A 72,089-nucleotide genomic window follows, 5' to 3' on the forward strand; every position below is an offset into this window, starting at 1 on the left:
GGGTTAAACATTTTGTTAAGATATGTAGTCTGAATAGAGATACATTGGAGCATTTACTATTGGAATATCTTGTGTTTTTGGGGAGATTAGATTCAGAAGTATTTGGTGGCATCAGACCTACCTTAGGAAAACTTACTATTGCAGAGTGGTCATATATTTTTAAGGTCTGGGTTGTTCTGGAGTTGGCAAACCTCAGTATAATTTCAATAACCCATCCACTTAATTTCAATAACCATCTAACTAATTTACAAATAAATAAACATAGTATAATTGTAAGTAGACAGTGACAGGGTAGTAACTTCAATTATTTTTTTGCACACTTAAATAACAGAGAGGCTATTAGTATGCCAACTATGGGTACAATCGCTTCAAAAGGTATTACTCCTGTTGATGTGGTTAAGAAAAATAATCCATTAATTAAAGGCATAACTAAGACATCAGAGAAATGGCATAAGCGTTGGCCTGACATTGACCAACCATTGCCAGTGGAAGGGACACTTAATCCAGATGTAATTAAGGTAATGCAGGTGCTTGTGGCTACATACAAGGCAAACCAAAAGAAAGGTAAGAAGGGGGAACAACATAAGGAGAAGAGACAGATGGAGCTTGGCATTCTTCAGTTGTTTGAACAAGAGGGACAGAAATTGGTCAAAGCAGCGAAGGATAAGAGAGAGAGGAGTGAGAAGAAATAGAGAGACAGGTAAGGGGAATAGAAAAGCAGATGGCAGAAATTAGTGCACCATTTTCACATGTCGACCCAGTAAAGAATCCCCCACCATATGAGAAGTAGCTGACGTCTAAGGAGATCTATCCCCAGCTTCCAGTGATCACTCAAGAGGGCGACTATCGTATCAGAGATGAGGAAGACCGAATAGTGGAAGCAGGAAACGCGGAAACAATTATAAAGATGTATCCAATTTCCAAAAGTAAGAAGAAAACAACATGTCTGCAAATTGAAGGTGACGTGAAGACCAGGAGGACAAAACTTGGAGATGATGTGGATCAGAGTGCTTGGGAAGAAGCCAGAGGAGGATATGATCCAGCAGTCAGACGGATCCTGGTGAGGGCAGAAAGGAGAGGAGGCAAGACGAGACAGTATGAGGACTCCACTGATGAGAGTTCTGATGAAAGTGAAAATGAAGATGACGGCCAAGACAATGGACCCACAAGTCTTTGCACCTCAAGAGGATTCTTCCCGACCAAGAATGGAAGAAGACATCGACAGGGCTATGAGAAGTGTAGAGAGGCGTATAAACCAATGCCTTTCTCACGTGGACACTGCTATGAGTGTAGAGAAGCAGAAAAGACTGAAAAAACAACTGAAGGAGCTACAGATGCAGAAAAAGGAATTGAGGATGGAAGGCTCTCAGAAAGTGGACAAGGGATATGCACTGCGCCCAAGAAAAGGAACATCATGTGACAAGATGTGTCCAATGATCATCCGAGGACAGACATTAGAACACAAGCCTTGGCAGAATACAGACATGTCTGATGTTTTGGAAAAATTGCCAACTCTTCAAGACGGAGCACATCCTTGGATCGCAAAGTTGGAGGAGATCATGGTGGGAACACAACCTGCTGTTGGAGATATTAAGAGACTACTTGCTAATCTCCTGGGAGTGCCAGCCATGGAAGAAATTCTGCAAAAAGCTGGATTCGATCGCTATGTGGGAACAGCGGTAAATGATCCAGAACTGTTTGCTGCAATTAGAGGTTGGGTGTGGACAGCATTGAGAAACGACACCCCTCTTTGGCTGGATCTACTTTCACGTAAAAAGGTGGGTCATGTAATCCTGAAAATAAGAAAATCAAATCAAAGTCAATATATGTATAGAAACCGATTGTTCACTTACCTGTTACACAGTTGCAGATGAAAAGAAAGCCAGGCAGACAGAGTTCCAGATGCAAACAAGCTCTCACAGCTGGAGGTGGATAGCCCCTTTTTTGGACGAATCCACTTTCAGGTAAAAAGGTGCATCAAGGGATCCTTTGTGACAAGAAAGAAAATCAGTATATGTATAGAAAGAGAATAAACACATACCTGTTACACAGTTGCAGATTAATTGCAAGCCAGTCAGACACCGTTCTAGTTGCAGACAACCACTCACAGCTGAAGATGGAGAGCTCCTTGTTGGCCGGATCCACTTTCAGGTAAAAAGGTGTGTCATGAGATCCTGCAAATAAGAAAGAGAAAAAAGAAAGTCAATATATGTATAGAAACCGAATGTTCACTTACCTGTTACACAGTTGCAAATGAAAGAAAGCCAGTTGGACACCGTTTGAGATACAGACAAGCACTCACAGCTGGAGGTGGATAGCCCCTTGTTGGACGAATCCACTTTCAGGTAAAAAGGTGCATCAAGGGATCCTGTGTGACAAGAAAGAAAATCAATATATGTATAGAAAGAGAATTAACACATACCTGTTACACATAGCAGATTAATTGCAAGCCAGTCAGACACTGTTCCAGTTGCAGACAACCACTCACAGCTGAAGATGGAGAGCTCCTTGTTGGCCGGATCCACTTTCAGGTAAAACGGTGCATCATGGGATCCTGATAAACTGTGTGACAAAAATAAAAATCAATATATGTATAGAAACCGAATGTTCACTTACCTGTTACTCAGTTGCAGATTAATTGCAAGCCAGTCAGACACCGTTCCAGTTGCAGACAACCAACTCACAGCTGAAGATGGAGAGCTCCTTGTTGGCTGGATCCACTTTCAGGTAAAACGGTGCATCATGGGATCCTGATAAACTGTGTGAAAAACAAAAAAGAAAGTCAATATATGTATAGAAACCGAATGTTCACTTACCTGTTACACAGTTGCAAATGAAAGAAAGTCAGTCGGACACCGTTTGAGATGCGGACAAGCACTCACAGCTTGAGATGTATAGCCCCTTGTTAGCCAGATTCAATTTGAGGTCAAAAGGTCGGTCATGGGATCCTGATATACTGTGTGATAAAAAATAAAATCAAAATATGTATAAAAAAACAAATTAACACGTACCTCTAACACAGTTGCAGATTAACTGCAAGCCAGCCAGACACCGTTCTTGTTGCAGACAACCACTCACAGCTGAAGATGGAGAGCTTCTTGTTGGCCGTATCCACTTTCAGGTAAAAAGGTGTGTCATGGGATCCTAATAAACTTTGTGACAAAAATGAAAATCAATGTATGTATAGAAACCGAATTTTCACTTACCTGTTACTCAGTTGCAGATTAATTGCAAGCCAGTCAGACACCGTTCCAGTTGCAAACAACCACTCACAGCTGAAGATGGAGAGCTCCTTGTTGGCCGGATCCACTTTCAGGTAAAAAGGTGCATCAAGGGATCCTGTGTGACAAGTAAGAAAAGCAGTATATGTATAGAAAGAGAATTAACACATACCTGTTACACTGTTGCAGATTAATTGCAAGCCAGTCAGACACCGTTCCAGTTGCAGACAACCACTCACAGCTGAAGATGGAAAGCTCCTTGTTGGCCGGATCCACTTTCAGGGAAAACAGTGCATCATGGGATCCTGATAAACTGTGTGACAAAAATGATAATCAATGTATGTATAGAAACCGAATGTTCACTTGCCTGTTACTCAGTTGCAGATTAATTGCAAGCCAGTCAGACACCATTCCAGTTGCCGACAACCACTCACACCTGAAGATGGAGAGCTCCTTGTTAGCCAGATTCAATTTGAGGTAAAAAGGTGTGTCATGAGATCCTGCAAATAAGAAAGACAAAAAAGAAAGTCAATATATGTATAGAAACCGAATGTTCACTTACCTGTTACACAGTTGCAAATGAAAGAAAGTCAGTCGGACACCGTTTGAGATGCAGACAAGCACTCACAGCTGGAGGTGGGTAGACCGTTGTTGGACAAATCCACTTTCAGGTAAAAAGGTGCATCAAGGGATCCTGTGTGACAAGAAAGAAAATCAGTATATGTATAGAAAGAGAATTAAACACATACCTGTTACACAGTTGCAGATTAATTGCAAGCCAGTCAGACACCGTTCCAGTTGCAGACAACCACTCACAGCTGAAGATGGAGAGCTCCTTGTTGGCCGGATCCACTTTCAGGTAAAACGGTGCATCATGGAATCCTGATAAACTGTGTGACAAAAATGAAAATCAATGCATGTATAGAAACCGAATGTTCACATACCTGTTAGACAGTTGCAAAGTAAAGAAAGCCAGTCAGACACCGTTCCAGTTGCAGACAACCACTCACAGCTGAAGATGGAGAGTTCCTTGTTAGCCAGATTCAATTTGAGGTAAAAAGGTGTGTCATGAGATGTTGCAAATAAGAAAGACAAAAAAGAAAGTCAATATATGTATAGAAACGGAATGTTCACTTACCTGTTGCACAGTTGCAAATGAAAGAAAGCCAGTCGGACACCGTTTGAGATGCAGACAAGCACTCACAGCTGGAGGTGGGTAGACCGTTGTTGGACAAATCCACTTTCAGGTAAAAAGGTGCATCAAGGGATCCTGTGTGACAAGAAAGAAAATCAGTATATGTATAGAAAGAGAATTAAACACATACCTGTTACACAGTTGCAGAATAATTGCAAGCCAGTCAGACACCGTTCCAGTTGCAGACAACCACTCACAGCTGAAGATGGAGAGCTCCTTGTTGGCCGGATCCACTTTCAGGTAAAACGGTGCATCATGGAATCCTGATAAACTGTGTGACAAAAATGAAAATCAATGCATGTATAGAAACCGAATGTTCACATACCTGTTAGACAGTTGCAAAGTAAAGAAAGCCAGTCAGACACCGTTCCAGTTGCAGACAACCACTCACAGCTGAAGATGGAGAGCTCCTTGTTGGCCGGATCCAGTTTCAGTTAAAAAGGTGTGTCATGAGATCCTGCAAATAAGAAAGACAAAAAAGAAAGTCAATATATGTATAGAAACCGAATGTTCACTTACCTGTTACACAGTTGCAAATGAAAGAAAGCCAGTCGGACACCGTTTGAGATGCAGACAAGCACTCACAGCTGGAGGTGGATAGCCCCTTGTTGGCCGGATCCACTTTCAGGTAAAAAGGTGTGTCATGAGATCCTGCAAATATGAAAGACAAAAAAGAAAGTCAATATATGTATAGAAACCGAATGTTCACTTACCTCTTACTCAGTTGCAGATGAAAAGAAAGCCAGGCAGACAGAGTTCTAGATGCAGACAAGCACTCACAGCTGGAGGTGGATAGCCCCTTGTTGGACAAATCCACTTTCAGGTAAAACGGTGCATCATGGGATCCTGATAAACTGTGTGATAAAAATGAAAATCAATGTATGTATAGAAACCGAATGTTCACTTACCTGTTACTCAGTTGCAGATTAATTGCAAGCTAGTCAGACACCGTTCCAGTTGCAGACAACCACTCACAGCTTGAGATGGAGAGCTCCTTGTTAGCCAAATTCAATTTGAGGTAAAAAGGTGTCATGAGATCCTGCAAATAAGAAAGACAAAAAAGAAAGTCAATACATGTATAGAAACCGAATGTTCACTTACCTGTTACACAGTTGCAAATGAAAGAAAGTCAGTCGGACACCGTTTGAGATGCAGACAAGCACTCACAGCTGGAGGTGCATAGACCGTTGTTGGACGAATCCACTTTCAGGTAAAAAGGTGCATCTAAGGATCCTGTGTGACAAGAAAGAAAATCAGTATATGTATAGAAAGAGAATTAACACATACCTGTTACACAGTTGCAGATTAATTGCAAGCCAGTCAGACACCGTTCCAGTTGCAGACAACCACTCACAGCTGAAGATGGAGAGCTCCTTGTTGGCCGGATCCACTTTCAGGTAAAACGGTGCATCATGGAATCCTGATAAATTGTGTGACAAAAATGAAAATCAATACATGTATAGAAACCGAATGTTCACTTACCTGTTACTCAGTTGCAGATTAATTGCAAGCCAGTCAGACACCGTTCCAGTTGCAGACAACCACTCACAGCTGAAGATGGAGAGCTCCTTGTTGGCCGGATCCAGTTTCAGTTAAAAAGGTGTGTCATGAGATCCTGCAAATAAGAAAGACAAAAAAGAAAGTCAATATATGTATAGAAACCGAATGTTCACTTACCTGTTACACAGTTGCAAATGAAAGAAAGCCAGTCGGACACCGTTTGAGATGCAGACAAGCACTCACAGCTGGAGGTGGATAGTCCCTTGTTGGAAGAATCCACTTTCAGGTAAAAAGGTGCACCAAGGGATCCTGTGTGACAAGAAAGAAAATCAGTATATGTATAGAAAAAGAATTAAACACATACCTGTTACACAGTTGCAGATTACTTGCAAGCCAGTCAGACACCGTTCCAGTTGCAGACAACCACTCACAGCTGAAGATGGAGAGCTCCTTGTTGGCCGGATCCACTTTCAGGTAAAAAGGTGTGTCATGAGATCCTGCAAATATGAAAGACAAAAAAGAAAGTCAATATATGTATAGAAACCGAATGTTCACTTACCTCTTACTCAGTTGCAGATGAAAAGAAAGCCAGGCAGACAGAGTTGTAGATGCAGACAACCACTCACAGCTTGAGATGTATAGCCCCTTGTTAGCCAGATTCAATTTGAGGTAAAAAGGTGTGTCATGAGATCCTGCAAATAAGAAAGACAAAAAAGAAAGTCAATACATGTATAGAAACCGAATGTTCACTTACCTGTTACACAGTTGCAAATTAAAGAAAGTCAGTCGGACACCGTTTGAGATGCAGACAAGCCCTCACAGCTGGAGGTGGGTAGACCGTTGTTGGACAAATCCACTTTCAGGTAAAAAGGTGCATCAAGGGATCCTGTTTGACAAGAAAGAAAATCAGTATATGTATAGAAAGAGAATTAACACATACCTGTTACACAGTTGCAGATTAATTGCAAGCCAGTCAGACACCGTTCCAGTTGCAGACAACCACTCACAGCTGAAGATGGAGAGCTCCTTGTTGGCCGGATCCACTTTCAGGTAAAACGGTGCATCATGGAATCCTGATAAACTGTGTGACAAAAATGAAAATCAATGCATGTATAGAAACCGAATGTTCACTTACCTGTTACTCAGTTGCAGATTAATTGCAAGCCAGTCAGACACCGTTCCAGTTGCAGACAACCACTCACAGCTGAAGATGGAGAGCTCCTTGTTGGCCGGATCCTATTTTTCAGTAAAAAGGTGGGTCATAAAATCCTGAAAATAAGTAAGACAAAAAAGAAAGTCAATATATGTATAGAAACCGAATGTTCACTTACCTCTTACTCAGTTGCAGATGAAAAGAAAGCCAGGCAGACAGAGTTCTAGATGCAGACAAGCACTCACAGCTTGAGATGTATAGCCCCTTGTTAGCCAGATTCAATTTGAGGTAAAAAGGTGTGTCATGAGATCCTGCAAATAAGAAAGCCAAAAAAGAAAGTCAATACATGTATAGAAACCGAATGTTCACTTACCTGTTACACAGTTGCAAATTAAAGAAAGTCAGTCGGACACCGTTTGAGATGCAGATAAGCACTCACAGCTGGAGGTGGATAGACCGTTGTTGGACGAATCCACTTTCAGGTAAAAAGGTGCATCAAGGGATCCTGTGTGACAAGAAAGAAAATCAGTATATGTATAGAAAGAGAATTAAACACATACCTGTTACACAGTTGCAGATTAATTGCAAGCCAGTCAGACACCGTTCCAGTTGCAGACAACCACTCACAGCTGAAGATGGAGAGCTCCTTGTTGGCCGGATCCACTTTCAGGTAAAACGGTGCATCATGGAATCCTGATAAATTGTGTGACAAAAATGAAAATCAATGCATGTATAGAAACCGAATGTTCACTTACCTGTTACTCAGTTGCAGATTAATTGCAAGCCAGTCAGACACCGTTCCAGTTGCAGACAACCACTCACAGCTAAAGATGGAGAGCTCCTTGTTGGCCGGATCCACTTTCAGGTAAAAAAGGTGTGTCATGAGATCCTGCAAATAAGAAAGACAAGAAAGAAAGTCAATATATGTATAGAAACCGAATGTTCACTTACCTGTTACACAGTTGCAAATTAAAGAAAGTCAGTCGGACACCGTTTGAGATGCAGACAAGCACTCACAGCTGGAGGTGGGTAGACCGTTGTTGGACAAATCCACTTTCAGGTAAAACGGTGCATCATGGGATCCTTATAAACTGTGTGACATAAATGAAAATCAATGTATGTATAGAAACCGAATGTTCACTTACCTGTTACTCAGTTGCAGATTAATTGCAAGCCAGTCAGACACCGTTCCAGTTGCAGACAACCACTCACAGCTGAAGATGGAGAGCTCCTTGTTGGCCGGATCCACTTTTACGTAAAAAGGTGGGTCATGAAATCCTGAAAATAAGTAAGACAAAAAAGAAAGTCAATATATGTATAGAAACCGAATATTCACTTACCTGTTACACAGTTGCAAATGAAAGAAAGCCAGTCGGACACCGTTTGAGATGCACACAAGCACTCACAGCTGGAGGTGGATAGCCCCTTGTTAGCCAGATTCAATTTAAGGTAAAAAGGTGTGTCATGAGATCCTGCAAATAAGAAAGACAAAAAAGAAAGACAATACATGTATAGAAACCGAATGTTCACTTACCTGTTACACAGTTGCAAATGAAAGAAAGCCAGTCGGACACCGTTTGAGATGCAGACAAGCACTCACAGCTGGAGGTGGATAGCCCCTTGTTGGAAGAATCCACTTTTAGGTAAAAAGGTGCACCAAGGGATCCTGTGTGACAAGAAAGAAAATCAGTATATGTATAGAAAGAGAATTAACACATACCTGTTACACAGTTGCAGATTAATTGCAAGCCAGTCAGACACCGTTCCAGTTGCAGACAACCACTCACAGCTGAAGATGGAGAGCTCCTTTTTGGCCGGATCCACTTTCAGGTAAAAAGGTGTGTCATGAGATCCTGCAAATAAGAAAGACAAAAAAGAAAGTCAATACATGTATAGAAACCGAATGTTCACTTACCTGTTACACAGTTGCAAATTAAAGAAAGTCAGTTGGACACCGTTTGAGATGCAGACAAGCACTCACAGCTGGACGTGGATAGACCGTTGTTGGACGAATCCACAAAAAGGTGCATCAAGGGATCCTGTGTGACAAGAAAGAAAATCAGTATATGTATAGAAAGAGAATTAAACACATACCTGTTACACAGTTGCAGATTAATTGCAAGCCAGTCAGACACCGTTCCAGTTGCAGACAACCACTCACAGCTAAAGATGGAGAGCTCCTTGTTGGCCGGATCCACTTTCAGGTAAAAAAGGTGTGTCATGAGATCCTGCAAATAAGAAAGACAAGAAAGAAAGTCAATATATGTATAGAAACCGAATGTTCACTTACCTGTTACACAGTTGCAAATTAAAGAAAGTCAGTCGGACACCGTTTGAGATGCAGACAAGCACTCACAGCTGGAGGTGGGTAGACCGTTGTTGGACAAATCCACTTTCAGGTAAAACGGTGCATCATGGGATCCTTATAAACTGTGTGACAAAAATGAAAATCAATGTATGTATAGAAACCGAATGTTCACTTACCTGTTACTCAGTTGCAGATTAATTGCAAGCTAGTCAAACACCGTTCCAGTTGCAGACAACCACTCACAGCTTGAGATGGAGAGCTCCTTGTTAGCCAAATTCAATTTGAGGTAAAAAGGTGTCATGAGATCCTGCAAATAAGAAAGACAAAAAAGAAAGTCAATACATGTATAGAAACCGAATGTTCACTTACCTGTTACTCAGTTGCAAATTAAAGAAAGTCAGTCGGACACCGTTTGAGATGCAGACAAGCACTCACAGCTGGAGGTGGATAGACCGTTGTTGGACGAATCCACTTTCAGATAAAAAGGTGCATCAAGGGATCCTGTGTGACAAGAAAGAAAATCAGTATATGTATAGAAAGAGAATTAACACATACCTGTTACACAGTTGCAGATTAATTGCAAGCCAGTCAGACACCGTTCCAGTTGCAGACAACCACTCACAGCTGAAGATGGAGAGCTCCTTGTTGGCCGGATCCACTTTCAGGTAAAACGGTGCATCATGGAATCCTGATAAACTGTGTGACAAAAATGAAAATCAATGCATGTATAGAAACCGAATGTTCACTTACCTGTTACTCAGTTGCAGATTAATTGCAAGCCAGTCAGACACCGTTCCAGTTGCAGACAACCACTCACAGCTGAAGATGGAGAGCTCCTTGTTGGCCGGATCCTATTTTTCAGTAAAAAGGTGGGTCATAAAATCCTGAAAATAAGTAAGACAAAAAAGAAAGTCAATATATGTATAGAAACCGAATGTTCACTTACCTCTTACTCAGTTGCAGATGAAAAGAAAGCCAGGCAGACAGAGTTCTAGATGCAGACAAGCACTCACAGCTTGAGATGTATAGCCCCTTGTTAGCCAGATTCAATTTGAGGTAAAAAGGTGTGTCATGAGATCCTGCAAATAAGAATGACAAAAAAGAAAGTCAATACATGTATAGAAACCGAATGTTCACTTACCTGTTACACAGTTGCAAATTAAAGAAAGTCAGTCGGACACCGTTTGAGATGCAGATAAGCACTCACAGCTGGAGGTGGATAGACCGTTGTTGGACGAATCCACTTTCAGGTAAAAAGGTGCATCAAGGGATCCTGTGTGACAAGAAAGAAAATCAGTATATGTATAGAAAGAGAATTAACACATACCTGTTACACAGTTGCAGATTAATTGCAAGCCAGTCAGACACCGTTCCAGTTGCAGACAACCACTCACAGCTGAAGATGGAGAGCTCCTTGTTGGCCGGATCCACTTTCAGGTAAAACGGTGCATCATGGAATCCTGATAAATTGTGTGACAAAAATGAAAATCAATGCATGTATAGAAACCGAATGTTCACTTACCTGTTACTCAGTTGCAGATTAATTGCAAGCCAGTCAGACACCGTTCCAGTTGCAGACAACCACTCACAGCTAAAGATGGAGAGCTCCTTGTTGGCCGGATCCACTTTCAGGTAAAAAAGGTGTGTCATGAGATCCTGCAAATAAGAAAGACAAGAAAGAAAGTCAATATATGTATAGAAACCGAATGTTCACTTACCTGTTACACAGTTGCAAATTAAAGAAAGTCAGTCGGACACCGTTTGAGATGCAGACAAGCACTCACAGCTGGAGGTGGGTAGACCGTTGTTGGACAAATCCACTTTCAGGTAAAACGGTGCATCATGGGATCCTTATAAACTGTGTGACATAAATGAAAATCAATGTATGTATAGAAACCGAATGTTCACTTACCTGTTACTCAGTTGCAGATTAATTGCAAGCCAGTCAGACACCGTTCCAGTTGCAGACAACCACTCACAGCTGAAGATGGAGAGCTCCTTGTTGGCCGGATCCACTTTTACGTAAAAAGGTGGGTCATGAAATCCTGAAAATAAGTAAGACAAAAAAGAAAGTCAATATATGTATAGAAACCGAATATTCACTTACCTGTTACACAGTTGCAAATGAAAGAAAGCCAGTCGGACACCGTTTGAGATGCACACAAGCACTCACAGCTGGAGGTGGATAGCCCCTTGTTAGCCAGATTCAATTTAAGGTAAAAAGGTGTGTCATGAGATCCTGCAAATAAGAAAGACAAAAAAGAAAGACAATACATGTATAGAAACCGAATGTTCACTTACCTGTTACACAGTTGCAAATGAAAGAAAGCCAGTCGGACACCGTTTGAGATGCAGACAAGCACTCACAGCTGGAGGTGGATAGCCCCTTGTTGGAAGAATCCACTTTTAGGTAAAAAGGTGCACCAAGGGATCCTGTGTGACAAGAAAGAAAATCAGTATATGTATAGAAAGAGAATTAACACATACCTGTTACACAGTTGCAGATTAATTGCAAGCCAGTCAGACACCGTTCCAGTTGCAGACAACCACTCACAGCTGAAGATGGAGAGCTCCTTTTTGGCCGGATCCACTTTCAGGTAAAAAGGTGTGTCATGAGATCCTGCAAATAAGAAAGACAAAAAAGAAAGTCAATACATGTATAGAAACCGAATGTTCACTTACCTGTTACACAGTTGCAAATTAAAGAAAGTCAGTTGGACACCGTTTGAGATGCAGACAAGCACTCACAGCTGGACGTGGATAGACCGTTGTTGGACGAATCCACAAAAAGGTGCATCAAGGGATCCTGTGTGACAAGAAAGAAAATCAGTATATGTATAGAAAGAGAATTAAACACATACCTGTTACACAGTTGCAGATTAATTGCAAGCCAGTCAGACACCGTTCCAGTTGCAGACAACCACTCACAGCTAAAGATGGAGAGCTCCTTGTTGGCCGGATCCACTTTCAGGTAAAAAAGGTGTGTCATGAGATCCTGCAAATAAGAAAGACAAGAAAGAAAGTCAATATATGTATAGAAACCGAATGTTCACTTACCTGTTACACAGTTGCAAATTAAAGAAAGTCAGTCGGACACCGTTTGAGATGCAGACAAGCACTCACAGCTGGAGGTGGGTAGACCGTTGTTGGACAAATCCACTTTCAGGTAAAACGGTGCATCATGGGATCCTTATAAACTGTGTGACAAAAATGAAAATCAATGTATGTATAGAAACCGAATGTTCACTTACCTGTTACTCAGTTGCAGATTAATTGCAAGCTAGTCAAACACCGTTCCAGTTGCAGACAACCACTCACAGCTTGAGATGGAGAGCTCCTTGTTAGCCAAATTCAATTTGAGGTAAAAAGGTGTCATGAGATCCTGCAAATAAGAAAGACAAAAAAGAAAGTCAATACATGTATAGAAACCGAATGTTCACTTACCTGTTACTCAGTTGCAAATTAAAGAAAGTCAGTCGGACACCGTTTGAGATGCAGACAAGCACTCACAGCTGGAGGTGGATAGACCGTTGTTGGACGAATCCACTTTCAGATAAAAAGGTGCATCAAGGGATCCTGTGTGACAAGAAAGAAAATCAGTATATGTATAGAAAGAGAATTAACACATACCTGTTACACAGTTGCAGATTAATTGCAAGCCAGTCAGACACCGTTCCAGTTGCAGACAACCACTCACAGCTGAAGATGGAGAGCTCCTTGTTGGCCGGATCCACTTTCAGGTAAAACGGTGCATCATGGAATCCTGATAAACTGTGTGACAAAAATGAAAATCAATGCATGTATAGAAACCGAATGTTCACTTACCTGTTACTCAGTTGCAGATTAATTGCAAGCCAGTCAGACACCGTTCCAGTTGCAGACAACCACTCACAGCTGAAGATGGAGAGCTCCTTGTTGGCCGGATCCTATTTTTCAGTAAAAAGGTGGGTCATAAAATCCTGAAAATAAGTAAGACAAAAAAGAAAGTCAATATATGTATAGAAACCGAATGTTCACTTACCTCTTACTCAGTTGCAGATGAAAAGAAAGCCAGGCAGACAGAGTTCTAGATGCAGACAAGCACTCACAGCTTGAGATGTATAGCCCCTTGTTAGCCAGATTCAATTTGAGGTAAAAAGGTGTGTCATGAGATCCTGCAAATAAGAATGACAAAAAAGAAAGTCAATACATGTATAGAAACCGAATGTTCACTTACCTGTTACACAGTTGCAAATTAAAGAAAGTCAGTCGGACACCGTTTGAGATGCAGATAAGCACTCACAGCTGGAGGTGGATAGACCGTTGTTGGACGAATCCACTTTCAGGTAAAAAGGTGCATCAAGGGATCCTGTGTGACAAGAAAGAAAATCAGTATATGTATAGAAAGAGAATTAACACATACCTGTTACACAGTTGCAGATTAATTGCAAGCCAGTCAGACACCGTTCCAGTTGCAGACAACCACTCACAGCTGAAGATGGAGAGCTCCTTGTTGGCCGGATCCACTTTCAGGTAAAACGGTGCATCATGGAATCCTGATAAATTGTGTGACAAAAATGAAAATCAATGCATGTATAGAAACCGAATGTTCACTTACCTGTTACTCAGTTGCAGATTAATTGCAAGCCAGTCAGACACCGTTCCAGTTGCAGACAACCACTCACAGCTAAAGATGGAGAGCTCCTTGTTGGCCGGATCCACTTTCAGGTAAAAAAGGTGTGTCATGAGATCCTGCAAATAAGAAAGACAAGAAAGAAAGTCAATATATGTATAGAAACCGAATGTTCACTTACCTGTTACACAGTTGCAAATTAAAGAAAGTCAGTCGGACACCGTTTGAGATGCAGACAAGCACTCACAGCTGGAGGTGGGTAGACCGTTGTTGGACAAATCCACTTTCAGGTAAAACGGTGCATCATGGGATCCTTATAAACTGTGTGACATAAATGAAAATCAATGTATGTATAGAAACCGAATGTTCACTTACCTGTTACTCAGTTGCAGATTAATTGCAAGCTAGTCAAACACCGTTCCAGTTGCAGACAACCACTCACAGCTTGAGATGGAGAGCTCCTTGTTAGCCAAATTCAATTTGAGGTAAAAAGGTGTCATGAGATCCTGCAAATAAGAAAGACAAAAAAGAAAGTCAATACATGTATAGAAACCGAATGTTCACTTACCTGTTACACAGTTGCAAATTAAAGAAAGTCAGTCGGACACCGTTTGAGATGCAGACAAGCACTCACAGCTGGAGGTGCATAGACCGTTGTTGGACGAATCCACTTTCAGGTAAAAAGGTGCATCAAGGGATCCTGTGTGACAAGAAAGAAAATCAGTATATGTATAGAAAGAGAAATAACACATACCTGTTACACAGTTGCAGATTAATTGCAAGCCAGTCAGACACCGTTCCAGTTGCAGACAACCACTCATAGCTGAAGATGGAGAGCTCCTTGTTGGCCGGATCCACTTTCAGGTAAAACGGTGCATCATGGAATCCTGATAAACTGTGTGACAAAAATGAAAATCAATGCATGTATAGAAACCGAATGTTCACTTACCTGTTACTCAGTTGCAGATTAATTGCAAGCCAGTCAGACACCGTTCCAGTTGCAGACAACCACTCACAGCTGAAGATGGAGAGCTCCTTGTTGGCCGGATCCACTTTTACGTAAAAAGGTGGGTCATGAAATCCTGAAAATAAGTAAGACAAAAAAGAAAGTCAATATATGTATAGAAACCGAATATTCACTTACCTGTTACACAGTTGCAAATGAAAGAAAGCCAGTCGGACACCGTTTGAGATGCACACAAGCACTCACAGCTGGAGGTGGATAGCCCCTTGTTAGCCAGATTCAATTTAAGGTAAAAAGGTGTGTCATGAGATCCTGCAAATAAGAAAGACAAAAAAGAAAGACAATACATGTATAGAAACCGAATGTTCACTTACCTGTTACACAGTTGCAAATGAAAGAAAGCCAGTCGGACACCGTTTGAGATGCAGACAAGCACTCACAGCTGGAGGTGGATAGCCCCTTGTTGGAAGAATCCACTTTTAGGTAAAAAGGTGCACCAAGGGATCCTGTGTGACAAGAAAGAAAATCAGTATATGTATAGAAAGAGAATTAACACATACCTGTTACACAGTTGCAGATTAATTGCAAGCCAGTCAGACACCGTTCCAGTTGCAGACAACCACTCACAGCTGAAGATGGAGAGCTCCTTTTTGGCCGGATCCACTTTCAGGTAAAAAGGTGTGTCATGAGATCCTGCAAATAAGAAAGACAAAAAAGAAAGTCAATACATGTATAGAAACCGAATGTTCACTTACCTGTTACACAGTTGCAAATTAAAGAAAGTCAGTTGGACACCGTTTGAGATGCAGACAAGCACTCACAGCTGGACGTGGATAGACCGTTGTTGGACGAATCCACAAAAAGGTGCATCAAGGGATCCTGTGTGACAAGAAAGAAAATCAGTATATGTATAGAAAGAGAATTAAACACATACCTGTTACACAGTTGCAGATTAATTGCAAGCCAGTCAGACACCGTTCCAGTTGCAGACAACCACTCACAGCTAAAGATGGAGAGCTCCTTGTTGGCCGGATCCACTTTCAGGTAAAAAAGGTGTGTCATGAGATCCTGCAAATAAGAAAGACAAGAAAGAAAGTCAATATATGTATAGAAACCGAATGTTCACTTACCTGTTACACAGTTGCAAATTAAAGAAAGTCAGTCGGACACCGTTTGAGATGCAGACAAGCACTCACAGCTGGAGGTGGGTAGACCGTTGTTGGACAAATCCACTTTCAGGTAAAACGGTGCATCATGGGATCCTTATAAACTGTGTGACAAAAATGAAAATCAATGTATGTATAGAAACCGAATGTTCACTTACCTGTTACTCAGTTGCAGATTAATTGCAAGCTAGTCAAACACCGTTCCAGTTGCAGACAACCACTCACAGCTTGAGATGGAGAGCTCCTTGTTAGCCAAATTCAATTTGAGGTAAAAAGGTGTCATGAGATCCTGCAAATAAGAAAGACAAAAAAGAAAGTCAATACATGTATAGAAACCGAATGTTCACTTACCTGTTACACAGTTGCAAATTAAAGAAAGTCAGTCGGACACCGTTTGAGATGCAGACAAGCACTCACAGCTGGAGGTGGATAGACCGTTGTTGGACGAATCCACTTTCAGATAAAAAGGTGCATCAAGGGATCCTGTGTGACAAGAAAGAAAATCAGTATATGTATAGAAAGAGAATTAACACATACCTGTTACACAGTTGCAGATTAATTGCAAGCCAGTCAGACACCGTTCCAGTTGCAGACAACCACTCACAGCTGAAGATGGAGTGCTCCTTGTTGGCCGGATCCTATTTTTCAGTAAAAAGGTGGGTCATAAAATCCTGAAAATAAGTAAGACAAAAAAGAAAGTCAATATATGTATAGAAACCGAATGTTCACTTACCTCTTACTCAGTTGCAGATGAAAAGAAAGCCAGGCAGACAGAGTTCTAGATGCAGACAAGCACTCACAGCTTGAGATGTATAGCCCCTTGTTAGCCAGATTCAATTTGAGGTAAAAAGGTGTGTCATGAGATCCTGCAAATAAGAATGACAAAAAAGAAAGTCAATACATGTATAGAAACCGAATGTTCACTTACCTGTTACACAGTTGCAAATTAAAGAAAGTCAGTCGGACACCGTTTGAGATGCAGATAAGCACTCACAGCTGGAGGTGGATAGACCGTTGTTGGACGAATCCACTTTCAGGTAAAAAGGTGCATCAAGGGATCCTGTGTGACAAGAAAGAAAATCAGTATATGTATAGAAAGAGAATTAACACATACCTGTTACACAGTTGCAGATTAATTGCAAGCCAGTCAGACACCGTTCCAGTTGCAGACAACCACTCACAGCTGAAGATGGAGAGCTCCTTGTTGGCCGGATCCACTTTCAGGTAAAACGGTGCATCATGGAATCCTGATAAATTGTGTGACAAAAATGAAAATCAATGCATGTATAGAAACCGAATGTTCACTTACCTGTTACTCAGTTGCAGATTAATTGCAAGCCAGTCAGACACCGTTCCAGTTGCAGACAACCACTCACAGCTAAAGATGGAGAGCTCCTTGTTGGCCGGATCCACTTTCAGGTAAAAAAGGTGTGTCATGAGATCCTGCAAATAAGAAAGACAAGAAAGAAAGTCAATATATGTATAGAAACCGAATGTTCACTTACCTGTTACACAGTTGCAAATTAAAGAAAGTCAGTCGGACACCGTTTGAGATGCAGACAAGCACTCACAGCTGGAGGTGGGTAGACCGTTGTTGGACAAATCCACTTTCAGGTAAAACGGTGCATCATGGGATCCTTATAAACTGTGTGACATAAATGAAAATCAATGTATGTATAGAAACCGAATGTTCACTTACCTGTTACTCAGTTGCAGATTAATTGCAAGCTAGTCAAACACCGTTCCAGTTGCAGACAACCACTCTCAGCTTGAGATGGAGAGCTCCTTGTTAGCCAAATTCAATTTGAGGTAAAAAGGTGTCATGAGATCCTGCAAATAAGAAAGACAAAAAAGAAAGTCAATACATGTATAGAAACTGAATGTTCACTTACCTGTTACACAGTTGCAAATTAAAGAAAGTCAGTCGGACACCGTTTGAGATGCAGACAAGCACTCACAGCTGGAGGTGCATAGACCGTTGTTGGACGAATCCACTTTCAGGTAAAAAGGTGCATCAAGGGATCCTGTGTGACAAGAAAGAAAATCAGTATATGTATAGAAAGAGAAATAACACATACCTGTTACACAGTTGCAGATTAATTGCAAGCCAGTCAGACACCGTTCCAGTTGCAGACAACCACTCATAGCTGAAGATGGAGAGCTCCTTGTTGGCCGGATCCACTTTCAGGTAAAACGGTGCATCATGGAATCCTGATAAACTGTGTGACAAAAATGAAAATCAATGCATGTATAGAAACCGAATGTTCACTTACCTGTTACTCAGTTGCAGATTAATTGCAAGCCAGTCAGACACCGTTCCAGTTGCAGACAACCACTCACAGCTGAAGATGGAGAGCTCCTTGTTGGCCGGATCCACTTTTACGTAAAAAGGTGGGTCATGAAATCCTGAAAATAAGTAAGACAAAAAAGAAAGTCAATATATGTATAGAAACCGAATATTCACTTACCTGTTACACAGTTGCAAATGAAAGAAAGCCAGTCGGACACCGTTTGAGATGCACACAAGCACTCACAGCTGGAGGTGGATAGCCCCTTGTTAGCCAGATTCAATTTGAGGTAAAAAGGTGTGTCATGAGATCCTGCAAATAAGAAAGACAAAAAAGAAAGACAATACATGTATAGAAACCGAATGTTCACTTACCTGTTACACAGTTGCAAATGAAAGAAAGCCAGTCGGACACCGTTTGAGATGCAGACAAGCACTCACAGCTGGAGGTGGATAGCCCCTTGTTGGAAGAATCCACTTTTAGGTAAAAAGGTGCACCAAGGGATCCTGTGTGACAAGAAAGAAAATCAGTATATGTATAGAAAGAGAATTAACACATACCTGTTACACAGTTGCAGATTAATTGCAAGCCAGTCAGACACCGTTCCAGTTGCAGACAACCACTCACAGCTGAAGATGGAGAGCTCCTTTTTGGCCGGATCCACTTTCAGGTAAAAAGGTGTGTCATGAGATCCTGCAAATAAGAAAGACAAAAAAGAAAGTCAATACATGTATAGAAACCGAATGTTCACTTACCTGTTACACAGTTGCAAATTAAAGAAAGTCAGTTGGACACCGTTTGAGATGCAGACAAGCACTCACAGCTGGACGTGGATAGACCGTTGTTGGACGAATCCACAAAAAGGTGCATCAAGGGATCCTGTGTGACAAGAAAGAAAATCAGTATATGTATAGAAAGAGAATTAAACACATACCTGTTACACAGTTGCAGATTAATTGCAAGCTAGTCAAACACCGTTCCAGTTGCAGACAACCACTCACAGCTTGAGATGGAGAGCTCCTTGTTAGCCAAATTCAATTTGAGGTAAAAAGGTGTCATGAGATCCTGCAAATAAGAAAGACAAAAAAGAAAGTCAATACATGTATAGAAACCGAATGTTCACTTACCTGTTACACAGTTGCAAATTAAAGAAAGTCAGTCGGACACCGTTTGAGATGCAGACAAGCACTCACAGCTGGAGGTGCATAGACCGTTGTTGGACGAATCCACTTTCAGGTAAAAAGGTGCATCAAGGGATCCTGTGTGACAAGAAAGAAAATCAGTATATGTATAGAAAGAGAAATAACACATACCTGTTACACAGTTGCAGATTAATTGCAAGCCAGTCAGACACCGTTCCAGTTGCAGACAACCACTCATAGCTGAAGATGGAGAGCTCCTTGTTGGCCGGATCCACTTTCAGGTAAAACGGTGCATCATGGAATCCTGATAAACTGTGTGACAAAAATGAAAATCAATGCATGTATAGAAACCGAATGTTCACTTACCTGTTACTCAGTTGCAGATTAATTGCAAGCCAGTCAGACACCGTTCCAATTGCAGACAACCACTCACAGCTGAAGATGGAGAGCTCCTTGTTGGCCGGATCCACTTTTACGTAAAAAGGTGGGTCATGAAATCCTGAAAATAAGTAAGACAAAAAAGAAAGTCAATATATGTATAGAAACCGAATATTCACTTACCTGTTACACAGTTGCAAATGAAAGAAAGCCAGTCGGACACCGTTTGAGATGCACACAAGCACTCACAGCTGGAGGTGGATAGCCCCTTGTTAGCCAGATTCAATTTGAGGTAAAAAGGTGTGTCATGAGATCCTGCAAATAAGAAAGACAAAAAAGAAAGACAATACATGTATAGAAACCGAATGTTCACTTACCTGTTACACAGTTGCAAATGAAAGAAAGCCAGTCGGACACCGTTTGAGATGCAGACAAGCACTCACAGCTGGAGGTGGATAGCCCCTTGTTGGAAGAATCCACTTTCAGGTAAAAAGGTGCACCAAGGGATCCTGTGTGACAAGAAAGAAAATCAGTATATGTATAGAAAGAGAATTAACACATACCTGTTACACAGTTGCAGATTAATTGCAAGCCATCAAGGGATCCTGTGTGACAAGAAAGAAAATCAGTATATGTATAGAAAGAGAATTAAAACATACCTGTTACACAGTTGCAGATTAATTGCAAGCCAGTCAGACACCGTTCCAGTTGCAGACAACCACTCACAGCTGAAGATGGAGAGCTCCTTGTTGGCCGGATCCACTTTCAGGTAAAAAGGTGTGTCATGAGATCCTGCAAATAAGAAAGATAAAAAAGAAAGTCAATATATGTATAGAAACCGAACGTTCACTTACCTGTTACTCACTTGCAAATGAAAGAAAGCCAGTCGGACACCGTTTGAGATGCAGACAAGCACTCACAGCTGGAGGTGGATAGCCCCTTTTTGGACGAATCCACTTTCATGTAAAAAAAGGTGTATCAAGGGATCCTGTGTGACATGAATGAAAATCAGTATATGTATAGAAAGAGAATTAACACATACCTGTTACACAGTTGCTGATTAATTGCAAGCCAGTCAGGCACCGTTCCAGTTGCAGACAAGCACTCACAGCTGAAGATGGAGAGCTCCTTGTTGGCTGGATCCACTTTCAGGTAAAAAGGTGTGTCATGAGATCCTGCAAATAAAAAAAGACAAAAAACAAAGTCAATATAAGTATAGAAACCGAATGTTCACTAACCTGTTACACAGTTGCAAATGAAAGAAAGCCAGTCGGACACCGTTTGAGATGCAGACAAGCACTCACAGCTGGAGGTGGATAGCCCCTTGTTGGACGAATCCACTTTCAGTTAAAAAGGTGCATCAAGGGATCCTGTGTGACAAGAAAGAAAATCCGTATATGTATAGAAAGAGAATTAACACATAACTGTTACACAGTTGCAGATTAATTGCAAGCCAGGCAGACAGAGTTTCAGATGCAGACAACCACTCACAGCTGAAGATGGAGAGCTTCTTGTTGGCCGGATCCACTTTCACGTAAAAAGGTGGGTCATGAAATCCTGAAAATAAGTAAGACAAAAAAGAAAGTCAATATATGTATAGAAACCGAATGTTCACTTACCTCTTACTCAGTTGCAGATGAAAAGAAAGCCAGGCAGACAGAGTTCTAGATGCAGACAAGCACTCACAGCTTGAGATGTATAGCCCCTTGTTAGCCAGATTCAATTTGAGGTAAAAAGGTGTGTCATGAGATCCTGCAAATAAGAAAGACAAAAAAGAAAGTCAATATATGTATAGAAACCGAATGTTCACTTACCTGTTACACAGTTGCAAATGAAAGAAAGTCAGTCGGACACCGTTTGAGATGGAGACAAGCACTCACAGCTGGAGGTGGGTAGACCGTTGTTGGAAGAATCCACTTTCAGGTAAAAAGGTGCATCAAGGGATCCTGTGTGACAATAAAGAAAATCAGTATATATATATAGAAAGAGAATTAACACATACCTGTTACACAGTTGCAGATTAATTGCAAGCCAGTCAGACACCGTTCCAGTTGCAGACAACCACTCACAGCTGAAGATGGAGAGCTCCTTGTTGGCCGGATCCACTTTCAGGTAAAACGGTGTCATGAGATCCTGCAAATAAGAAAGACAAAAAAGAAAGTCAATATATGTATAGAAACCGAATGTTCCCTTACCTGTTACAAAGTTGCAAATGAAAGAAAGTCAGTCGGACACCGTTTAAGATGAAGACAAGCACTCACAGCTGGAGGTGGAGAGCTCCTTGTTGGCCGGATCCACTTTCAGGTAAAACGGTGCATCATGGAATCCTGATAAACTGTGTGACAAAAATGAAAATCAATGCATGTATAGAAACCGAATGTTCACTTACCTGTTACTCAGTTGCAGATTGATTGCAAGCCAGTCAGACACCGTTCCAGTTGCAGACAACCACTCACAGCTGAAGATGGAGAACTCCTTGTTGGCCGGATCCACTTTTACGTAAAAAGGTGGGTCATGAAATCCTGCAAATATGAAAGACAAAAAAGAAAGTCAATATATGTATAGAAACCGAATGTTCACTTACCTCTTACTCAGTTGCAGATGAAAAGAAAGCCAGGCAGACAGAGTTGTAGATGCAGACAACCACTCACAGCTTGAGATGTATAGCCCCTTGTTAGCCAGATTCAATTTGAGGTAAAAAGGTGTGTCATGAGATCCTGCAAATAAGAAAGACAAAAAAGAAAGTCAATACATGTATAGAAACCGAATGTTCACTTACCTGTTACACAGTTGCAAATTAAAGAAAGTCAGTCGGACACCGTTTGAGATGCAGACAAGCACTCACAGCTGGAGGTGGGTAGACCGTTGTTGGACAAATCCACTTTCAGGTAAAAAGGTGCATCAAGGGATCCTGTTTGACAAGAAAGAAAATCAGTATATGTATAGAAAGAGAATTAACACATACCTGTTACACAGTTGCAGATTAATTGCAAGCCAGTCAGACACCGTTCCAGTTGCAGACAACCACTCACAGCTGAAGATGGAGAGCTCCTTGTTGGCCGGATCCAGTTTCAGTTAAAAAGGTGTGTCATGAGATCCTGCAAATAAGAAAGACAAAAAAGAAAGTCAATATATGTATAGAAACCGAATGTTCACTTACCTGTTACACAGTTGCAAATGAAAGAAAGCCAGTCGGACACCGTTTGAGATGCAGACAAGCACTCACAGCTGGAGGTGGATAGCCCCTTGTTGGCCGGATCCACTTTCAGGTAAAAAGGTGTGTCATGAGATCCTGCAAATATGAAAGACAAAAAAGAAAGTCAATATATGTATAGAAACCGAATGTTCACTTACCTCTTACTCAGTTGCAGATGAAAAGAAAGCCAGGCAGACAGAGTTCTAGATGCAGACAAGCACTCACAGCTTGAGAAGTATAGCCCCTTGTTAGCCAGATTCAATTTGAGGTAAAAAGGTGTGTCATGAGATCCTGCAAATAAGAAAGACAAAAAAGAAAGTCAATACATGTATAGAAACCGAATGTTCACTTACCTGTTACACAGTTGCAAATTAAAGAAAGTCAGTCGGACACCGTTTGAGATGCAGACAAGCACTCACAGCTGGAGGTGGATAGACCGTTGTTGGACGAATCCACTTTCAGGTAAAAAGGTGCATCAAGGGATCCTGTGTGACAAGAAAGAAAATCAGTATATGTATAGAAAGAGAATTAACACATACCTGTTACACAGTTGCAGATTAATTGCAAGCCAGTCAGACACCGTTCCAGTTGCAGACAACCACTCACAGCTGAAGATGGAGAGCTCCTTGTTGGCCGGATCCGCTTTCAGGTAAAACGGTGCATCATGGAATCCTGATAAACTGTGTGACAAAAATGAATATCAATGCATGTATAGAAACCGAATGTTCACTTACCTGTTACTCAGTTGCAGATTAATTGCAAGCCAGTCAGACACCGTTCCAGTTGCAGACAACCACTCACAGCTGAAGATGGAGAGCTCCTTGTTGGCCGGATCCTATTTTTCAGTAAAAAGGTGGGTCATAAAATCCTGAAAATAAGTAAGACAAAAAAGAAAGTCAATATATGTATAGAAACCGAATGTTCACTTACCTCTTACTCAGTTGCAGATGAAAAGAAAGCCAGGCAGACAGAGTTCTAGATGCAGACAAGCACTCACAGCTTGAGATGTATAGCCCCTTGTTAGCCAGATTCAATTTGAGGTAAAAAGGTGTGTCATGAGATCCTGCAAATAAGAAAGACAAAAAAGAAAGTCAATACATGTATAGAAACCGAATGTTCACTTACCTGTTACACAGTTGCAAATTAAAGAAAGTCAGTCGGACACCGTTTGAGATGCAGATAAGCACTCACAGCTGGAGGTGGATAGACCGTTGTTGGACGAATCCACTTTCAGGTAAAAAGGTGCATCAAGGGATCCTGTGTGACAAGAAAGAAAATCAGTATATGTATAGAAAGAGAATTAACACATACCTGTTACACAGTTGCAGATTAATTGCAAGCCAGTCAGACACCGTTCCAGTTGCAGACAACCACTCACAGCTGAAGATGGAGAGCTCCTTGTTGGCCGGATCCACTTTCAGGTAAAACGGTGCATCATGGAATCCTGATAAACTGTGTGACAAAAATGAAAATCAATGCATGTATAGAAACCGAATGTTCACTTACCTGTTACACAGTTGCAGATTAATTGCAAGCCAGTCAGACACCGTTCCAGTTGCAGACAACCACTCACAGCTGAAGATGGAGAGCTCCTTTTTGGCCGGATCCACTTTCAGGTAAAAAGGTGTGTCATGAGATCCTGCAAATAAGAAAGACAAAAAAGAAAGTCAATACATGTATAGAAACCGAATGTTCACTTACCTGTTACACAGTTGCAAATTAAAGAAAGTCAGTCAGACACCGTTTGAGATGCAGACAAGCACTCACAGCTGGAGGTGGGTAGACCGTTGTTGGACAAATCCACTTTCAGGTAAAACGGTGCATCATGGGATCCTGATAAACTGTGTGACAAAAATGAAAATCAATGTATGTATAGAAACCGAATGTTCACTTACCTGTTACTCAGTTGCAGATTAATTGCAAGCTAGTCAGACACCGTTCCAGTTGCAGACAACCACTCACAGCTTGAGATGGAGAGCTCCTTGTTAGCCAGATTCAATTTGAGGTAAAAAGGTGTCATGAGATCCTGCAAATAAGAAAGACAAAAAAGAAAGTCAATACATGTATAGAAACCGAATGTTCACTTACCTGTTACACAGTTGCAAATGAAAGAAAGTCAGTCGGACACCGTTTGAGATGCAGACAAGCACTCACAGCTGGAGGTGCATAGACCGTTGTTGGACGTATCCACTTTCAGGTAAAAAGGTGCATCAAGGGATCCTGTGTGACAAGAAAGAAAATCAGTATATGTATAGAAAGAGAATTAACACATACCTGTTACACAGTTGCAGATTAATTGCAAGCCAGTCAGACACCGTTCCAGTTGCAGACAACCACTCACAGCTGAAGATGGAGAGCTCCTTGTTGGCCGGATCCACTTTCAGGTAAAACGGTGTGTCATGAGATCCTGCAAATATGAAAGACAAAAAAGAAAGTCAATATATGTATAGAAACCGAATGTTCACTTACCTCTTACTCAGTTGCAGATGAAAAGAAAGCCAGGCAGACAGAGTTGTAGATGCAGACAACCACTCACAGCTTGAGATGTATAGCCCCTTGTTAGCCAGATTCAATTTGAGGTAAAAAGGTGTGTCATGAGATCCTGCAAATAAGAAAGACAAAAAAGAAAGTCAATACATGTATAGAAACCGAATGTTCACTTACCTGTTACACAGTTGCAAATTAAAGAAAGTCAGTCAGACACCGTTTGAGATGCAGACAAGCACTCACAGCTGGAGGTGGGTAGACCGTTGTTGGACAAATCCACTTTCAGGTAAAAAGGTGCATCAAGGGATCCTGTTTGACAAGAAAGAAAATCAGTATATGTATAGAAAGAGAATTAACACATACCTGTTACACAGTTGCAGATTAATTGCAAGCCAGTCAGACACCGTTCCAGTTGCAGACAACCACTCACAGCTGAAGATGGAGAGCTCCTTGTTGGCCGGATCCACTTTCAGGTAAAACGGTGCATCATGGAATCCTGATAAACTGTGTGACAAAAATGAAAATCAATGCATGTATAGAAACCGAATGTTCACTTACCTGTTACTCAGTTGCAGATTAATTGCAAGCCAGTCAGACACCGTTCCAGTTGCAGACAACCACTCACAGCTGAAGATGGAGAGCTCCTTGTTGGCCGGATCCTATTTTTCAGTAAAAAGGTGGGTCATAAAATCCTGAAAATAAGTAAGACAAAAAAGAAAGTCAATATATGTATAGAAACCGAATGTTCACTTACCTCTTACTCAGTTGCAGATGAAAAGAAAGCCAGGCAGACAGAGTTCTAGATGCAGACAAGCACTCACAGCTTGAGATGTATAGCCCCTTGTTAGCCAGATTCAATTTGAGGTAAAAAGGTGTGTCATGAGATCCTGCAAATAAGAAAGACAAAAAAGAAAGTCAATACATGTATAGAAACCGAATGTTCACTTACCTGTTACACAGTTGCAAATTAAAGAAAGTCAGTCGGACACCGTTTGAGATGCAGATAAGCACTCACAGCTGGAGGTGGATAGACCGTTGTTGGACGAATCCACTTTCAGGTAAAAAGGTGCATCAAGGGATCCTGTGTGACAAGAAAGAAAATCAGTATATGTATAGAAAGAGAATTAACACATACCTGTTACACAGTTGCAGATTAATTGCAAGCCAGTCAGACACCGTTCCAGTTGCAGACAACCACTCACAGCTGAAGATGGAGAGCTCCTTGTTGGCCGGATCCACTTTCAGGTAAAACGGTGCATCATGGAATCCTGATAAACTGTCTGACAAAAATGAAAATCAATGCATGTATAGAAACCGAATGTTCACTTACCTGTTACTCAGTTGCAGATTAATTGCAAGCCAGTCAGACACCGTTCCAGTTGCAGACAACCACTCACAGCTGAAGATGGAGAGCTCCTTGTTGGCCGGATCCTATTTTTCAGTAAAAAGGTGGGTCATAAAATCCTGAAAATAAGTAAGACAAAAAAGAAAGTCAATATATGTATAGAAACCGAATGTTCACTTACCTCTTACTCAGTTGCAGATGAAAAGAAAGCCAGGCAGACAGAGTTCTAGATGCAGACAAGCACTCACAGCTTGAGATGTATAGCCCCTTGTTAGCCAGATTCAATTTGAGGTAAAAAGGTGTGTCATGAGATCCTGCAAATAAGAAAGACAAAAAAGAAAGTCAATACATGTATAGAAACCGAATGTTCACTTACCTGTTACACAGTTGCAAATTAAAGAAAGTCAGTCGGACACCGTTTGAGATGCAGATAAGCACTCACAGCTGGAGGTGGATAGACCGTTGTTGGACGAATCCACTTTCAGGTAAAAAGGTGCATCAAGGGATCCTGTGTGACAAGAAAGAAAATCAGTATATGTATAGAAAGAGAATTAACACATACCTGTTACACAGTTGCAGATTAATTGCAAGCCAGTCAGACACCGTTCCAGTTGCAGACAACCACTCACAGCTGAAGATGGAGAGCTCCTTGTTGGCCGGATCCACTTTCAGGTAAAACGGTGCATCATGGAATCCTGATAAACTGTGTGACAAAAATGAAAATCAATGCATGTATAGAAACCGAATGTTCACTTACCTGTTACTCAGTTGCAGATTAATTGCAAGCCAGTCAGACACCGTTCCAGTTGCAGACAACCACTCACAGCTGAAGATGGAGAGCTCCTTGTTGGCCGGATCCACTTTCAGGTAAAAAGGTGTGTCATGAGATCCTGCAAATATGAAAGACAAAAAAGAAAGTCAATATATGTATAGAAACCGAATGTTCACTTACCTCTTACTCAGTTGCAGATGAAAAGAAAGCCAGGCAGACAGAGTTGTAGATGCAGACAACCACTCACAGCTTGAGATGTATAGCCCCTTGTTAGCCAGATTCAATTTGAGGTAAAAAGGTGTGTCATGAGATCCTGCAAATAAGAAAGACAAAAAAGAAAGTCAATACATGTATAGAAACCGAATGTTCACTTACCTGTTACACAGTTGCAAATTAAAGAAAGTCAGTCGGACACCGTTTGAGATGCAGACAAGCACTCACAGCTGGAGGTGGGTAGACCGTTGTTGGACAAATCCACTTTCAGGTAAAAAGGTGCATCAAGGGATCCTGTTTGACAAGAAAGAAAATCAGTATATGTATAGAAAGAGAATTAACACATACCTGTTACACAGTTGCAGATTAATTGCAAGCCAGTCAGACACCGTTCCAGTTGCAGACAACCATTCACAGCTGAAGATGGAGAGCTCCTTGTTGGCCGGATCCAGTTTCAGTTAAAAAGGTGTGTCATGAGATCCTGCAAATAAGAAAGACAAAAAAGAAAGTCAATATATGTATAGAAACCGAATGTTCACTTACCTGTTACACAGTTGCAAATGAAAGAAAGCCAGTCGGACACCGTTTGAGATGCAGACAAGCACTCACAGCTGGAGGTGGATAGCCCCTTGTTGGCCGGATCCACTTTCAGGTAAAAAGGTGTGTCATGAGATCCTGCAAATATGAAAGACAAAAAAGAAGGTCAATATATGTATAGAAACCGAATGTTCACTTACCTCTTACTCAGTTGCAGATGAAAAGAAAGCCAGGCAGACAGAGTTCTAGATGCAGACAAGCACTCACAGCTTGAGAAGTATAGCCCCTTGTTAGCCAGATTCAATTTGAGGTAAAAAGGTGTGTCATGAGATCCTGCAAATAAGAAAGACAAAAAAGAAAGTCAATACATGTATAGAAACCGAATGTTCACTTACCTGTTACACAGTTGCAAATTAAAGAAAGTCAGTCGGACACCGTTTGAGATGCAGACAAGCACTCACAGCTGGAGGTGGATAGACCGTTGTTGGACAAATCCACTTTCAGGTAAAAAGGTGCATCAAGGGATCCTGTTTGACAAGAAAGAAAATCAGTATATGTATAGAAAGAGAATTAACACATACCTGTTACACAGTTGCAGATTAATTGCAAGCCAGTCAGACACCGTTCCAGTTGCAGACAACCATTCACAGCTGAAGATGGAGAGCTCCTTGTTGGCCGGATCCAGTTTCAGTTAAAAAGGTGTGTCATGAGATCCTGCAAATAAGAAAGACAAAAAAGAAAGTCAATATATGTATAGAAACCGAATGTTCACTTACCTGTTACACAGTTGCAAATGAAAGAAAGCCAGTCGGACACCGTTTGAGATGCAGACAAGCACTCACAGCTGGAGGTGGATAGCCCCTTGTTGGCCGGATCCACTTTCAGGTAAAAAGGTGTGTCATGAGATCCTGCAAATATGAAAGACAAAAAAGAAGGTCAATATATGTATAGAAACCGAATGTTCACTTACCTCTTACTCAGTTGCAGATGAAAAGAAAGCCAGGCAGACAGAGTTCTAGATGCAGACAAGCACTCACAGCTTGAGAAGTATAGCCCCTTGTTAGCCAGATTCAATTTGAGGTAAAAAGGTGTGTCATGAGATCCTGCAAATAAGAAAGACAAAAAAGAAAGTCAATATATGTATAGAAACCGAATGTTCACTTACCTGTTACACAGTTGCAAATTAAAGAAAGTCAGTCGGACACCGTTTGAGATGCAGATAAGCACTCACAGCTGGAGGTGGATAGACCATTGTTGGACGAATCCACTTTCAGGTAAAAAGGTGCATCAAGGGATCCTGTGTGACAAGAAAGAAAATCAGTATATGTATAGAAAGAGAATTAACACATACCTGTTACACAGTTGCAGATTAATTGCAAGCCAGTCAGACACATAGTTCCAGTTGCAGACAACCACTCACAGCTGAAGATGGAGAGCTCCTTGTTGGCCGGATCCACTTTCAGGTAAAAAGGTGTGTCATGAGATCCTGCAAATATGAAAGACAAAAAAGAAAGTCAATATATGTATAGAAACCGAATGTTCACTTACCTCTTACTCAGTTGCAGATGAAAAGAAAGCCAGGCAGACAGAGTTGTAGATGCAGACAACCACTCACAGCTTGAGATGTATAGCCCCTTGTTAGCCAGATTCAATTTGAGGTAAAAAGGTGTGTCATGAGATCCTGCAAATAAGAAAGACAAAAAAGAAAGTCAATACATGTATAGAAACCGAATGTTCACTTACCTGTTACACAGTTGCAAATTAAAGAAAGTCAGTCGGACACCGTTTGAGATGCAGACAAGCACTCACAGCTGGAGGTGGGTAGACCGTTGTTGGACAAATCCACTTTCAGGTAAAAAGGTGCATCAAGGGATCCTGTTTGACAAGAAAGAAAATCAGTATATGTATAGAAAGAGAATTAACACATACCTGTTACACAGTTGCAGATTAATTGCAAGCCAGTCAGACACCGTTCCAGTTGCAGACAACCACTCACAGCTGAAGATGGAGAGCTCCTTGTTGGCCGGATCCAGTTTCAGTTAAAAAGGTGTGTCATGAGATCCTGCAAATAAGAAAGACAAAAAAGAAAGTCAATATATGTATAGAAACCGAATGTTCACTTACCTGTTACACAGTTGCAAATGAAAGAAAGCCAGTCGGACACCGTTTGAGATGCAGACAAGCACTCACAGCTGGAGGTGGATAGCCCCTTGTTGGCCGGATCCACTTTCAGGTAAAAAGGTGTGTCATGAGATCCTGCAAATATGAAAGACAAAAAAGAAGGTCAATATATGTATAGAAACCGAATGTTCACTTACCTCTTACTCAGTTGCAGATGAAAAGAAAGCCAGGCAGACAGAGTTCTAGATGCAGACAAGCACTCACAGCTTGAGAAGTATAGCCCCTTGTTAGCCAGATTCAATTTGAGGTAAAAAGGTGTGTCATGAGATCCTGCAAATAAGAAAGACAAAAAAGAAAGTCAATACATGTATAGAAACCGAATGTTCACTTACCTGTTACACAGTTGCAAATTATAGAAAGTCAGTCGGACACCGTTTGAGATGCAGACAAGCACTCACAGCTGGAGGTGGATAGACCGTTGTTGGACGAATCCACTTTCAGGTAAAAAGGTGCATCAAGGGATCCTGTGTGACAAGAAAGAAAATCAGTATATGTATAGAAAGAGAATTAACACATACCTGTTACACAGTTGCAGATTAATTGCAAGCCAGTCAGACACCGTTCCAGTTGCAGACAACCACTCACAGCTGAAGATGGAGAGCTCCTTGTTGGCCGGATCCACTTTCAGGTAAAACGGTGCATCATGGAATCCTGATAAACTGTGTGACAAAAATGAAAATCAATGCATGTATAGAAACCGAATGTTCACTTACCTGTTACTCAGTTGCAGATTAATTGCAAGCCAGTCAGACACCGTTCCAGTTGCAGACAACCACTCACAGCTGAAGATGGAGAGCTCCTTGTTGGCCGGATCCTATTTTTCAGTAAAAAGGTGGGTCATGAAATCCTGAAAATAAGTAAGACAAAAAAGAAAGTCAATATATGTATAGAAACCGAATGTTCACTTACCTCTTACTCAGTTGCAGATGAAAAGAAAGCCAGGCAGACAGAGTTCTAGATGCAGACAAGCACTCACAGCTTGAGATGTATAGCCCCTTGTTAGCCAGATTCAATTTGAGGTAAAAAGGTGTGTCATGAGATCCTGCAAATAAGAAAGACAAAAAAGAAAGTCAATACATGTATAGAAACCGAATGTTCACTTACCTGTTACACAGTTGCAAATTAAAGAAAGTCAGTCAGACACCGTTTGAGATGCAGACAAGCACTCACAGCTGGAGGTGGGTAGACCGTTGTTGGACAAATCCACTTTCAGGTAAAACGGTGCATCATGGGATCCTGATAAACTGTGTGACAAAAATGAAAATCAATGTATGTATAGAAACCGAATGTTCACTTACCTGTTACTCAGTTGCAGATTAATTGCAAGCTAGTCAGACACCGTTCCAGTTGCAGACAACCACTCACAGCTTGAGATGGAGAGCTCCTTGTTAGCCAAATTCAATTTGAGGTAAAAAGGTGTCATGAGATCCTGCAAATAAGAAAGACAAAAAAGAAAGTCAATACATGTATAGAAACCGAATGTTCACTTACCTGTTACACAGTTGCAAATGAAAGAAAGTCAGTCGGACACCGTTTGAGATGCAGACAAGCACTCACAGCTGGAGGTGCATAGACCGTTGTTGGACGAATCCACTTTCAGGTAAAAAGGTGCATCAAGGGATCCTGTGTGACAAGAAAGAAAATCAGTATATGTATAGAAAGAGAATTAACACATACCTGTTACACAGTTGCAGATTAATTGCAAGCCAGTCAGACACCGTTCCAGTTGCAGACAACCACTCACAGCTGAAGATGGAGAGCTCCTTGTTGGCCGGATCCACTTTCAGGTAAAACGGTGCATCATGGAATCCTGAAAAATTGTGTGACAAAAATGAAAATCAATGCATGTATAGAAACCGAATGTTCACTTACCTCTTACTCAGTTGCAGATTAATTGCAAGCCAGTCAGACACCGTTCCAGTTGCAGACAACCACTCACAGCTGAAGATGGAGAGCTCCTTGTTGGCCGGATCCAGTTTCAGTTAAAAAGGTGTGTCATGAGATCCTGCAAATAAGAAAGATAAAAAAGAAAGTCAATATATGTATAGAAACCGAATGTTCACTTACCTGTTACACAGTTGCAAATGAAAGAAAGCCAGTCGGACACCGTTTGAGATGCAGACAAGCACTCACAGCTGGAGGTGGATAGTCCCTTGTTGGAAGAATCCACTTTCAGGTAAAAAGGTGCACCAAGGGATCCTGTGTGACAAGAAAGAAAATCAGTATATGTATAGAAAAAGAATTAAACACATACCTGTTACACAGTTGCAGATTACTTGCAAGCCAGTCAGACACCGTTCCAGTTGCAGACAACCACTCACAGCTGAAGATGGAGAGCTCCTTGTTGGCCGGATCCACTTTCAGGTAAAAAGGTGTGTCATGAGATCCTGCAAATATGAAAGACAAAAAAGAAAGTCAATATATGTATAGAAACCGAATGTTCACTTACCTCTTACTCAGTTGCAGATGAAAAGAAAGCCAGGCAGACAGAGTTGTAGATGCAGACAACCACTCACAGCTTGAGATGTATAGCCCCTTGTTAGCCAGATTCAATTTGAGGTAAAAAGGTGTGTCATGAGATCCTGCAAATAAGAAAGACAAAAAAGAAAGTCAATACATGTATAGAAACCGAATGTTCACTTACCTGTTACACAGTTGCAAATGAAAGAAAGTCAGTCGGACACCGTTTGAGATGCAGACAAGCACTCACAGCTGGAGGTGGGTAGACCGTTGTTGGACAAATCCACTTTCAGGTAAAAAGGTGCATCAAGGGATCCTGTTTGACAAGAAAGAAAATCAGTATATGTATAGAAAGAGAATTAACACATACCTGTTACACAGTTGCAGATTAATTGCAAGCCAGTCAGACACCGTTCCAGTTGCAGACAACCACTCACAGCTGAAGATGGAGAGCTCCTTGTTGGCCGGATCCAGTTTCAGTTAAAAAGGTGTGTCATGAGATCCTGCAAATAAGAAAGACAAAAAAGAAAGTCAATATATGTATAGAAACCGAATGTTCACTTACCTGTTACACAGTTGCAAATGAAAGAAAGCCAGTCGGACACCGTTTGAGATGCAGACAAGCACTCACAGCTGGAGGTGGATAGTCCCTTGTTGGAAGAATCCACTTTCAGGTAAAAAGGTGCACCAAGGGATCCTGTGTGACAAGAAAGAAAATCAGTGTATGTATAGAAAAAGAATTAAACACATACCTGTTACACAGTTGCAGATTACTTGCAAGCCAGTCAGACACCGTTCCAGTTGCAGACAACCACTCACAGCTGAAGATGGAGAGCTCCTTGTTGGCCGGATCCACTTTCAGGTAAAAAGGTGTGTCATGAGATCCTGCAAATATGAAAGACAAAAAAGAAAGTCAATATATGTATAGAAACCGAATGTTCACTTACCTCTTACTCAGTTGCAGATGAAAAGAAAGCCAGGCAGACAGAGTTGTAGATGCAGACAACCACTCACAGCTTGAGATGTATAGCCCCTTGTTAGCCAGATTCAATTTGAGGTAAAAAGGTGTGTCATGAGATCCTGCAAATAAGAAAGACAAAAAAGAAAGTCAACACATGTATAGAAACCGAATGTTCACTTACCTGTTACACAGTTGCAAATTAAAGAAAGTCAGTCGGACACCGTTTGAGATGCAGACAAGCACTCACAGCTGGAGGTGGGTAGACCGTTGTTGGACAAATCCACTTTCAGGTAAAAAGGTGCATCAAGGGATCCTGTTTGACAAGAAAGAAAATCAGTATATGTATAGAAAGAGAATTATCACATACCTGTTACACAGTTGCAGATTAATTGCAAGCCAGTCAGACAACGTTCCAGTTGCAGACAACCACTCACAGCTGAAGATGGAGAGCTCCTTGTTGGCCGGATCCAGTTTCAGTTAAAAAGGTGTGTCATGAGATCCTGCAAATAAGAAAGACAAAAAAGAAAGTCAATATATGTATAGAAACCGAATGTTCACTTACCTGTTACACAGTTGCAAATGAAAGAAAGCCAGTCGGACACCGTTTGAGATGCAGACAAGCACTCACAGCTGGAGGTGGATAGCCCCTTGTTGGCCGGATCCACTTTCAGGTAAAAAGGTGTGTCATGAGATCCTGCAAATATGAAAGACAAAAAAGAAAGTCAATATATGTATAGAAACCGAATGTTCACTTACCTCTTACTCAGTTGCAGATGAAAAGAAAGCCAGGCAGACAGAGTTCTAGATGCAGACAAGCACTCACAGCTTGAGAAGTATAGCCCCTTGTTAACCAGATTCAATTTGAGGTAAAAAGGTGTGTCATGAGATCCTGCAAATAAGAAAGACAAAAAAGAAAGTCAATACATGTATAGAAACCGAATGTTCACTTACCTGTTACACAGTTGCAAATTAAAGAAAGTCAGTCGGACACCGTTTGAGATGCAGACAAGCACTCACAGCTGGAGGTGGATAGACCGTTGTTGGACGAATCCACTTTCAGGTAAAAAGGTGCATCAAGGGATCCTGTGTGACAAGAAAGAAAATCAGTATATGTATAGAAAGAGAATTAACACATACCTGTTACACAGTTGCAGATTAATTGCAAGCCAGTCAGACACCGTTCCAGTTGCAGACAACCACTCACAGCTGAAGATGGAGAGCTCCTTGTTGGCCGGATCCACTTTCAGGTAAAACGGTGCATCATGGAATCCTGATAAACTGTGTGACAAAAATGAAAATCAATGCATGTATAGAAACCGAATGTTCACTTACCTGTTACTCAGTTGCAGATTAATTGCAAGCCAGTCAGACACCGTTCCAGTTGCAGACAACCACTCACAGCTGAAGATGGAGAGCTCCTTGTTGGCCGGATCCTATTTTTCAGTAAAAAGGTGGGTCATAAAATCCTGAAAATAAGTAAGACAAAAAAGAAAGTCAATATATGTATAGAAACCGAATGTTCACTTACCTCTTACTCAGTTGCAGATGAAAAGAAAGCCAGGCAGACAGAGTTGTAGATGCAGACAACCACTCACAGCTTGAGATGTATAGCCCCTTGTTAGCCAGATTCAATTTGAGGTAAAAAGGTGTGTCATGAGATCCTGCAAATAAGAAAGACAAAAAAGAAAGTCAATACATGTATAGAAACCGAATGTTCACTTACCTGTTACACAGTTGCAAATTAAAGAAAGTCAGTCGGACACCGTTTGAGATGCAGACAAGCCCTCACAGCTGGAGGTGGGTAGACCGTTGTTGGACAAATCCACTTTCAGGTAAAAAGGTGCATCAAGGGATCCTGTTTGACAAGAAAGAAAATCAGTATATGTATAGAAAGAGAATTAACACATACCTGTTACACAGTTGCAGATTAATTGCAAGCCAGTCAGACACCGTTCCAGTTGCAGACAACCACTCACAGCTGAAGATGGAGAGCTCCTTGTTGGCCGGATCCACTTTCAGGTAAAACGGTGCATCATGGAATCCTGATAAACTGTGTGACAAAAATGAAAATCAATGCATGTATAGAAACCGAATGTTCACTTACCTGTTACTCAGTTGCAGATTAATTGCAAGCCAGTCAGACACCGTTCCAGTTGCAGACAACCACTCACAGCTGAAGATGGAGAGCTCCTTGTTGGCCGGATCCTATTTTTCAGTAAAAAGGTGGGTCATGAAATCCTGAAAATAAGTAAGACAAAAAAGAAAGTCAATATATGTATAGAAACCGAATGTTCACTTACCTCTTACTCAGTTGCAGATGAAAAGAAAGCCAGGCAGACAGAGTTCTAGATGCAGACAAGCACTCACAGCTTGAGATGTATAGCCCTTTGTTAGCCAGATTCAATTTGAGGTAAAAAGGTGTGTCATGAGATCCTGCAAATAAGAAAGACAAAAAAGAAAGTCAATACATGTATAGAAACCGAATGTTCACTTACCTGTTACACAGTTGCAAATTAAAGAAAGTCAGTCGGACACCGTTTGAGATGCAGATAAGCACTCACAGCTGGAGGTGGATAGACCGTTGTTGGACGAATCCACTTTCAGGTAAAAAGGTGCATCAAGGGATCCTGTGTGACAAGAAAGAAAATCAGTATATGTATAGAAAGAGAATTAACACATACCTGTTACACAGTTGCAGATTAATTGCAAGCCAGTCAGACACCGTTCCAGTTGCAGACAACCACTCACAGCTGAAGATGGAGAGCTCCTTGTTGGCCGGATCCACTTTCAGGTAAAACGGTGCATCATGGAATCCTGATAAACTGTGTGACAAAAATGAAAATCAATGCATGTATAGAAACCGAATGTTCACTTACCTGTTACTCAGTTGCAGATTAATTGCAAGCCAGTCAGACACCGTTCCAGTTGCAGACAACCACTCACAGCTGAAGATGGAGAGCTCCTTGTTGGCCGGATCCACTTTCAGGTAAAACGGTGCATCATGGAATCCTGATAAACTGTGTGACAAAAATGAAAATCAATGCATGTATAGAAACCGAATGTTCACTTACCTCTTACTCAGTTGCAGATGAAAAGAAAGCCAGGCAGACAGAGTTCTAGATGCAGACAACCACTCACAGCTTGAGATGTATAGCCCCTTGTTAGCCAGATTCAATTTGAGGTAAAAAGGTGTGTCATGAGATCCTGCAAATAAGAAAGACAACAAAGAAAGTCAATACATGTATAGAAACCGAATGTTCACTTACCTGTTACACAGTTGCAAATTAAAGAAAGTCAGTCGGACACCGTTTGAGATGCAGATAAGCACTCACAGCTGGAGGTGCATAGACCGTTGTTGGACGAATCCACTTTCAGGTAAAAAGGTGCATCAAGGGATCCTGTGTGACAAGAAAGAAAATCAGTATATGTATAGAAAGAGAAATAACACATACCTGTTACACAGTTGCAGATTAATTGCAAGCCAGTCAGACACCGTTCCAGTTGCAGACAACCAGTCATAGCTGAAGATGGAGAGCTCCTTGTTGGCCGGATCCACTTTCAGGTAAAACGGTGTCATGAGATCCTGCAAATAAGAAAGACAAAAAAGAAAGTCAATATATGTATAGAAACCGAATGTTCCCTTACCTGTTACAAAGTTGCAAATGAAAGAAAGTCAGTCGGACACCGTTTAAGATGAAGACAACCACTCACAGCTGGAGGTGGAGAGCTCCTTGTTGGCCGGATCCACTTTCAGGTAAAACGGTGCATCATGGAATCCTGATAAACTGTGTGACAAAAATGAAAATCAATGCATGTATAGAAACCGAATGTTCACTTACCTGTTACTCAGTTGCAGATTGATTGCAAGCCAGTCAGACACCGTTCCAGTTGCAGACAACCACTCACAGCTGAAGATGGAGAGCTCCTTGTCGGCCGGATCCACTTTTATGTAAAAAGGTGTGTCATGAGATCCTGCAAATAAGAAAGACAAAAAAGAAAGTCAATATATGTATAGAAACCGAATGTTCACTTACCTGTTACACAGTTGCAAATGAAAGAAAGCCAGTCGGACACCGTTTGAGATGCAGACAAGCACTCACAGCTGGAGGTGGATAGCCCCTTGTTGGAAGGATCCACTTTCAGGTAAAAAGGTGCATCAAGGGATCCTGTGTGACAATAAAGAAAATCAATATATATATATAGAAAGAGAATTAACACATACCAGTTACACAGTTGCAGATTAATTGCAAGCCAGTCAGACACCGTTCCAGTTGCAGACAACCACTCACAGCTGAAGATGGAGAGCTCCTTGTTGGCCGGATCCACTTTCAGGTAAAACGGTGCATCATGGGATCCTGACAAACTGTGTGACAAAAATGAAAATCAATTTATGTATAAAAAAAACGAATGTTCACTTAACTGTTACTCAATTGCAAATGAAAGAAATCCAGTCGGACACCGTTTGAGATGCAGACAAGCACTCACAGCTGGAGGTGGATAGCCCCTTGTTGGCCGGATCCACTTTCAGGTAAAAAGGTGTGTCATGAGATCCTGCAAATAAAAAAGACAAAAAAGAAAGTCAATATATGTAAAGAAACCGAATGTTCACTTACCTGTTACACAGATGCAGATGAAAAGAAAGCCAGGCAGACACCGTTCCAGTTGCAGACAACCACTCACAGCTGAAGATGGAGAGCTCCTTGTTGGCCGGATCCTATTTTTCAGTAAAAAGGTGGGTCATGAAATCCTGAAAATAATAAAGACAAAAAAGAAAGTCAATATGTGTATAGAAACCGAATGTTCACTTACCTCTTACTCAGTTGCAGATGAAAAGAAAGCCAGGCAGACAGAATTCTAGATGCAGACAAGCACTCACAGCTTGAGATGTATAGCCCCTTGTTAGCCAGATTCAATTTGAGGTAAAAAGGTGTGTCATGAGATCCTGCAAATAAGAAAGACAAGAAAGAAAGTCAATATATGTATAGAAACCGAATGTTCACTTACCTGTTACACAGTTGCAAATTAAAGAAAGTCAGTCGGACACCGTTTGAGATGCAGACAAGCACTCACAGCTGGAGGTGGGTAGACCGTTGTTGGACAAATCCACTTTCAGGTAAAACGGTGCATCATGGGATCCTTATAAACTGTGTGACAAAAATGAAAATCAATGTATGTATAGAAACCGAATGTTCACTTACCTGTTACTCAGTTGCAGATTAATTGCAAGCTAGTCAAACACCGTTCCAGTTGCAGACAACCACTCACAGCTTGAGATGGAGAGCTCCTTGTTAGCCAAATTCAATTTGAGGTAAAAAGGTGTCATGAGATCCTGCAAATAAGAAAGACAAAAAAGAAAGTCAATATATGTATAGAAACCGAATGTTCACTTACCTGTTACACAGTTGCAAATGAAAGAAAGCCAGTCGGACACCGTTTGAGATGCAGACAAGCACTCACAGCTGGAGGTGGATAGCCCCTTGTTGGCCGGATCCACTTTCAGGTAAAAAGGTGTGTCATGAGATCCTGCAAATATGAAAGACAAAAAAGAAAGTCAATATATGTATAGAAACCGAATGTTCACTTACCTCTTACTCAGTTGCAGATGAAAAGAAAGCCAGGCAGACAGAGTTCTAGATGCAGACAAGCACTCACAGCTTGAGAAGTATAGCCCCTTGTTAGCCAGATTCAATTTGAGGTAAAAAGGTGTGTCATGAGATCCTGCAAATAAGAAAGACAAAAAAGAAAGTCAATACATGTATAGAAACCGAATGTTCACTTACCTGTTACACAGTTGCAAATTAAAGAAAGTCAGTCGGACACCGTTTGAGATGCAGACAAGCACTCACAGCTGGAGGTGGATAGACCGTTGTTGGACGAATCCACTTTCAGGTAAAAAGGTGCGTCAAGGGATCCTGTGTGACAAGAAAGAAAATCAGTATATGTATAGAAAGAGAATTAACACATACCTGTTACACAGTTGCAGATTAATTGCAAGCCAGTCAGACACCGTTCCAGTTGCAGACAACCACTCACAGCTGAAGATGGAGAGCTCCTTGTTGGCCGGATCCGCTTTCAGGTAAAACGGTGCATCATGGAATCCTGATAAACTGTGTGACAAAAATGAATATCAATGCATGTATAGAAACCGAATGTTCACTTACCTGTTACTCAGTTGCAGATTAATTGCAAGCCAGTCAGACACCGTTCCAGTTGCAGACAACCACTCACAGCTGAAGATGGAGAGCTCCTTGTTGGCCGGATTCTATTTTTCAGTAAAAAGGTGGGTTATAAAATCCTGAAAATAAGTAAGACAAAAAAGAAAGTCAATATATGTATAGAAACCGAATGTTCACTTACCTCTTACTCAGTTGCAGATGAAAAGAAAGCCAGGCAGACAGAGTTCCAGCTGCAGACAAGCACTCACAGCTGAAGATGGAGAGCTCCTTTTTGGCCGGATCCACTTTCAGGTAAAAAGGTGTGTCATGAGATCCTGCAAATAAGAAAGACAAAAAAGAAAGTCAATACATGTATAGAAACCGAATGTTCACTTACCTGTTACACAGTTGCAAATTAAAGAAAGTCAGTCAGACACCGTTTGAGATGCAGACAAGCACTCACAGCTGGAGGTGGGTAGACCGTTGTTGGACAAATCCACTTTCAGGTAAAACGGTGCATCATGGGATCCTGATAAACTGTGTGACAAAAATGAAAATCAATGTATGTATAGAAACCGAATGTTCACTTACCTGTTACTCAGTTGCAGATTAATTGCAAGCTAGTCAGACACCGTTCCAGTTGCAGACAACCACTCACAGCTTGAGATGGAGAGCTCCTTGTTAGCCAGATTCAATTTGAGGTAAAAAGGTGTCATGAGATCCTGCAAATAAGAAAGACAAAAAAGAAAGTCAATACATGTATAGAAACCGAATGTTCACTTACCTGTTACACAGTTGCAAATGAAAGAAAGTCAGTCGGACACCGTTTGAGATGCAGACAAGCACTCACAGCTGGAGGTGCATAGACCGTTGTTGGACGTATCCACTTTCAGGTAAAAAGGTGCATCAAGGGATCCTGTGTGACAAGAAAGAAAATCAGTATATGTATAGAAAGAGAATTAACACATACCTGTTACACAGTTGCAGATTAATTGCAAGCCAGTCAGACACCGTTCCAGTTGCAGACAACCACTCACAGCTGAAGATGGAGAGCTCCTTGTTGGCCGGATCCACTTTCAGGTAAAACGGTGTGTCATGAGATCCTGCAAATATGAAAGACAAAAAAGAAAGTCAATATATGTATAGAAACCGAATGTTCACTTACCTCTTACTCAGTTGCAGATGAAAAGAAAGCCAGGCAGACAGAGTTGTAGATGCAGACAACCACTCACAGCTTGAGATGTATAGCCCCTTGTTAGCCAGATTCAATTTGAGGTAAAAAGTTGTGTCATGAGATCCTGCAAATAAGAAAGACAAAAAAGAAAGTCAATACATGTATAGAAACCGAATGTTCACTTACCTGTTACACAGTTGCAAATTAAAGAAAGTCAGTCGGACACCGTTTGAGATGCAGACAAGCACTCACAGCTGGAGGTGGGTAGACCGTTGTTGGACAAATCCACTTTCAGGTAAAAAGGTGCATCAAGGGATCCTGTTTGACAAGAAAGAAAATCAGTATATGTATAGAAAGAGAATTAACACATACCTGTTACACAGTTGCAGATTAATTGCAAGCCAGTCAGACACCGTTCCAGTTGCAGACAACCACTCACAGCTGAAGATGGAGAGCTCCTTGTTGGCCGGATCCACTTTCAGGTAAAACGGTGCATCATGGAATCCTGATAAACTGTGTGACAAAAATGAAAATCAATGCATGTATAGAAACCGAATGTTCACTTACCTGTTACTCAGTTGCAGATTAATTGCAAGCCAGTCAGACACCGTTCCAGTTGCAGACAACCACTCACAGCTGAAGATGGAGAGCTCCTTGTTGGCCGGATCCTATTTTTCAGTAAAAAGGTGGGTCATAAAATCCTGAAAATAAGTAAGACAAAAAAGAAAGTCAATATATGTATAGAAACCGAATGTTCACTTACCTCTTACTCAGTTGCAGATGAAAAGAAAGCCAGGCAGACAGAGTTCTAGATGCAGACAAGCACTCACAGCTTGAGATGTATAGCCCCTTGTTAGCCAGATTCAATTTGAGGTAAAAAGGTGTGTCATGAGATCCTGCAAATAAGAAAGACAAAAAAGAAAGTCAATACATGTATAGAAACCGAATGTTCACTTACCTGTTACACAGTTGCAAATTAAAGAAAGTCAGTCGGACACCGTTTGAGATGCAGATAAGCACTCACAGCTGGAGGTGGATAGACCGTTGTTGGACGAATCCACTTTCAGGTAAAAAGGTGCATCAAGGGATCCTGTGTGACAAGAAAGAAAATCAGTATATGTATAGAAAGAGAATTAACACATACCTGTTACACAGTTGCAGATTAATTGCAAGCCAGTCAGACACCGTTCCAGTTGCAGACAACCACTCACAGCTGAAGATGGAGAGCTCCTTGTTGGCCGGATCCACTTTCAGGTAAAACGGTGCATCATGGAATCCTGATAAACTGTCTGACAAAAATGAAAATCAATGCATGTATAGAAACCGAATGTTCACTTACCTGTTACTCAGTTGCAGATTAATTGCAAGCCAGTCAGACACCGTTCCAGTTGCAGACAACCACTCACAGCTGAAGATGGAGAGCTCCTTGTTGGCCGGATCCTATTTTTCAGTAAAAAGGTGGGTCATAAAATCCTGAAAATAAGTAAGACAAAAAAGAAAGTCAATATATGTATAGAAACCGAATGTTCACTTACCTCTTACTCAGTTGCAGATGAAAAGAAAGCCAGGCAGACAGAGTTCTAGATGCAGACAAGCACTCACAGCTTGAGATGTATAGCCCCTTGTTAGCCAGATTCAATTTGAGGTAAAAAGGTGTGTCATGAGATCCTGCAAATAAGAAAGACAAAAAAGAAAGTCAATACATGTATAGAAACCGAATGTTCACTTACCTGTTACACAGTTGCAAATTAAAGAAAGTCAGTCGGACACCGTTTGAGATGCAGATAAGCACTCCCAGCTGGAGGTGGATAGACCGTTGTTGGACGAATCCACTTTCAGGTAAAAAGGTGCATCAAGGGATCCTGTGTGACAAGAAAGAAAATCAGTATATGTATAGAAAGAGAATTAACACATACCTGTTACACAGTTGCAGATTAATTGCAAGCCAGTCAGACACCGTTCCAGTTGCAGACAACCACTCACAGCTGAAGATGGAGAGCTCCTTGTTGGCCGGATCCACTTTCAGGTAAAACGGTGCATCATGGAATCCTGATAAACTGTGTGACAAAAATGAAAATCAATGCATGTATAGAAAACGAATGTTCACTTACCTGTTACTCAGTTGCAGATTAATTGCAAGCCAGTCAGACACCGTTCCAGTTGCAGACAACCACTCACAGCTGAAGATGGAGAGCTCCTTGTTGGCCGGATCCTATTTTTCAGTAAAAAGGTGGGTGATGAAATCCTGAAAATAAGTAAGACAAAAAAGAAAGTCAATATATGTATAGAAACCGAATGTTCACTTACCTCTTACTCAGTTGCAGATGAAAAGAAAGCCAGGCAGACAGAGTTCTAGATGCAGACAAGCACTCACAGCTTGAGATGTATAGCCCCTTGTTAGCCAGATTCAATTTGAGGTAAAAAGGTGTGTCATGAGATCCTGCAAATAAGAAAGACAAAAAAGAAAGTCAATACATGTATAGAAACCGAATGTTCACTTACCTGTTACACAGTTGCAAATTAAAGAAAGTCAGTCGGACACCGTTTGAGATGCAGATAAGCACTCACAGCTGGAGGTGGATAGACCATTGTTGGACGAATCCACTTTCAGGTAAAAAGGTGCATCAAGGGATCCTGTGTGACAAGAAAGAAAATCAGTATATGTATAGAAAGAGAATTAACACATACCTGTTACACAGTTGCAGATTAATTGCAAGCCAGTCAGACACATAGTTCCAGTTGCAGACAACCACTCACAGCTGAAGATGGAGAGCTCCTTGTTGGCCGGATCCACTTTCAGGTAAAAAGGTGTGTCATGAGATCCTGCAAATATGAAAGACAAAAAAGAAAGTCAATATATGTATAGAAACCGAATGTTCACTTACCTCTTACTCAGTTGCAGATGAAAAGAAAGCCAGGCAGACAGAGTTGTAGATGCAGACAACCACTCACAGCTTGAGATGTATAGCCCCTTGTTAGCCAGATTCAATTTGAGGTAAAAAGGTGTGTCATGAGATCCTGCAAATAAGAAAGACAAAAAAGAAAGTCAATACATGTATAGAAACCGAATGTTCACTTACCTGTTACACAGTTGCAAATTAAAGAAAGTCAGTCGGACACCGTTTGAGATGCAGACAAGCACTCACAGCTGGAGGTGCATAGACCGTTGTTGGACGAATCCACTTTCAGGTAAAAAGGTGCATCAAGGGATCCTGTTTGACAAGAAAGAAAATCAGTATATGTATAGAAAGAGAATTAACACATACCTGTTACACAGTTGCAGATTAATTGCAAGCCAGTCAGACACCGTTCCAGTTGCAGACAACCATTCACAGCTGAAGATGGAGAGCTCCTTGTTGGCCGGATCCAGTTTCAGTTAAAAAGGTGTGTCATGAGATCCTGCAAATAAGAAAGACAAAAAAGAAAGTCAATATATGTATAGAAACCGAATGTTCACTTACCTGTTACACAGTTGCAAATGAAAGAAAGCCAGTCGGACACCGTTTGAGATGCAGACAAGCACTCACAGCTGGAGGTGGATAGCCCCTTGTTGGCCGGATCCACTTTCAGGTAAAAAGGTGTGTCATGAGATCCTGCAAATATGAAAGACAAAAAAGAAGGTCAATATATGTATAGAAACCGAATGTTCACTTACCTCTTACTCAGTTGCAGATGAAAAGAAAGCCAGGCAGACAGAGTTCTAGATGCAGACAAGCACTCACAGCTTGAGAAGTATAGCCCCTTGTTAGCCAGATTCAATTTGAGGTAAAAAGGTGTGTCATGAGATCCTGCAAATAAGAAAGACAAAAAAGAAAGTCAATACATGTATAGAAACCGAATGTTCACTTACCTGTTACACAGTTGCAAATTAAAGAAAGTCAGTCGGACACCGTTTGAGATGCAGACAAGCACTCACAGCTGGAGGTGGATAGACCGTTGTTGGACGAATCCACTTTCAGATAAAAAGGTGCATCAAGGGATCCTGTGTGACAAGAAAGAAAATCAGTATATGTATAGAAAGAGAATTAACACATACCTGTTACACAGTTGCAGATTAATTGCAAGCCAGTCAGACACCGTTCCAGTTGCAGACAACCACTCACAGCTGAAGATGGAGAGCTCCTTGTTGGCCGGATCCACTTCCAGGTAAAACGGTGCATCATGGAATCCTGATAAACTGTGTGACAAAAATGAAAATCAATGCATGTATAGAAACCGAATGTTCACTTACCTGTTACTCAGTTGCAGATTAATTGCAAGCCAGTCAGACACCGTTCCAGTTGCAGACAACCACTCACAGCTGAAGATGGAGAGCTCCTTGTTGGCCGGATCCTATTTTTCAGTAAAAAGGTGGGTCATAAAATCCTGAAAATAAGTAAGACAAAAAAGAAAGTCAATATATGTATAGAAACCGAATGTTCACTTACCTCTTACTCAGTTGCAGATGAAAAGAAAGCCAGGCAGACAGAGTTCTAGATGCAGACAAGCACTCACAGCTTGAGATGTATAGCCCCTTGTTAGCCAGATTCAATTTGAGGTAAAAAGGTGTGTCATGAGATCCTGCAAATAAGAAAGACAAAAAAGAAAGTCAATATATGTATAGAAACCGAATGTTCACTTACCTGTTACACAGTTGCAAATTAAAGAAAGTCAGTCGGACACCGTTTGAGATGCAGATAAGCACTCACAGCTGGAGGTGGATAGACCATTGTTGGACGAATCCACTTTCAGGTAAAAAGGTGCATCAAGGGATCCTGTGTGACAAGAAAGAAAATCAGTATATGTATAGAAAGAGAATTAACACATACCTGTTACACAGTTGCAGATTAATTGCAAGCCAGTCAGACACATAGTTCCAGTTGCAGACAACCACTCACAGCTGAAGATGGAGAGCTCCTTGTTGGCCGGATCCACTTTCAGGTAAAAAGGTGTGTCATGAGATCCTGCAAATATGAAAGACAAAAAAGAAAGTCAATATATGTATAGAAACCGAATGTTCACTTACCTCTTACTCAGTTGCAGATGAAAAGAAAGCCAGGCAGACAGAGTTGTAGATGCAGACAACCACTCACAGCTTGAGATGTATAGCCCCTTGTTAGCCAGATTCAATTTGAGGTAAAAAGGTGTGTCATGAGATCCTGCAAATAAGAAAGACAAAAAAGAAAGTCAATACATGTATAGAAACCGAATGTTCACTTACCTGTTACACAGTTGCAAATTAAAGAAAGTCAGTCGGACACCGTTTGAGATGCAGACAAGCACTCACAGCTGGAGGTGGGTAGACCGTTGTTGGACAAATCCACTTTCAGGTAAAAAGGTGCATCAAGGGATCCTGTTTGACAAGAAAGAAAATCAGTATATGTATAGAAAGAGAATTAACACATACCTGTTACACAGTTGCAGATTAATTGCAAGCCAGTCAGACACCGTTCCAGTTGCAGACAACCACTCACAGCTGAAGATGGAGAGCTCCTTGTTGGCCGGATCCAGTTTCAGTTAAAAAGGTGTGTCATGAGATCCTGCAAATAAGAAAGACAAAAAAGAAAGTCAATATATGTATAGAAACCGAATGTTCACTTACCTGTTACACAGTTGCAAATGAAAGAAAGCCAGTCGGACACCGTTTGAGATGCAGACAAGCACTCACAGCTGGAGGTGGATAGCCCCTTGTTGGCCGGATCCACTTTCAGGTAAAAAGGTGTGTCATGAGATCCTGCAAATATGAAAGACAAAAAAGAAGGTCAATATATGTATAGAAACCGAATGTTCACTTACCTCTTACTCAGTTGCAGATGAAAAGAAAGCCAGGCAGACAGAGTTCTAGATGCAGACAAGCACTCACAGCTTGAGAAGTATAGCCCCTTGTTAGCCAGATTCAATTTGAGGTAAAAAGGTGTGTCATGAGATCCTGCAAATAAGAAAGACAAAAAAGAAAGTCAATACATGTATAGAAACCGAATGTTCACTTACCTGTTACACAGTTGCAAATTAAAGAAAGTCAGTCGGACACCGTTTGAGATGCAGACAAGCACTCACAGCTGGAGGTGGATAGACCGTTGTTGGACGAATCCACTTTCAGATAAAAAGGTGCATCAAGGGATCCTGTGTGACAAGAAAGAAAATCAGTATATGTATAGAAAGAGAATTAACACATACCTGTTACACAGTTGCAGATTAATTGCAAGCCAGTCAGACACCGTTCCAGTTGCAGACAACCACTCACAGCTGAAGATGGAGAGCTCCTTGTTGGCCGGATCCACTTCCAGGTAAAACGGTGCATCATGGAATCCTGATAAACTGTGTGACAAAAATGAAAATCAATGCATGTATAGAAACCGAATGTTCACTTACCTGTTACTCAGTTGCAGATTAATTGCAAGCCAGTCAGACACCGTTCCAGTTGCAGACAACCACTCACAGCTGAAGATGGAGAGCTCCTTGTTGGCCGGATCCTATTTTTCAGTAAAAAGGTGGGTCATAAAATCCTGAAAATAAGTAAGACAAAAAAGAAAGTCAATATATGTATAGAAACCGAATGTTCACTTACCTCTTACTCAGTTGCAGATGAAAAGAAAGCCAGGCAGACAGAGTTCTAGATGCAGACAAGCACTCACAGCTTGAGATGTATAGCCCCTTGTTAGCCAGATTCAATTTGAGGTAAAAAGGTGTGTCATGAGATCCTGCAAATAAGAAAGACAAAAAAGAAAGTCAATATATGTATAGAAACCGAATGTTCACTTACCTGTTACACAGTTGCAAATTAAAGAAAGTCAGTCGGACACCGTTTGAGATGCAGATAAGCACTCACAGCTGGAGGTGGATAGACCATTGTTGGACGAATCCACTTTCAGGTAAAAAGGTGCATCAAGGGATCCTGTGTGACAAGAAAGAAAATCAGTATATGTATAGAAAGAGAATTAACACATACCTGTTACACAGTTGCAGATTAATTGCAAGCCAGTCAGACACATAGTTCCAGTTGCAGACAACCACTCACAGCTGAAGATGGAGAGCTCCTTGTTGGCCGGATCCACTTTCAGGTAAAAAGGTGTGTCATGAGATCCTGCAAATATGAAAGACAAAAAAGAAAGTCAATATATGTATAGAAACCGAATGTTCACTTACCTCTTACTCAGTTGCAGATGAAAAGAAAGCCAGGCAGACAGAGTTGTAGATGCAGACAACCACTCACAGCTTGAGATGTATAGCCCCTTGTTAGCCAGATTCAATTTGAGGTAAAAAGGTGTGTCATGAGATCCTGCAAATAAGAAAGACAAAAAAGAAAGTCAATACATGTATAGAAACCGAATGTTCACTTACCTGTTACACAGTTGCAAATTAAAGAAAGTCAGTCGGACACCGTTTGAGATGCAGACAAGCACTCACAGCTGGAGGTGGGTAGACCGTTGTTGGACAAATCCACTTTCAGGTAAAAAGGTGCATCAAGGGATCCTGTTTGACAAGAAAGAAAATCAGTATATGTATAGAAAGAGAATTAACACATACCTGTTACACAGTTGCAGATTAATTGCAAGCCAGTCAGACACCGTTCCAGTTGCAGACAACCACTCACAGCTGAAGATGGAGAGCTCCTTGTTGGCCGGATCCAGTTTCAGTTAAAAAGGTGTGTCATGAGATCCTGCAAATAAGAAAGACAAAAAAGAAAGTCAATATATGTATAGAAACCGAATGTTCACTTACCTGTTACACAGTTGCAAATGAAAGAAAGCCAGTCGGACACCGTTTGAGATGCAGACAAGCACTCACAGCTGGAGGTGGATAGCCCCTTGTTGGCCGGATCCACTTTCAGGTAAAAAGGTGTGTCATGAGATCCTGCAAATATGAAAGACAAAAAAGAAGGTCAATATATGTATAGAAACCGAATGTTCACTTACCTCTTACTCAGTTGCAGATGAAAAGAAAGCCAGGCAGACAGAGTTCTAGATGCAGACAAGCACTCACAGCTTGAGAAGTATAGCCCCTTGTTAGCCAGATTCAATTTGAGGTAAAAAGGTGTGTCATGAGATCCTGCAAATAAGAAAGACAAAAAAGAAAGTCAATACATGTATAGAAACCGAATGTTCACTTACCTGTTACACAGTTGCAAATTATAGAAAGTCAGTCGGACACCGTTTGAGATGCAGACAAGCACTCACAGCTGGAGGTGGATAGACCGTTGTTGGACGAATCCACTTTCAGGTAAAAAGGTGCATCAAGGGATCCTGTGTGACAAGAAAGAAAATCAGTATATGTATAGAAAGAGAATTAACACATACCTGTTACACAGTTGCAGATTAATTGCAAGCCAGTCAGACACCGTTCCAGTTGCAGACAACCACTCACAGCTGAAGATGGAGAGCTCCTTGTTGGCCGGATCCACTTTCAGGTAAAACGGTGCATCATGGAATCCTGATAAACTGTGTGACAAAAATGAAAATCAATGCATGTATAGAAACCGAATGTTCACTTACCTGTTACTCAGTTGCAGATTAATTGCAAGCCAGTCAGACACCGTTCCAGTTGCAGACAACCACTCACAGCTGAAGATGGAGAGCTCCTTGTTGGCCGGATCCTATTTTTCAGTAAAAAGGTGGGTCATGAAATCCTGAAAATAAGTAAGACAAAAAAGAAAGTCAATATATGTATAGAAACCGAATGTTCACTTACCTCTTACTCAGTTGCAGATGAAAAGAAAGCCAGGCAGACAGAGTTCTAGATGCAGACAAGCACTCACAGCTTGAGATGTATAGCCCCTTGTTAGCCAGATTCAATTTGAGGTAAAAAGGTGTGTCATGAGATCCTGCAAATAAGAAAGACAAAAAAGAAAGTCAATACATGTATAGAAACCGAATGTTCACTTACCTGTTACACAGTTGCAAATTAAAGAAAGTCAGTCGGACACCGTTTGAGATGCAGATAAGCACTCACAGCTGGAGGTGGATAGACCATTGTTGGACGAATCCACTTTCAGGTAAAAAGGTGCATCAAGGGATCCTGTGTGACAAGAAAGAAAATCAGTATATGTATAGAAAGAGAATTAACACATACCTGTTACACAGTTGCAGATTAATTGCAAGCCAGTCAGACACCGTTCCAGTTGCAGACAACCACTCACAGCTGAAGATGGAGAGCTCCTTGTTGGCCGGATCCACTTTCAGGTAAAACGGTGCATCATGGAATCCTGATAAACTGTGTGACAAAAATGAAAATCAATGCATGTATAGAAACCGAATGTTCACTTACCTGTTACTCAGTTGCAGATTAATTGCAAGCCAGTCAGACACCGTTCCAGTTGCAGACAACCACTCACAGCTGAAGATGGAGAGCTCCTTGTTGGCCGGATCCTATTTTTCAGTAAAAAGGTGGGTCATGAAATCCTGAAAATAAGTAAGACAAAAAAGAAAGTCAATATATGTATAGAAACCGAATGTTCACTTACCTCTTACTCAGTTGCAGATGAAAAGAAAGCCAGGCAGACAGAGTTCTAGATGCAGACAAGCACTCACAGCTTGAGATGTATAGCCCCTTGTTAGCCAGATTCAATTTGAGGTAAAAAGGTGTGTCATGAGATCCTGCAAATAAGAAAGACAAAAAAGAAAGTCAATACATGTATAGAAACCGAATGTTCACTTACCTGTTACACAGTTGCAAATTAAAGAAAGTCAGTCGGACACCGTTTGAGATGCAGATAAGCACTCACAGCTGGAGGTGGATAGACCATTGTTGGACGAATCCACTTTCAGGTAAAAAGGTGCATCAAGGGATCCTGTGTGACAAGAAAGAAAATCAGTATATGTATAGAAAGAGAATTAACACATACCTGTTACACAGTTGCAGATTAATTGCAAGCCAGTCAGACACATAGTTCCAGTTGCAGACAACCACTCACAGCTGAAGATGGAGAGCTCCTTGTTGGCCGGATCCACTTTCAGGTAAAACGGTGCATCATGGAATCCTGATAAACTGTGTGACAAAAATGAAAATCAATGCATGTATAGAAACCGAATGTTCACTTACCTGTTACTCAGTTGCAGATTAATTGCAAGCCAGTCAGACACCGTTCCAGTTGCAGACAACCACTCACAGCTGAAGATGGAGAGCTCCTTGTTGGCCGGATCCACTTTTACGTAAAAAGGTGGGTCATGAAATCCTGAAAATAAGAAAGACAAAAAAGAAAGTCAATATATGTATAGAAACCGAATGTTCACTTACCTGTTACACAGTTGCAAATGAAAGAAAGTCAGTCGGACACCGTTTGAGATGCAGACAAGCACTCACAGCTGGAGGTGGATAGCCCCTTGTTGGAAGAATCCACTTTCAGGTAAAAAGGTGCACCAAGGGATCCTGTGTGACAAGAAAGAAAATCAGTATATGTATAGAAAGAGAATTAACACATACCTGTTACACAGTTGCAGATTAATTGCAAGCCAGTCAGACACCGTTCCAGTTGCAGACAACCACTCACAGCTGAAGATGGAGAGCTCCTTTTTGGCCGGATCCACTTTCAGGTAAAAAGGTGTGTCATGAGATCCTGCAAATAAGAAAGACAAAAAAGAAAGTCAATACATGTATAGAAACCGAATGTTCACTTACCTGTTACACAGTTGCAAATTAAAGAAAGTCAGTCAGACACCGTTTGAGATGCAGACAAGCACTCACAGCTGGAGGTGGGTAGACCGTTGTTGGACAAATCCACTTTCAGGTAAAACGGTGCATCATGGGATCCTGATAAACTGTGTGACAAAAATGAAAATCAATGTATGTATAGAAACCGAATGTTCACTTACCTGTTACTCAGTTGCAGATTAATTGCAAGCTAGTCAGACACCGTTCCAGTTGCAGACAACCACTCACAGCTTGAGATGGAGAGCTCCTTGTTAGCCAAATTCAATTTGAGGTAAAAAGGTGTCATGAGATCCTGCAAATATGAAAGACAAAAAAGAAAGTCAATATATGTATAGAAACCGAATGTTCACTTACCTCTTACTCAGTTGCAGATGAAAAGAAAGCCAGGCAGACAGAGTTGTAGATGCAGACAACCACTCACAGCTTGAGATGTATAGCCCCTTGTTAGCCAGATTCAATTTGAGGTAAAAAGGTGTGTCATGAGATCCTGCAAATAAGAAAGACAAAAAAGAAAGTCAATACATGTATAGAAACCGAATGTTCACTTACCTGTTACACAGTTGCAAATGAAAGAAAGTCAGTCGGACACCGTTTGAGATGCAGACAAGCACTCACAGCTGGAGGTGGGTAGACCGTTGTTGGACAAATCCACTTTCAGGTAAAAAGGTGCATCAAGGGATCCTGTTTGACAAGAAAGAAAATCAGTATATGTATAGAAAGAGAATTAACACATACCTGTTACACAGTTGCAGATTAATTGCAAGCCAGTCAGACACCGTTCCAGTTGCAGACAACCACTCACAGCTGAAGATGGAGAGCTCCTTGTTGGCCGGATCCAGTTTCAGTTAAAAAGGTGTGTCATGAGATCCTGCAAATAAGAAAGACAAAAAAGAAAGTCAATATATGTATAGAAACCGAATGTTCACTTACCTGTTACACAGTTGCAAATGAAAGAAAGCCAGTCGGACACCGTTTGAGATGCAGACAAGCACTCACAGCTGGAGGTGGATAGTCCCTTGTTGGAAGAATCCACTTTCAGGTAAAAAGGTGCACCAAGGGATCCTGTGTGACAAGAAAGAAAATCAGTATATGTATAGAAAAAGAATTAAACACATACCTGTTACACAGTTGCAGATTACTTGCAAGCCAGTCAGACACCGTTCCAGTTGCAGACAACCACTCACAGCTGAAGATGGAGAGCTCCTTGTTGGCCGGATCCACTTTCAGGTAAAAAGGTGTGTCATGAGATCCTGCAAATATGAAAGACAAAAAAGAAAGTCAATATATGTATAGAAACCGAATGTTCACTTACCTCTTACTCAGTTGCAGATGAAAAGAAAGCCAGGCAGACAGAGTTGTAGATGCAGACAACCACTCACAGCTTGAGATGTATAGCCCCTTGTTAGCCAGATTCAATTTGAGGTAAAAAGGTGTGTCATGAGATCCTGCAAATAAGAAAGACAAAAAAGAAAGTCAACACATGTATAGAAACCGAATGTTCACTTACCTGTTACACAGTTGCAAATGAAAGAAAGTCAGTCGGACACCGTTTGAGATGCAGACAAGCACTCACAGCTGGAGGTGGGTAGACCGTTGTTGGACAAATCCACTTTCAGGTAAAAAGGTGCATCAAGGGATCCTGTTTGACAAGAAAGAAAATCAGTATATGTATAGAAAGAGAATTAACACATACCTGTTACACAGTTGCAGATTAATTGCAAGCCAGTCAGACACCGTTCCAGTTGCAGACAACCACTCACAGCTGAAGATGGAGAGCTCCTTGTTGGCCGGATCCAGTTTCAGTTAAAAAGGTGTGTCATGAGATCCTGCAAATAAGAAAGACAAAAAAGAAAGTCAATATATGTATAGAAACCGAATGTTCACTTACCTGTTACACAGTTGCAAATGAAAGAAAGCCAGTCGGACACCGTTTGAGATGCAGACAAGCACTCACAGCTGGAGGTGGATAGTCCCTTGTTGGAAGAATCCACTTTCAGGTAAAAAGGTGCACCAAGGGATCCTGTGTGACAAGAAAGAAAATCAGTATATGTATAGAAAAAGAATTAAACACATACCTGTTACACAGTTGCAGATTACTTGCAAGCCAGTCAGACACCGTTCCAGTTGCAGACAACCACTCACAGCTGAAGATGGAGAGCTCCTTGTTGGCCGGATCCACTTTCAGGTAAAAAGGTGTGTCATGAGATCCTGCAAATATGAAAGACAAAAAAGAAAGTCAATATATGTATAGAAACCGAATGTTCACTTACCTCTTACTCAGTTGCAGATGAAAAGAAAGCCAGGCAGACAGAGTTGTAGATGCAGACAACCACTCACAGCTTGAGATGTATAGCCCCTTGTTAGCCAGATTCAATTTGAGGTAAAAAGGTGTGTCATGAGATCCTGCAAATAACAAAGACAAAAAAGAAAGTCAACACATGTATAGAAACCGAATGTTCACTTACCTGTTACACAGTTGCAAATTAAAGAAAGTCAGTCGGACACCGTTTGAGATGCAGACAAGCACTCACAGCTGGAGGTGGGTAGACCGTTGTTGGACAAATCCACTTTCAGGTAAAAAGGTGCATCAAGGGATCCTGTTTGACAAGAAAGAAAATCAGTATATGTATAGAAAGAGAATTAACACATACCTGTTACACAGTTGCAGATTAATTGCAAGCCAGTCAGACAACGTTCCAGTTGCAGACAACCACTCACAGCTGAAGATGGAGAGCTCCTTGTTGGCCGGATCCAGTTTCAGTTAAAAAGGTGTGTCATGAGATCCTGCAAATAAGAAAGACAAAAAAGAAAGTCAATATATGTATAGAAACCGAATGTTCACTTACCTCTTACTCAGTTGCAGATGAAAAGAAAGCCAGGCAGACAGAGTTCTAGATGCAGACAAGCACTCACAGCTTGAGAAGTATAGCCCCTTGTTAACCAGATTCAATTTGAGGTAAAAAGGTGTGTCATGAGATCCTGCAAATAAGAAAGACAAAAAAGAAAGTCAATACATGTATAGAAACCGAATGTTCACTTACCTGTTACACAGTTGCAAATTAAAGAAAGTCAGTCGGACACCGTTTGAGATGCAGACAAGCACTCACAGCTGGAGGTGGATAGACCGTTGTTGGACGAATCCACTTTCAGGTAAAAAGGTGCATCAAGGGATCCTGTGTGACAAGAAAGAAAATCAGTATATGTATAGAAAGAGAATTAACACATACCTGTTACACAGTTGCAGATTAATTGCAAGCCAGTCAGACACCGTTCCAGTTGCAGACAACCACTCACAGCTGAAGATGGAGAGCTCCTTGTTGGCCGGATCCACTTTCAGGTAAAACGGTGCATCATGGAATCCTGATAAACTGTGTGACAAAAATGAAAATCAATGCATGTATAGAAACCGAATGTTCACTTACCTGTTACTCAGTTGCAGATTAATTGCAAGCCAGTCAGACACCGTTCCAGTTGCAGACAACCACTCACAGCTGAAGATGGAGAGCTCCTTGTTGGCCGGATCCTATTTTTCAGTAAAAAGGTGGGTCATAAAATCCTGAAAATAAGTAAGACAAAAAAGAAAGTCAATATATGTATAGAAACCGAATGTTCACTTACCTCTTACTCAGTTGCAGATGAAAAGAAAGCCAGGCAGACAGAGTTCTAGATGCAGACAAGCACTCACAGCTTGAGATGTATAGCCCCTTGTTGGAAGGATCCACTTTCAGGTAAAAAGGTGCATCAAGGGATCCTGTGTGACAATAAAGAAAATCAGTATATATATATAGAAAGAGAATTAACACATACCAGTTACACAGTTGCAGATTAATTGCAAGCCAGTCAGACACCATTCCAGTTGCAGACAACCACTCACAGCTGAAGATGGAGAGCTCCTTGTTGGCCAGATCCACTTTCAGGTAAAACGGTGCATCATGGGATCCTGACAAACTGTGTGACAAAAATGAAAATCAATTTATGTATAAAAAAAACGAATGTTCACTTACCTGTTACTCAATTGCAAATGAAAGAAATCCAGTCGGACACCGTTTGAGATGCAGACAAGCACTCACAGCTGGAGGTGGATAGCCCCTTGTTGGCCGGATCCACTTTCAGGTAAAAAGGTGTGTCATGAGATCCTGCAAATAAAAAAGACAAAAAAGAAAGTCAATATATGTAAAGAAACCGAATGTTCACTTACCTGTTACACAGATGCAGATGAAAAGAAAGCCAGGCAGACACCGTTCCAGTTGCAGACAACCACTCACAGCTGAAGATGGAGAGCTCCTTGTTGGCCGGATCCTATTTTTCAGTAAAAAGGTGGGTCATGAAATCCTGAAAATAATAAAGACAAAAAAGAAAGTCAATATGTGTATAGAAACCGAATGTTCACTTACCTCTTACTCAGTTGCAGATGAAAAGAAAGCCAGGCAGACAGAATTCTAGATGCAGACAAGCACTCACAGCTTGAGATGTATAGCCCCTTGTTAGCCAGATTCAATTTGAGGTAAAAAGGTGTGTCATGAGATCCTGCAAATAAGAAAGACAAGAAAGAAAGTCAATATATGTATAGAAACCGAATGTTCACTTACCTGTTACACAGTTGCAAATTAAAGAAAGTCAGTCGGACACCGTTTGAGATGCAGACAAGCACTCACAGCTGGAGGTGGGTAGACCGTTGTTGGACAAATCCACTTTCAGGTAAAACGGTGCATCATGGGATCCTTATAAACTGTGTGACAAAAATGAAAATCAATGTATGTATAGAAACCGAATGTTCACTTACCTGTTACTCAGTTGCAGATTAATTGCAAGCTAGTCAAACACCGTTCCAGTTGCAGACAACCACTCACAGCTTGAGATGGAGAGCTCCTTGTTAGCCAAATTCAATTTGAGGTAAAAAGGTGTCATGAGATCCTGCAAATAAGAAAGACAAAAAAGAAAGTCAATACATGTATAGAAACCGAATGTTCACTTACCTGTTACACAGTTGCAAATTAAAGAAAGTCAGTCGAACACCGTTTGAGATGCAGACAAGCACTCACAGCTGGAGGTGCATAGACCGTTGTTGGACGAATCCACTTTCAGGTAAAAAGGTGCATCAAGGGATCCTGTGTGACAAGAAAGAAAATCAGTATATGTATAGAAAGAGAAATAACACATACCTGTTACACAGTTGCAGATTAATTGCAAGCCAGTCAGACACCGTTCCAGTTGCAGACAACCACTCATAGCTGAAGATGGAGAGCTCCTTCTTGGCCGGATCCACTTTCAGGTAAAACGGTGCATCATGGAATCCTGATAAACTGTGTGACAAAAATGAAAATCAATGCATGTATAGAAACCGAATGTTCACTTACCTGTTACTCAGTTGCAGATTAATTGCAAGCCAGTCAGACACCGTTCCAGTTGCAGACAACCACTCACAGCTGAAGATGGAGAGCTCCTTGTTGGCCGGATCCACTTTTACGTAAAAAGGTGGGTCATGAAATCCTGAAAATAAGAAAGACAAAAAAGAAAGTCAATATATGTATAGAAACTGAATATTCACTTACCTGTTACACAGTTGCAAATGAAAGAAAGCCAGTCGGACACCGTTTGAGATGCACACAAGCACTCACAGCTGGAGGTGGATAGCCCCTTGTTAGCCAGATTCAATTTGAGGTAAAAAGGTGTGTCATGAGATCCTGCAAATAAGAAAGACAAAAAAGAAAGACAATACATGTATAGAAACCGAATGTTCACTTACCTGTTACACAGTTGCAAAAGAAAGAAAGCCAGTCGGACACCGTTTGAGATGCAGACAAGCACTCACAGCTGGAGGTGGATAGCCCCTTGTTGGAAGAATCCACTTTCAGGTAAAAAGGTGCACCAAGGGATCCTGTGTGACAAGAAAGAAAATCAGTATATGTATAGAAAGAGAATTAACACATACCTGTTACACAGTTGCAGATTAATTGCAAGCCAGTCAGACACCGTTCCAGTTGCAGACAACCACTCACAGCTGAAGATGGAGAGCTCCTTTTTGGCCGGATCCACTTTCAGGTAAAAAGGTGTGTCATGAGATCCTGCAAATAAGAAAGACAAAAAAGAAAGTCAATACATGTATAGAAACCGAATGTTCACTTACCTGTTACACAGTTGCAAATTAAAGAAAGTCAGTCAGACACCGTTTGAGATGCAGACAAGCACTCACAGCTGGAGGTGGGTAGACATTTGTTGGACAAATCCACTTTCAGGTAAAACGGTGCATCATGGGATCCTGATAAACTGTGTGACAAAAATGAAAATCAATGTATGTATAGAAACCGAATATTCACTTACCTGTTACTCAGTTGCAGATTAATTGCAAGCCAGTCAGACACCGTTCCAGTTGCAGACAACCACTCACAGCTGAAGATGGAGAGCTCCTTGTTGGCCGGATCCACTTTTACGTAAAAAGGTGGGTCATGAAATCCTGAAAATAAGAAAGACAAAAAAGAAAGTCAATATATGTATAGAAACCGAATGTTCACTTACCTGTTACACAGTTGCAAATGAAAGAAAGTCAGTCGGACACCGTTTGAGATGCAGACAAGCACTCACAGCTGGAGGTGGATAGCCCCTTGTTAGCCAGATTCAATTTGAGGTAAAAAGGTGTGTCATGAGATCCTGCAAATAAGAAAGATAAAAAAGAAAGACAATACATGTATAGAAACCGAATGTTCACTTACCTGTTACTCAGTTGCAGATTAATTGCAAGCCAGTCAGACACCGTTCCAGTTGCAGACAACCACTCACAGCTGAAGATGGAGAGCTCCTTGTTGGCCGGATCCTATTTTTCAGTAAAAAGGTGGGTGATGAAATCCTGAAAATAAGTAAGACAAAAAAGAAAGTCAATATATGTATAGAAACCGAATGTTCACTTACCTCTTACTCAGTTGCAGATGAAAAGAAAGCCAGGCAGACAGAGTTCTAGATGCAGACAAGCACTCACAGCTTGAGATGTATAGCCCCTTGTTAGCCAGATTCAATTTGAGGTAAAAAGGTGTGTCATGAGATCCTGCAAATAAGAAAGACAAAAAAGAAAGTCAATACATGTATAGAAACCGAATGTTCACTTACCTGTTACACAGTTGCAAATTAAAGAAAGTCAGTCGGACACCGTTTGAGATGCAGATAAGCACTCACAGCTGGAGGTGGATAGACCATTGTTGGACGAATCCACTTTCAGGTAAAAAGGTGCATCAAGGGATCCTGTGTGACAAGAAAGAAAATCAGTATATGTATAGAAAGAGAATTAACACATACCTGTTACACAGTTGCAGATTAATTGCAAGCCAGTCAGACACATAGTTCCAGTTGCAGACAACCACTCACAGCTGAAGATGGAGAGCTCCTTGTTGGCCGGATCCACTTTCAGGTAAAAAGGTGTGTCATGAGATCCTGCAAATATGAAAGACAAAAAAGAAAGTCAATATATGTATAGAAACCGAATGTTCACTTACCTCTTACTCAGTTGCAGATGAAAAGAAAGCCAGGCAGACAGAGTTGTAGATGCAGACAACCACTCACAGCTTGAGATGTATAGCCGCTTGTTAGCCAGATTCAATTTGAGGTAAAAAGGTGTGTCATGAGATCCTGCAAATAAGAAAGACAAAAAAGAAAGTCAATACATGTATAGAAACCGAATGTTCACTTACCTGTTACACAGTTGCAAATTAAAGAAAGTCAGTCAGACACCGTTTGAGATACAGACAAGCACTCACAGCTGGAGGTGGGTAGACCGTTGTTGGACAAATCCACTTTCAGGTAAAAAGGTGCATCAAGGGATCCTGTGTGACAAGAAAGAAAATCAGTATATGTATAGAAAGAGAATTAACACATACCTGTTACACAGTTGCAGATTAATTGCAAGCCAGTCAGACACCGTTCCAGTTGCAGACAACCACTCACAGCTGAAGATGGAGAGCTCCTTGTTGGCCGGATCCACTTTCAGGTAAAACGGTGCATCATGGAATCCTGATAAATTGTGTGACAAAAATGAAAATCAATGCATGTATAGAAACCGAATGTTCACTTACCTGTTACTCAGTTGCAGATTAATTGCAAGCCAGTCAGACACCGTTCCAGTTGCAGACAACCACTCACAGCTAAAGATGGAGAGCTCCTTGTTGGCCGGATCCACTTTCAGGTAAAAAAGGTGTGTCATGAGATCCTGCAAATAAGAAAGACAAGAAAGAAAGTCAATATATGTATAGAAACCGAATGTTCACTTACCTGTTACACAGTTGCAAATTAAAGAAAGTCAGTCGGACACCGTTTGAGATGCAGACAAGCACTCACAGCTGGAGGTGGGTAGACCGTTGTTGGAAAAATCCACTTTCAGGTAAAACGGTGCACCATGGGATCCTTATAAACTGTGTGACAAAAATGAAAATCAATGTATGTATAGAAACCGAATGTTCACTTACCTGTTACTCAGTTGCAGATTAATTGCAAGCCAGTCAAACACCGTTCCAGTTGCAGACAACCACTCACAGCTTGAGATGGAGAGCTCCTTGTTAGCCAAATTCAATTTGAGGTAAAAAGGTGTCATGAGATCCTGCAAATAAGAAAGACAAAAAAGAAAGTCAATACATGTATAGAAACCGAATGTTCACTTACCTGTTACACAGTTGCAAGTTAAAGAAAGTCAGTCGGACACCGTTTGAGATGCAGACAAGCACTCACAGCTGGAGGTGCATAGACCGTTGTTGGACGAATCCACTTTCAGGTAAAAAGGTGCATCAAGGGATCCTGTGTGACAAGAAAGAAAATCAGTATATGTATAGAAAGAGAATTAAACCCATACCTGTTACACAGTTGCAGATTAATTGCAAGCCAGTCAGACACCGTTCCAGTTGCAGACAACCACTCACAGCTGAAGATGGAGAGCTCCTTGTTGGCCGGATCCACTTTCAGGTAAAACGGTGCATCATGGAATCCTGATAAACTGTGTAACAAAAATGAAAATCAATGCATGTATAGAAACCGAATGTTCACTTACCTGTTACTCAGTTGCAGATTAATTGCAAGCCAGTCAGACACCGTTCCAGTTGCAGACAACCACTCACAGCTGAAGATGGAGAGCTCCTTGTTGGCCGGATCCACTTTTACGTAAAAAGGTGGGTCATGAAATCCTGAAAATAAGTAAGACAAAAAAGAAAGTCAATATATGTATAGAAACCGAATATTCACTTACCTGTTACACAGTTGCAAATGAAAGAAAGCCAGTCGGACACCGTTTGAGATGCACACAAGCACTCACAGCTGGAGGTGGATAGCCCCTTGTTAGCCAGATTCAATTGGAGGTAAAAAGGTGTGTCATGAGATCCTGCAAATAAGAAAGACAAAAAAGAAAGACAATACATGTATAGAAACCGAATGTTCACTTACCTGTTACACAGTTGCAAATGAAAGACAGCCAGTCGGACACCGTTTGAGATGCAGACAAGCACTCACAGCTGGAGGTGGGAAGACCGTTGTTGGACAAATCCACTTTCAGGTAAAAAGGTGCATCAAGGGATCATGTGTGACAAGAAAGAAAATCAGTATATGTATAGAAAGAGAATTAACACATACCTGTTACACAGTTGCAGATTAATTGCAAGCCATCAAGGGATCCTGTGTGACAAGAAAGAAAATCAGTATATGTATAGAAAGAGAATTAAAACATACCCGTTACACAGTTGCAGATTAATTGCAAGCCAGTCAGACACTGTTCCAGTTGCAGACAACCACTCACAGCTGAAGATGGAGAGCTCCTTGTTGGCAGGATCCACTTTCAGGTAAAAAAAGGTGCATCAAGGGACCCTGTGTGACAAGATTCAAAATTAGTATATATATAGAAAGAGAATTAACACGTACCTGTTACACAGTTGCAGATTAATTGCAAGCCAGTCTCACACCGTTCCAGTTGCAGACAACCACTCACAGCTAAAGATGGAGAGCTCCTTGTTGGCCGGATCCACTTTCAGGTAAAAAAAGTGTGTCATGAGATCCTGCAAATAAGAAAGACAAGAAAGAATGTCAATATATGTATAGAAACCGAATGTTCACTTACCTGTTACACAGTTGCAAATGAAAGAAAGTCAGTCGGACACCGTTTGAGATGCAGACAAGCACTCACAGCTGGACGTGGATAGACCGTTGTTGGACGAATCCACTTTCAGGTAAAAAGGTGCATCAAGGGATCCTGTGTGACAAGAAAGAAAATCAGTTTATGTATAGAAAGAGAATTAAACACATACCTGTTACACAGTTGCAGATTAATTGCAAGCCAGTCAGACACCGTTCCAGTTGCAGACAACCACTCACAGCTGAAGATGGAGAGCTCCTTTCTGGCCGGATCCACTTTCAGGTAAAAAGGTGTGTCATGAGATCCTGCAAATATGAAAGACAAAAAAGAAAGTCAATATATGTATAGAAACCGAATGTTCACTTACCTCTTACTCAGTTGCAGATGAAAAGAAAGCCAGGCAGACAGAGTTCTAGATGCAGACAACCACTCACAGCTTGAGATGTATAGCCCCTTGTTAGCCAGATTCAATTTGAGGTAAAAAGGTGTGTCATGAGATCCTGCAAATAAGAAAGACAAAAAAGAAAGTCAATACATGTATAGAAACCGAATGTTCACTTACCTGTTACACAGTTGCAAATTAAAGAAAGTCAGTCGGACACCGTTTGAGATGCAGACAAGCACTCACAGCTGGAGGTGGGTAGACTGTTGTTGGACAAATCCACTTTCAGGTAAAACGGTACATCATGGGATCCTGATAAACTGTGTGACAAAAATGAAAATGAATGTATGTATAGAAACCGAATGTTCACTTACCTGTTACTCAGTTGCAGATTAATTGCAAGCTAGTCAGACACCGTTCCAGTTGCAGACAACCACTCACAGCTTGAGATGGAGAGCTCCTTGTTAGCCAAATTCAATTTGAGGTAAAAAGGTGTGTCATGAGATCCTGCAAATAAGAAAGACAAAAAAGAAAGTCAATACATGTATAGAAACCGAATGTTCACTTACCTGTTACACAGTTGCAAATTAAAGAAAGTCAGTCGGACACCGTTTGAGATGCAGACAAGCACTCACAGCTGGAGGTGCATAGACCGTTGTTGGACGAATCCACTTTCAGGTAAAAAGATGCATCAAGGGATCCTGTGTGACAAGAAAGAAAATCAGTATATGTATAGAAAGAAAATTAACACATACCTGTTACACAGTTGCAGATTAATTGCAAGCCAGTCAGACACCGTTTGAGATGCAGACAAGCACTCACAGCTGGAGGTGGATAGCCCCTTTTTGGACGAATCCACTTTCATGTAAAAAAAGGTGTATCAAGGGATCCTGTGTGACATGAATGAAAATCAGTATATGTATAGAAAGAGAATTAACACATACCTGTTACACAGTTGCTGATTAATTGCAAGCCAGTCAGGCACCGTTCCAGTTGCAGACAAGCACTCACAGCTGAAGATGGAGAGCTCCTTGTTGGCCGGATCCACTTTCAGGTAAAAAGGTGTGTCATGAGATCCTGCAAATAAAAAAAGACAAAAAACAAAGTCAATATAAGTATAGAAACCGAATGTTCACTAACTTGTTACACAGTTGCAAATGAAAGAAAGCCAGTCGGACACCGTTTGAGATGCAGACAAGCACTCACAGCTGGAGGTGGATAGCCCCTTGTTGGACGAATCCACTTTCAGTTAAAAAGGTGCATCAAGGGATCCTGTGTGACAAGAAAGAAAATCCGTATATGTATATAAAGAGAATTAACACATAACTGTTACACAGTTGCAGATTAATTGCAAGCCAGGCAGACAGAGTTTCAGATGCAGACAAGTACTCACAGCTAGAGAAGTATAGCCCCTTGTTAGCCAGATTCAATTTGAGGTAAAAAGGTGTGTCATGAGATCCTGCAAATAAGAAAGACAAAAAAGAAAGTCAATACATGTATAGAAACCGAATGTTCACTTACCTGTTACACAGTTGTCAAGTCAAGTCAAGTCAAATTTATTTGTATAGCGCTTTTTACAACTGTTGTCGTCACAAAGCAGCTTTACATAATTATTACTTAATAAAGAACAGAGACAGAGAAGAAAGAAGAAATAACATGAAGCGTCAAAGACCCCCGTGAGCAAGCCAACGGCGACAGTGGCAAGGAAAAACTCCCTCAGAGCTGGAGGAAGAAACCTTGGGAGGAACCAAGACTCACAAGGGGGACCCATCCTCCTCTGGCCAGACTGTTTTAAACATTAATGATAAAAATTACCAAACCAGGTACAACAGAAAGTTAATAGTTGTGATATTAATAGTGTCAGACAGGCACGAGTCCATCTAGGTTTCAGCACGGCCACCAAACAGGCAGCAGCGGCTGGCGGGTGAGCCATGGGTGGTGGCGGGTTGGGGGGGACCCGCTGGCTGGACTGGTAGGTGGCAGCTGGTTAGATGCAGGTAGAGGGGACCTCAGCGGGCAATCTTCCTGCAGATCGGGCTGGGTGGCCATTTACTCGGGGAAGGTAAAGAGAGAGAAGTTAGTTCTAAGAGGAATTTTATGGAGTGCAGAGAATGTTGATCATCAGCATCTGGGTATGTCTGATGACTCCGGCAGGTCTGATTATCACAGCATAATTAAAAGGAGAGAGCCAGAAGGTAACACGGACACGGGCGTACCCTGAGAACACCAGCATCTATCTGCTCCACCGTCAACAAACCTGAGTGATCGCGTGTAAGCAGCGAGACGACAGCTCCAGCATCTCAGAGTACTACAATTCCCTGGGTCCGCGAACCCCTGGACCTGCAGCCCTTATCTAAGAAACATTAATTACCAAAAGCTAAACTAAACATATAAGTTTTCAGTTTAGATTTAAAGATTGAGACTGTGTCTGAGTCCCGAACATTATCTGGAAGGTTATTCCAGAGCTGGGGGGCTTTATAGGAAAAGGCTCTTCCCCCTGCTGAGGTTTTCAGAATTTTGGGAACGCGTAAGAGGCCAGCACCCTGAGATCTAAGTAGTCTTGATGGTTCGTAATATACTATAAGATCCTGCAGGTACTCAGGAGCGAGGCCATGTAGGGCTTTATATGTTAATAAAAGAATTTTGTATTCAATACGGAATTTAACTGGGAGCCAATGAAGTGCTGATAGAACTGGACTGATATGGTCAAATTTTCTAGTTTTAGTAAGGACCCTGGCTGCAGCATTTTGCACCAGCTGAAGTTTATTGAGGTTCCTGCTGGAACAACCTGACAGTAACGCATTACAGTAATCTAGCCTTGAGGTAATAAAAGCATGTACTAGCTTTTCTGCGTCTTGTAGTGATAAGGAGTTTCTTAGTTTGGAGATGTTCCTAAGCTGCATAAAGGCTGTTCTACTAATATTAGCTATATGTTGCTCAAATGATAAATCTGAGTCGAATGTGACGCCAAGATTTTTAGCTGCTAAACCAGGAATGATGGGAGAATCTGCCAAGTCTAACATTAAGTCTGATAGTTTATTTCTAGAGTCTTTTGGACCTAAAAGGAGAACTTCGGTTTTGTCACTGTTAAGGAGAAGGAAGTTATGTGACATCCAGAGTTTTATATCCTTTACACAGTCCTCCATTTTCTGTAGTCTAAATTTATCGTCAGGTTTGGCTGATATATAGAGCTGTGTGTCATCTGCATAGAAGTGGAAATTAACGCCATGTCTGCTTATAACTGAGCCCAGTGGTAACATGTATAATGTAAATAATAGTGGTCCTAAAATTGAGCCTTGCGGAACTCCATATCTTACTTCTGTGTAGTTTGAAGATAAATCATTTATCTTTACAAATTGGAAGCGTCCCGTTAGATATGACTGGAACCATGATAGGGCTGTCCCTGTGATTCCAACCATTTTCTCTAATCTTTCTAGTAATATAGAATGATCTATTGTATCAAAGGCTGCACTAAGGTCTAGTAGGACTAATAAAGATACGTAGCCTTGATCAGAGGCAAGAAGGAGATCATTCGTAATCTTCACTAGGGCTGTCTCTGTGCTGTGATTGAGTCTAAATCCAGACTGGAATTTCTCATACATGTCATTTTTACTCAGGTATAAGCAGAGTTGTTGGGCCACAGCTTTTTCTAATATCTTAGATACGAATGTTAAGTTTGAGATGGGAATTGTTAAGTTTGAGTTGCAAATTTTGAGTTGCAAATTAAAGAAAGTCAGTCGGACACCGTTTGAGATGCAGACAAGCACTCACAGCTGGAGGTGGATAGACCGTTGTTGGAAGGATCCACTTTCAGGTAAAAAGGTGCATCAAGGGATCCTGTGTGACAATAAAGAAAATCAGTATATATATAGAATGAGAATTAACACATACCAGTTACACAGTTGCAGATTAATTGCAAGCCAGTCAGACACCGTTCCAGTTGCAGACAACCACTCACAGCTGAAGATGGAGAGCTCCTTGTTGGCCGGATCCACTTTCAGGTAAAACGGTGCATCATGGAATCCTGATAAACTGTGTGACAAAAATGAAAATCAATGCATGTATAGAAACCGAATGTTCACTTACCTGTTACTCAGTTGCAGATTAATTGCAAGCCAGTCAGACACCGTTCCAGTTGCAGACAACCACTCACAGCTGAAGACGGAGAGCTCCTTGTTGGCCGGATCCTATTTTTCAGTAAAAAGGTGGGTCATAAAATCCTGAAAATAAGTAAGACAAAAAAGAAAGTCAATATATGTATAGAAACCGAATGTTCACTTACCTCTTACTCAGTTGCAGATGAAAAGAAAGCCAGGCAGACAGAGTTCTAGATGCAGACAAGCACTCACAGCTTGAGATGGAGAGCCCCTTGTTAGCCAGATTCAATTTGAGGTAAAAAGGTGTGTCATGAGATCCTGCAAATAAGAAAGACAAAAAAGAAAATCAATACATGTATAGAAACCGAATGTTCACTTACCTGTTACACAGTTGCAAATTAAAGAAAGTCAGTCGGACACCGTTTGAGATGCAGACAAGCACTCACAGCTGGAGGTGGGTAGACCGTTGTTGGACAAATCCACTTTCAGGTAAAAAGGTGCATCAAGGGATCCTGATAAACTGTGTGACAAAAATGAAAATCAATGTATGTATAGAAACCGAATGTTCACTTACCTGTTACTCAGTTGCAGATTAATTGCAAGCTAGTCAGACACCGTTCCAGTTGCAGACAACCACTCACAGCTTGAGATGGAGAGCTCCTTGTTAGCCAAATTCAATTTGAGGTAAAAAGGTGTCATGAGATTCTGCAAATAAGAAAGACAAAAAAGAAAGTCAATACATGTATAGAAACCGAATGTTCACTTACCTGTTACACAGTTGCAAATGAAAGAAAGTCAGTCGGACACCGTTTGAGATGCAGACAAGCACTCACAGCTGGAGGTGCATAGACCGTTGTTGGACGAATCCACTTTCAGGTAAAAAGGTGCATCAAGGGATCCTGTGTGACAAGAAAGAAAATCAGTATATGTATAGAAAGAGAATTAACACATACCTGTTACACAGTTGCAGATTAATTGCAAGCCAGTCAGACACCGTTCCAGTTGCAGACAACCACTCACAGCTGAAGATGGAGAGCTCCTTGTTGGCCGGATCCAGTTTCAGTTAAAAAGGTGTGTCATGAGATCCTGCAAATAAGAAAGACAAAAAAGAAAGTCAATATATGTATAGAAACCGAATGTTCACTTACCTGTTACACAGTTGCAAATGAAAGAAAGCCAGTCAGACACCGTTTGAGATGCAGACAACCACTCACAGCTGAAGATGGAGAGCTCCTTTTTGGCCGGATCTACTTTCAGGTAAAAAGGTGTGTCATGAGATCCTGCAAATATGAAAGACAAAAAAGAAAGTCAATATATGTATAGAAACCGAATGTTCACTTACCTCTTACTCAGTTGCAGATGAAAAGAAAGCCAGGCAGACAGAGTTCTAGATGCAGACAAGCACTCACAGCTTGAGATGTATAGCCCCTTGTTAGCCAGATTCAATTTGAGGTAAAAAGGTGTGTCATGAGATCCTGCAAATAAGAAAGACAAAAAAGAAAGTCAATACATGTATAGAAACCGAATGTTCACTTACCTGTTACACAGTTGCAAATTAAAGAAAGTCAGTCGGACACCGTTTGAGATGCAGATAAGCACTCACAGCTGGAGGTGGATAGACCATTGTTGGACGAATCCACTTTCAGGTAAAAAGGTGCATCAAGGGATCCTGTGTGACAAGAAAGAAAATCAGTATATGTATAGAAAGAGAATTAACACATACCTGTTACACAGTTGCAGATTAATTGCAAGCCAGTCAGACACATAGTTCCAGTTGCAGACAACCACTCACAGCTGAAGATGGAGAGCTCCTTGTTGGCCGGATCCACTTTCAGGTAAAACGGTGCATCATGGAATCCTGATAAACTGTGTGACAAAAATGAAAATCAATGCATGTATAGAAACCGAATGTTCACTTACCTGTTACTCAGTTGCAGATTAATTGCAAGCCAGTCAGACACCGTTCCAGTTGCAGACAACCACGCACAGCTGAAGATGGAGAGCTCCTTGTTGGCTGGATCCACTTTTACGTAAAAAGGTGGGTCATGAAATCCTGAAAATAAGAAAGACAAAAAAGAAAGTCAATATATGTATAGAAACCGAATGTTCACTTACCTGTTACACAGTTGCAAATGAAAGAAAGTCAGTCGGACACCGTTTGAGATGCAGACAAGCACTCACAGCTGGAGGTGGATAGCCCCTTGTTAGCCAGATTCAATTGGAGGTAAAAAGGTGTGTCATGAGATCCTGCAAATAAGAAAGACAAAAAAGAAAGTCAATACATGTATAGAAACCGAATGTTCACTTACCTGTTACACAGTTGCAAATTAAAGAAAGTCAGTCGGACACCGTTTGAGATGCAGATAAGCACTCACAGCTGGAGGTGGATAGACCATTGTTGGACGAATCCACTTTCAGGTAAAAAGGTGCATCAAGGGATCCTGTGTGACAAGAAAGAAAATCAGTATATGTATAGAAAGAGAATTAACACATACCTGTTACACAGTTGCAGATTAATTGCAAGCCAGTCAGACACATAGTTCCAGTTGCAGACAACCACTCACAGCTGAAGATGGAGAGCTCCTTGTTGGCCGGATCCACTTTCAGGTAAAACGGTGCATCATGGAATCCTGATAAACTGTGTGACAAAAATGAAAATCAATGCATGTATAGAAACCGAATGTTCACTTACCTGTTACTCAGTTGCAGATTAATTGCAAGCCAGTCAGACACCGTTCCAGTTGCAGACAACCACTCACAGCTGAAGATGGAGAGCTCCTTGTTGGCTGGATCCACTTTTACGTAAAAAGGTGGGTCATGAAATCCTGAAAATAAGAAAGACAAAAAAGAAAGTCAATATATGTATAGAAACCGAATGTTCACTTACCTGTTACACAGTTGCAAATGAAAGAAAGTCAGTCGGACACCGTTTGAGATGCAGACAAGCACTCACAGCTGGAGGTGGATAGCCCCTTGTTAGCCAGATTCAATTGGAGGTAAAAAGGTGTGTCATGAGATCCTGCAAATAAGAAAGACAAAAAAGAAAGACAATACATGTATAGAAACCGAATGTTCACTTACCTGTTACACAGTTGCAAATGAAAGAAAGCCAGTCGGACACCGTTTGAGATGCAGACAAGCACTCACAGCTGGAGGTGGATAGCCCCTTGTTAGCCAGATTCAATTTGAGGTAAAAAGGTGTGTCATGAGATCCTGCAAATAAGAAAGACAAAAAAGAAAGACAATACATGTATAGAAACCGAATGTTCACTTACCTGTTACACAGTTGCAAATGAAAGAAAGCCAGTCGGACACCGTTTGAGATGCAGACAAGCACTCACAGCTGGAGGTGGATAGCCCCTTGTTGGAAGAATCCACTTTCAGGTAAAAAGGTGCACCAAGGGATCCTGTGTGACAAGAAAGAAAATCAGTATATGTATAGAAAGAGAATTAACACATACCTGTTACACAGTTGCAGATTAATTGCAAGCTAGTCAGACACCGTTCCAGTTGCAGACAACCACTCACAGCTTGAGATGGAGAGCTCCTTGTTAGCCAAATTCAATTTGAGGTAAAAAGGTGTCATGAGATCCTGCAAATAAGAAAGACAAAAAAGAAAGTCAATACATGTATAGAAACCGAATGTTCACTTACCTGTTACACAGTTGCAAATGAAAGAAAGTCAGTCGGACACCGTTTGAGATGCAGACAAGCACTCACAGCTGGAGGTGCATAGACCGTTGTTGGACGAATCCACTTTCAGGTAAAAAGGTGCATCAAGGGATCCTGTGTGACAAGAAAGAAAATCAGTATATGTATAGAAAGAGAATTAACACATACCTGTTACACAGTTGCAGATTAATTGCAAGCCAGTCAGACACCGTTCCAGTTGCAGACAACCACTCACAGCTGAAGATGGAGAGCTCCTTGTTGGCCGGATCCACTTTCAGGTAAAACGGTGCATCATGGAATCCTGATAAACTGTGTGACAAAAATGAAAATCAATGCATGTATAGAAACCGAATGTTCACTTACCTGTTACTCAGTTGCAGATTAATTGCAAGCCAGTCAGACACCGTTCCAGTTGCAGACAACCACTCACAGCTGAAGATGGAGAGCTCCTTGTTGGCCGGATCCTATTTTTCAGTAAAAAGGTGGGTGATGAAATCCTGAAAATAAGTAAGACAAAAAAGAAAGTCAATATATGTATAGAAACCGAATGTTCACTTACCTCTTACTCAGTTGCAAATGAAAGAAAGTCAGTCGGACACCGTTTGAGATGCAGACAAGCACTCACAGCTGGAGGTGGATAGCCCCTTGTTAGCCAGATTCAATTGGAGGTAAAAAGGTGTGTCATGAGATCCTGCAAATAAGAAAGACAAAAAAGAAAGACAATACATGTATAGAAACCGAATGTTCACTTACCTGTTACACAGTTGCAAATGAAAGAAAGCCAGTCGGACACCGTTTGAGATGCAGACAAGCACTCACAGCTGGAGGTGGATAGCCCCTTGTTAGCCAGATTCAATTTGAGGTAAAAAGGTGTGTCATGAGATCCTGCAAATAAGAAAGACAAAAAAGAAAGACAATACATGTATAGAAACCGAATGTTCACTTACCTGTTACACAGTTGCAAATGAAAGAAAGCCAGTCGGACACCGTTTGAGATGCAGACAAGCACTCACAGCTGGAGGTGGATAGCCCCTTGTTGGAAGAATCCACTTTCAGGTAAAAAGGTGCACCAAGGGATCCTGTGTGACAAGAAAGAAAATCAGTATATGTATAGAAAGAGAATTAACACATACCTGTTACACAGTTGCAGATTAATTGCAAGCTAGTCAGACACCGTTCCAGTTGCAGACAACCACTCACAGCTTGAGATGGAGAGCTCCTTGTTAGCCAAATTCAATTTGAGGTAAAAAGGTGTCATGAGATCCTGCAAATAAGAAAGACAAAAAAGAAAGTCAATACATGTATAGAAACCGAATGTTCACTTACCTGTTACACAGTTGCAAATGAAAGAAAGTCAGTCGGACACCGTTTGAGATGCAGACAAGCACTCACAGCTGGAGGTGCATAGACCGTTGTTGGACGAATCCACTTTCAGGTAAAAAGGTGCATCAAGGGATCCTGTGTGACAAGAAAGAAAATCAGTATATGTATAGAAAGAGAATTAACACATACCTGTTACACAGTTGCAGATTAATTGCAAGCCAGTCAGACACCGTTCCAGTTGCAGACAACCACTCACAGCTGAAGATGGAGAGCTCCTTGTTGGCCGGATCCACTTTCAGGTAAAACGGTGCATCATGGAATCCTGATAAACTGTGTGACAAAAATGAAAATCAATGCATGTATAGAAACCGAATGTTCACTTACCTGTTACTCAGTTGCAGATTAATTGCAAGCCAGTCAGACACCGTTCCAGTTGCAGACAACCACTCACAGCTGAAGATGGAGAGCTCCTTGTTGGCCGGATC

This window comes from Salminus brasiliensis, chromosome 5, assembly GCF_030463535.1.
Source record: "Salminus brasiliensis chromosome 5, fSalBra1.hap2, whole genome shotgun sequence".
Taxonomy (NCBI): domain Eukaryota; kingdom Metazoa; phylum Chordata; class Actinopteri; order Characiformes; family Bryconidae; genus Salminus; species Salminus brasiliensis.